The sequence below is a fragment of the Theropithecus gelada genome, chromosome 3 (assembly GCF_003255815.1).
Source record: "Theropithecus gelada isolate Dixy chromosome 3, Tgel_1.0, whole genome shotgun sequence".
Lineage (NCBI taxonomy): Eukaryota > Metazoa > Chordata > Mammalia > Primates > Cercopithecidae > Theropithecus > Theropithecus gelada.
Window position 1 is genome coordinate 107,451,039 of NC_037670.1, and position 72,089 is coordinate 107,523,127.

Consider the following 72,089-nt stretch of genomic DNA (forward strand, 5'->3'; position numbering starts at 1 on the left):
AGTTTAGAACAAATGAGTTTTGCTTTCTAAGAATGACACTCAGGAGAGAAACCAACAGCTAAGCAGGGTATCACTGAGAGCTAACAGTCTGCACATTTTGTTATCTCATGAAAAGCATAATTTACCAGTTGTGGCAATAATAACAATGATAACGATGTGAATTAATAAACTTGCTAGTGAAACCACCATTCAAATATACATTGGGTAATTTAATTAGCCTTGGCTGCACTTTCTCTGTCAGTCCCAAACTTACAGGGATTGAATTGTTAAGTACATTTTTCACTCTGTGATTCTGAGAAGTTTATTTTTACCTGGCAAATTATTTTAAATGTGAGACAAAGCAGGGCTACAGTGGTAAAATCACATAGGAAGCCCGCGTCTCTGCTCCCCAAGCCTGGGCCCTCGTTACCCGCACCCTGGTACACAAAAAGCTGGTGTGAATTTCAGATCCTGGGTCTGCTCTAAATCATGGGAACCAGAGAAATTAGAAGTGACACCGTTTACCCAGGGGCCTTTGCCACAGAATATTTTTTCTGGAACTTTTACATCAGTCTCGGAACTCACTGGCTTCATTAAGTCATGTGTCATTGTGTTAGGAAGGAAAGCAAGAACACATTATTAGCTAGGGATTTTTTTTCCCTTTCCCTCCACCATCCTCCTTTCTCATTTCACTTCATTGCATGTTTCCCTTCCCTCTCTTCCCCTTCCAGATAGGCATTATATATCTTTCATCTCAGGGCTCTTTATATACCAACCTGAGTTAACTTTCTTGGTGCACACTAAGAGGAAATAAATTTCTTTATGTTCACAGAGTTTTGGAAGAGAACTCTGTGGCGCTGGTTGAGGGATGGTTTATGGGTCATCATTTTACTTCCCTGTTGGTATATTCTTATCTTTCTTTTACCCACGTCTTCTTCCTTTCCTTTTAAAGCTTACATTTTTAGAGCAAGGGACAAATCATGAGCAATAACTTTTTTTTCTTAAGGAGGAGGAGGATGACTGTCATTGAAACTAATATGTCTACTCGATAACAAACTGTCCTAACCTCCCACAGAACACAAGCCCCAGGGGCTGGGAAGAACAAAGCCACCCTCTGAAAGGAGAAAGGAGAGGGGAGGGCTTGGGGGAGTCATGTGCAGCTTCTCATCACTGTGGCACCAGCCAGAGCCCACAAACCATTTTCTCATCCTCTGGCCCCAAGAGATCAAGGAAGGCACTGTTTGGAAAGTTGCCTCCGAGGAAGTCTTTTGTTTGTCCTGGTGGCTTTCCCTGCTTTTTCCTAGGATACTCAGCCTGGTCTGAGTCAAAGGAAACTTCCAGGACCCTTCTTTTTCTTTCTGGTTTAGTTTGGGTGGTGGTGGTCTTCATTGAGTACTTCCTGACTTGTTTCCATGCCTCCCCCTCCCCATGTAAATTGAGAATCTTTTACTGGTCACTGGGAATAAGAAGAGGCCCTTTTCTCTTTATATTGAGGATTCATTTCACCTCCAAGTCAAAAGCAACTTTGTCTATTGTTTGCAGAAACTTTGCATGCTCTATGGTTTTGAAAATTAAAATAATAACAATAAATGTTTTAGGCCTAAGGAGGTACCTGTGCCCAGAGAACTGTTTTATCACTGTCAAAAGTCATATCAATGTCTGAAAAATAAACTTCACCTAAATATATAATGGTGGGTGATATTATTTTCTGCATTGCTAGTCCAGAAATATTGTTTAAAAAACAATAAATGTTGACAGGGGTTGATTTGAGGTCATGGGAATAACTGCTAATGGGTAGGAGGTTTCTTTGGGGGTGACAAACAGATTTTAAAATAAATTGAGGTCACGGTTGTGCAACCCTGTGAATATACTAGAATACATCGAATTATGCACTTTACAGCAGTGGTCCCCAACGTTTTTGGCACCAGGGACCAGTTTTGTGGAAGACCATGTTTCCGTGGACTGGGGGATGGTTTCGGGATGAAACTGTTCCACCTTGGATCATCAGGTGTTAGTTAGATTCTCATAGGAGTGCACAACCTAGATCCCTTGCATGTGCAGTTCACAATAGGGTTGGTGCTCCTATGAGGAGCTAACGCCCCTCTGATCTGACAGGAGGTAGAGCTCAGGCAGTAATTCTGGCTTGCCTGCTGCTCACCTCCTGCTATACAGCCCAATTCCAGCCTGTGGCCCAGGGGTGGAGACCCCTGCTTTATAGGATCACTTGGAGACCTCTCTAATTTTACTGAGGTCCAAGCCCTACCAAAGATCAAATGAAAAAGAGGTGAGAAAAGGCCATCAATATATTCTAAATATCCTCCTTCTTAAAAATCTGAGTTGAACATTCAGATGGTTAAAAATCACAACAATGTAAAATAACTCACTTCCAGTCTTCTCTCCATCTGAGTTGTACCTGGCCTCCATTCTATACAGAAGTAACCACTTTTATTAGTTTTTGTGAATCTGCACGTGCACTCACAAATGCCTCAGGATCACCTAGAGGGTTTTTTAAAACACAGACAGCTGGGTCCCACCCACAGAGTTTCCGATTCTTTAGGTCTGCTGCAGGGCCCAGAGTTACATTTCTAACCAAAAAAAAAAAAAAAAGTAGTCAGGACTAGACAAGATCAATGAATCAATGATGAGAATAAGAAAAGGGAGGGATAATTGTTTATATAAGAGCCTGAGATTGGCAGGCAGAGAAGGTTTAAAGGAGCAGTGGGGATGAGGGTGGTTAAGGAAGATGTGTCTTCCTTAGACAAACTTGCAAAGGAAGGGCCGGCATCAAGACATTGAGAGACCTGAGGCTAGAGAAGAATCAGCCACCAGTAGTGCACTGTTCAATATGGCAGCCACTAGCGGCATGTGACTGTTGAGCAACTGAAATGTGGCTAATCTGATTGAGAACATATATTTTTAATTTAATTAAGTTTAATTAATTGAAATGGGTATGGGAAAACTGATATTTTATTCAGTTAATGAAAAATTTTAAGTATGCTTTGAACAACTTGGTATAAATCTGTGTTCTCAGCTGCAACTTTTATGATATTTAAATACAGATCAAATAATTCCCATGAAAATCTAGCATCTGAATTGAGATAGATGTTCTAGAAGCATAAAATATATTCAAGATGTTGAAAACCTAGCATGAAATAAGAATGTAAAACATCTCATCAATAATTTTTATGTTGACTACATAATGAAATAGTAATTTTTAATATAAGGGGTTAAATATATTAATTAAATAAAAGTAATGTTATTAATCATATAAAATAATTCCTGTTCATTTTTACTTTTTCAATGTACTTACTAGAAAATTTAAAATGACATGTGAAATAATTATATTTTTATTGGACAGCACTGATTTATACCTGTGGTGTGGAATAGAGTAGCCATTAGCTATATGTTGCTATTTAAATTTAAGTTACATAAAATAAAATAAAACATCCAGTACCTCAGTCTTACTAGCTACATTTTAAGTGTGCAATAGCTGTGCATGCCTACTGGCTACCATATTGGATAATGCAAATATAAAACACTGACATCATCACAGGAGTTCTATTGAGGAGTTTTGGTCTATATCTTTTCAATGAATTAAGAGAAGAGGTCCTGTCCTAAGGGTGATGTTGAGAATTTGGAGGAGAGAAATAAAGGTATGAAATGGTGGATGTAGAAATGCTTCAGGGCATCTACAAGAGATGAGTAGATGGATTGGAAGTGTAGCTATAAAGCCCTTGCAAAAGTGAGGCAGTTGGAGGTTGAGAGAGAGAGAGCATGGCAGCATGTCCAAAAAGTCTACATAAGAAGTGCCCTGCTTAATAGGCTAACCAGAAACTCCAGGTTAGGGAAGAAGAGGACAACAAACCCAAAAGGGGACGGAGGTGAAGCATACTGTGAAGGTCCAAGGAAAAAAATGAAGACCACAATGAAAACAACAAACAAAACTAAGTTTGTTAAATGTAAGTGAGAAATGAAAGAGGGGTGAGATGCATCATCTGATAAGAGAAATAATAGGAGAAATTGTTAAGTTTGTGTCATGGGGGGTGGAACCATTTCAAGGGATGATGGAGGCTAAGTTTTGACTACATCAGAGGGTAGCTGAGTTTGGAGTTGATAATGAAAGATCCAGTATATTCGAATGTCAACAACATGATAGTTACAGTTTTTGAGGATGATAGCTGGTAGAAAAGATAGGGAGAAGACTGGACAGGTGCTGAAGGTAGAAGAGTATCCAGGAGTTGGTGGGTGGCTGTGGTGAGGAAAGGGAAATGTTGAATAAGCTAATGGTCTGAACCCCAACAAAAGCTGTAAAGAGAGGAGAACGATGATCAGAGTGATGGGGGGAAGCAAGAAATACGCTGATTTATGACATTGCCCTGAACTTCCTTAGTAAAATGTAATCTTTCCCTATTTTGAACCCTGGGGCACTTGGCACTCCTCAGGTAAAACTTTTTATGCTTTGTACTGTGATTATTTATATAGTCATCTAAGCCCTGCCTCTTACTTCTCTTCCCTACCAATTTCCCTGATCCCCAGCCACTGCTTCCATCTGATACACCATATATACTCTGGTCAGACTGGAAGTCCTTTGAAAGTTGGAACAATGCTTTCCTCATTTATTCCAGTTTCTAGATCTCAATAAGTTTATGTCAAACTAAGTTTGACTGAGATTCTTGTAAGAAAAAATATATAGAGAGAGGCTGGTTCTATAAGTTTAGGTGAAAATTAGAAGAACATCTGTGGTGAAACATCACATAGCTCTGCCCGCTGTGTCTTCTTGTTCATCATTTCGTCAAAGATTTGAATGAAGACATCCTTAGGCAAATAGCACAAAACTGAGCCACAGTTCATCTTCGCAGAGTGTTAAGCAGAAGCAGCCTAGTGGCAGCATGCAGGATGGATGCATGATAAAATGGGACCCAAGAAGAATGGTATCAGCACCTCAGTATCATTTCAACAACATCTTTTTTTTTTCTGAGATGAAGTCTCGCTCTTGTTGCCCAGGCTGGAGTGCAATGGTGTGATCTCAGCTCACTGCAACCTCCGCCTCCCGGGTTCAAGCAATTCTCCCACCTCAGTTTCTGGAGTAGCTTGGATTACAAGCATGCACCACCATATCTGGCTATTTTTTTTTTTTTTTCTTTTTGTATTTTTAGTAGAGAAGGGGTTTCTCCATGTTGGTCAGACTGGTCTCGAACTCCCAACCTCAGGTGATCTGCCTGCCTTGGCCTCCCAAAGTGCTGGGATCACAGGCGTGAGCCACCGCGTCTGACCCCAACAACATCTTTGTTTTTGCACAAAGCACTGTGCTGAGCTCTGCATATGGACCTGGCTATGGCAATAGTCCCATGGTAGAATGCTAATCATGCAATGTAGAACTATGAAGGCAAAAATGCAAAGCAGTAAATCTCAATGACCTAGTCCTCAGAACAGTGCCTACTAGTTGACTTGGGCAATCATTGTTACAGCAAACTAAAAGTTTAGGACACAAGCAGCCAAATAGGAGAAGCTAACATTCATCTACATAAGGACAACAGCTTGAGCCCCGTGACTGATATTTTAATCCCTTAGCACCCAGAGGTCAGGGCTTTATATGCCAGAAATGGATCAGTTACCCAAATATAATGGTAACATAGAGCATGTGCCTGGAGCAACATGTCAGTCTGTGTCATCTTGGATGTCCCGGGGACTACAAGTAACGTTTGCCAGGATATCCAAAATACTAACATTGACTTCCTCCTGACTGCCCTTAATATCCTTTCAAGGGTAATTAACAATTTGGCAAAATTGATTTTGAAAAGAGGGGAAACAAAGACAATATTTTATTTACTTTTTTCTTCTCTTTCTCTAAGATCTGTTTCCCTCTGTACTCCTTACAGTTCAAGTTCATGCTGTAAATAATTGTGTCTCATTTTGTTCTTGAATTTGGGGTAACTCTATAGTGTAAGGGCCATCTGGACACATTTGTTGTGACTCTCCTATCTACATTTGTGTAACCTGGACCATCAACAGGAAAATGCAGCCTGAATTCTGCATAGAGAATGGCAAACCCCAGGCAGTGAAATGGAAAAACTTAGTCGGCCCAGGGAGGCCTCCATTTTGGGCTGCAAATTTGGATATTTGGAGCCAAATTCTCATTCCATGTGACTCCAGGGGAGCTTTGGTCAGCGTGTAATTCAGTGTGGGTTGGGCAAGGAAAAGACAGAAGAACATGAAACTGCCAAGTTTGAGGCCCCATTACGCAGTTGTGACCTGACCGAAAATACGGTGCCGAGTTGTGTGTGGGTAACTCAGCCATAAAAAAGGCAGCTGTGGTCTTATTAGTCGTGAACTTGAGATCATTTTAGTAAAAGATGAATTGCCCCTAAATGATTGATCTGGTATTTGGAGGAAATGCTGTTCTCTGTGCTTCTCTCAAATGGAGAAACTAACCAGACGCTTGTCCCACACCCAGAATGGGTATTTGTGGTGTGGCTTGTACCATGGCCTGCTGAGGAATGATGACCTTGGACTGACAGTTCCCCTTTAAGTAGCAAACTTGTGTTTTTCATCTTAACACGATATGCCAGAGGCACTGAATAATAACCTACATCCTTTCACACGCCACATGTCTGCTCCGGGTTTAAGCTGATAAAAGCTGGAGGGAGTGTGTTCTGAGTGGTCTGACTGAGGCTGGAAATGGGGATATTCAATAAGAGACGGCAAGCCCTCCTTTTTTGCCCTCAGGCCCCCTCGAAGAAAATCGTAGAAATGCTCTGTGAGCTTGGACTCAAAGTAGCTTAAAATTTCAAGCCAAGGGGAATGTCCCTCCCCTTTTTTGTGAGGTTTTGCAGTGAAATAACCTGTTTGCTTGAGAGATTAGATTTGTCAGCTCCGGCATTGCATGGGAAGGTCTGACCTTGAGAATTACGGGGCTCTCAGGACAATCAGCCATGGAGGAGAAAAGCAAGCCTGTGGCTGGGATCAGCCGGCCAAACTCTCATCTGATAAGAACCCAGAAGGAGAGAGCCTGGGCATCGCGGGGGCCAGCCTACTAGCCTCTGTCTTCTCCTGAGTCACAGAAAAATCAAAACCTGAGAGTAGATGCTGGAACATAGACACCACACCCTTTTATTTCTGTTCCAAAAGAAAAAGAGGTAGAAGATAGATTTTCTTCCTATGCTGCCTCTTAACCTATACCATGGTGCTAGATTTTCTTCTGAAACTTCTCCCTACCTGTTGGCCATTCCAGCCTTAGTGGAGGACCAAGGAGGAGGAGGAAGAGACTAGAGAGTAACCCACCAGGATTGAAGTTGCTTTGGTCTTGAAAATGCAGATTGTTTTCAGGTGTGAACTAAAAGAAGTCAAGTGTTATATCAGCTATTTGGTGAGAATAAAAACTTTGAGAATGTTTCCTGTTTGTATAGCATTTAATTACCTACCCAACAGTTTCTGCTGTTTGTCATTTGATTCTCACAAAAGTTCTACGAACTAGATCAAGCAGGTGTTATTCCCCAATTCTACAGTTGAAAAAACTGAGTCCCCAGCTGATTTTGTAGCCACAAATCACAGAAATATGTGGCAGAGCAAGCGTGGTCTAGGAATTTTGTCATTCTACACAGTTTCCTGCCAAAGTCTTATCTCATTGCAAAATAACACAGTATGCTGAGTGACCCTTGGCATACTCTGTCATTATGCCTTCATCTGTATGTATGTATGTATGATCCTAGTTCAGCTGTGGTCATCTGAACTGGGATGATTATAACATCTTTCTTGTGGCTGCCTCAAGCTTCCCCCCTTGCAATCCATCAAAATATTTTCCAGCAGGATCTGCTTGGTGGACCATTTTGGACTGAAGTGGGTTTCACTTTCCATGAGATAGGAGCCGAATTGCTAATGAAGAAGTCTATCAAGAGGCCCTTTCTTTCCCCCGTCTTCTTTCCTTACAAGTACATGACTGTTAGGTGGTCCTTCTCACTCTGTCACCAAATAAGCTTGCTCTTTCTGGTCTCTGCATGTGATCTAAAACTCTCGGAATAACACCCTTACCTGGGTGGATAAGTATGTACCTATACACACCTTTAGCTTTTTGGCTAGCACGGGAAGGCTTTGAGATCTTTTCGGAACACTGGTTTTTGTTTCTTTTCATTTTGTCTTAAACAGAAAACTTTCAAAATCTCAGCTACGTGGAGGGCCTTATCCTGATGGCTCCCTCTGCCTGGAGTGTTCTGTCTCCAGATACTAACATGGCTTGTTCCCTCACCTCCTTCGAGTCTTCACTCCAACTTCATTCCTCAGTGATCCCTCTTCCCCATCACCAACATATTTAAAAAATCTCAACCCATCCACTCCCACTTCACATCCCCAGTCCCACTTACCTTGATCTACCCTTTCTTATTCCATACTATGTATCCTCTCCTAAAATACTGTGTAATTTACTCATCTGGTCTGTCTGCTGTTTTATTGGTCTGACTCTTCTTTCTAGAATTAAGTCCTAAGAGTAGAAGAAATTGGGTTTTTATTGTTCACTGATGTATCCTAAATGCCTAAAGCAATGACTGGCAGATAGAAAGTGCTCAAAATAAAAAAAGTTTTGTTGAATCATTGAAATTTCTGTCCTCTGTAAATATTACCTCCCTTCTTCAGCCTTCAAGATTGTTCCCATTCCTCTCTGCCAATCACTAGTTTCTTCACACCCAATTACATGAGACCAATAATTATTTCCAGTGCATAAAAATCTAGGTGCCAATTTTCATATCTTGACAAAAATGTGAAATGCTTCACCCCCTCCATGCTTTGTGACCCTTCTCCCTGCTCTCTACTTTCTGTCACAATAATTGCCAGCACATGTGTGTTACATGGAATGTTGTATATAGGTCAGTAGATATCACTAGGTAAAAGTAAGAAAAAGAAAAGTTATTCAATGTTTGCAAGCATAAGGACAGAATCATTTGTGGTGGAGGTATTTGGATAATGGCAGCACATACTAGGCCATGCAGGCCATTGCATGTACAGTATTAGCTTGTAAACTTTCCCCTACCATATGAACCAGTTGTTAGGGGAATGATGGAGTGGGGGGATGATATAAAACATCATCTCATTTACTAAAGAACTGAATAATTCACAAAGAGATACATACCTGCCATGCTAATCAGAATAATGACACTGGTTCACTTAAGCATTGCCTTCTCGGTAAGGCAGTCTGCTTGGGAAACTAAATTATGAACTGAAGGGTTGCATGATGAATATAAATTCAGAGAAAAGGAAATTGGTAGTGACTAACTGGCAGCAGTGATATCCCAACTCCAGTAATTAGAGATATGGACAGTGGACCAAATGGTCACATCAGTGGTCATAATACCTTCAGCCTACACATGCCACAGACACAGTGGCAGAGGCTGTCAGCCTTAACTCTTGTTCTTGACTTAGTGATAACATTATACTTTTGTTATACTCATCAATCTCTCACTCATTCTTATTTTAACATGCACATGGACTTTACATATTAAAATTTCAGTTTATGAGTTTTCAGTTTATTATGTAGGCTGATTATATTTTATGTCTATTGCTTAGTGGTAATAATGGCAGACCCTTTCCACTCCAGCCCCCAATTTGAGTAAGAATAATATGGGGTGACTTTCCCCCAACACTGTATCTTCAATACATGCATCCAATGCCATTGCCAATGGCATTAGAGAATGGATTACTACTATGATCTATATAGATTAGGTAAACCGTGATTTGCCTCAACCACAGAATTCACCATTCTGGCACTAGCCTATACTGCATGTTCTCTAATTTCTAATGCCATCCTATATAATAATTGTCCTTGTATCATCTGGCCTAATGCCTTCTGTCTCTTAAGTACAGTAAAAATTCTTACATGTTTTAAAATGAATGCAAGTATGCCTCTGCATCTACATATATACCTGTGCATAACCTAAGTGAGACATGAAAGGGAAGCATCACAAATGAAAAGACTAGCAGATTTGACTACTGTCAAATATACTAGAGCCAGAAAAACAGTAGTCTTATTATCTTAACATAATAAACATTAACTAAACATATAACGTATTGGAAGAATGTATTTGCCACATATTTAACAGACCAAACTTAACACATATGGGAGGAAATATTCACCATGACTACTTGTTACTATCCCAAGCATACAAATGTTTATGTTAATTTAAAAAAAGACAGCTATCAGGGAACAGCAAAGTATGTAAATAGGCAATTCTCAAAACAAGAATTTCAAATGTCCAGAACTATGAAAAGTTTCCCCATCTCACTAGTGATTATAGACATATGTGCTAAAATTTTTAACACATATCTAACCTGAAAGATAAATAATTTCATTACTTTTAAGAGTTCAACTATACATATGTTGAAAAGAATGTAGAGAAAGGGACAATCTCAAACTCCATGTCTAGAGTATAATGGCAACATTTTTTAAAGTTTTCTTTTAGAGCAGTTTTACCTTTGCATCAAAATTGAGAGGAAGGTACAGATATTTGTCATTTACCCTCTGTCCTCCAACAGGCATAGCATCTCCTTTTATCAATATCCTCCCATCAGAGTGGTACATTTGTTACAATTGATGAACCTACCCTGACACTTTATCACTCAAAGTCCATAGTTTACATTAAGGTTCACTCTGGGTGAACATTCTATGCTTTTGGACAAATGTATTATGATATGTATCCACCATTACAGCATCATGGAAGAGTATTTTCGCTGCCCTAAAAGTTCTTCTTGCTCCACCTGTTTATCTCTTCCTCTCAGAGCCCCTACAAACCACTGATCTTTTTATTGTCTCCATGGTTTTACCTTTTCAAGAATGTCATATATAGTTGGAGTTATACAATATGTAGGCTTTTCAGATTGGCTTCTTTCACTGGAAATATGCATTTATGTTTCTTCCACATCTTTTCATGGCTGGATATCTCATTTCTTTTTAGTACTGAATAATATTCCATTGTCTTTACATAACACAGTTTACTTATTCATTCACTTACTGAAGGACATCTTGGTTCCTTCTGCATTTTGGCAATTATGAATAAAGCTGCTATAAACATGTATGTACATGTTCTTGCATAGATATAAGTTTTCGACTCCTTTAGATAAATACCAGAGTGTGATTACTGGATCCTATGGTAAGAGTATGTTTAGTTTTGTAAGAAAACATTAAACTGTCTTCCAAAGTGGCTGTATCATTTTATAATTCCATCATCAATGAATGAGAGTTCCTGATTCTCCACACTCTCACCAGCATCTGCTGTTGTCAGTGCTCTGGATTTTAGTCATTCTAATAGGTGTGTAGTAGTGTCCTACTGTTGTTTTAATTTACACTTCCCTGGTAATATATGAGGAGGAGGATCTGTTCATATGCTTATCTGCTATCTGAATATCCTCTTTACTGAGGTGTCTGTTTAGGTCTCTGGCCTATTTTTTAAAATTAGGTTGTTTTCCTACTAATGGGTTTAAGAATTATTTGTCTATTTTCGATAACACTCTTTTATCAGACATATCTCTTGAAAACATATTTTCTCGTGGCCTGTGGCTTGTCTTTTCATCTGTGAGACTGTCTTGCAGAGAAGAAATTTTTAGTTTGGATGAAGTTCAACTTATCAATTATTTCTTTGTTGGATCATGTTTTTGGTGTCATATCTCTAAAATCATTGGTTATCTAGATTTTTTTCCTATGGTACCTTCTAGGAGTTTTATACTTTTGCACTTTACATTTAGGTCTATAAATCCATTTTGAGGAATTTTTGTGACGTATATAAGGTCTTTAGTTTCTTTTTTTGTTTGTTTTTAAAAAAAGATTTTTGTATTATTATACTTTAAGTTCTAGGGTACATGTGCACAACGTGCAGGTTTGTTACATAGGTATACATGTGCCATGCTGGTTTGCTGCACCCATCAACTTGTCATTTACATTAGGTATTTCTCCTAATGCTATCCCTCCCCCAGTCCCTGACCCCCCAACAGGCCCCAGTGTGTGATGTTCCCCTCCCTGTGTCCCTATGTTCTCATTGTTCAGCTCCCACTTATGAGTGAGAACGTGCGGTGTTTGGTTTTCTGTCCTTGTGATAGCTTGCTGAGAATGATGGTTTCCAGCTGCATCCATGTCCCTGTAAAGGACAGGAACTCATTCTTTATGGCTGCATGGTATTCCATGGTGTATATGTGCCACATTTGCTTAATCCAGTCTATCATTGATGGACATTTGGGTTGGTTCCGAGTCTTTGCTATTGTGAATAGTGCCACAATAAACATAGGTGTGCATGTGCCTTTATAGTAGCATGATTTATAATCCTTTGGATATATACCCAGTAATGGGATTGCTGGGTCAAATGGTATTTCTAGTTCTAGATCCTTGAGGAATCGCCACACTGTCTTCCACAATGGTTGAACTAATTTACACTCCCACCAACCATGTAAAAGTGTTCCTATTTCTCCACATCCCCTCCAGCATCTGTTGTTTCCTGACTTTTTAATGATTGTCATTCTAATTGGCATGAGATGGTGTCTCATTGTGGTTTTGATTTGCATTTCTCTGATGACCAGTGATGATGACCATTTTTTCATATGTCTATTGGCTGCATAAATGTCTTCTTTTGAGAAGTGTCTGTTCATATCCTTTGCCCATGTGGATATCCTTTATGCATATGGATATCCAGTTGTTCTGGCACCATTTGTTGAAAGACTGTATTTTCTCCATTGTATTGACATTACTCCTTTGCCAAATATCAGTTGATTATATTTATGTGGGGCTCTTTCTGGGCTCTCTGTTCTGTTCCATTGATCTCTTCATACTCTTTCACCAATACCATAGTGTCTTGATTACTTCAGCTTGATAATATGTCTTGAGGTTGGTAATATTTGCTCTCCTTCAATAAAGTGTTGTGTATCCTGGGTCTTTTTGCGTTTCCATATAAATTTTACAGTTTGTCAACATCCACAAAATAACTTGCTGTGATTTTGATTGAGATTATATTGAAGGTATAGATCAGGTGAGAAAAACTGATATCTTGACAATAATTGAGTTTTCCTACCTATGAACATAGTATATCTCTTCATTTATTTAGACAATCTTTTTTATTTCCTTCATCAGAGTTTTGCAGTTTTTCTCATATAAATCTTGTATATATTTTGTTAGATTTATACCTAAGTGCTCCATTTTTGGAGGTGCTAACATAAATGGTATCATGTTTCTAATTTCAAATTTTACTTGTTCATTGCTGGTATATAGGAAAGTGACTGACTTTTGTATATTAACCTCACATCCTACAACTTTGCTATAATCACTTATTATGGAGTTTTTTTGGTCTTTACTTAGGATTTTCTACAGAGACAATCATGTCATCTGTGAATAAAGACAGTTTTATTTCTTCTTTCCCATCTGTATATCTTTTATTTCCTTTTCTTGTCTTGTTGCATAATCTAGAACTTCAAGTATGATGTTGAAAAGGTAGTTGCAACTGGGTGTGGTAGCATGTGCCTGTAGTCATAGCTACTCGGGAGCCTAAGATGGGAGGATGGCTTAACCCAGGAGTTCAAGGTTATCCTGGGCAACATAGCAAGACTCTATTTCTTGCAACAAATAAATAAATAAATAGGTAATTGCTACATTTTAAAGAACAATTTGACAATTTTTTTCAAGATGTTAAGCACAAGTACATTTGACTTAGTAATTCCACTTCTATAATCTATCTTAGAGCAACACTCTCAGAAGAGCGTAAGGAAATTTGAATAAATATGTTTGTGACAACATTGCTTGTAATAGTAATTTTTCTTTCCCCAAATATATATCATGAATCATCTGATAAATCTATAAAATAAAATCTATGTAGCCATTTTAATGAAAGAATAGATCCGTATGAACTGATATGGGAGTATGTCCACAATATATTTATTAAATGAAAAAAAGCAAGCTTCAGAGTGGTATCCATTGTAACAATATTACTATAGTACTGTTGCCTAGTAATATCTATGGTGTAATCACATTTTTATAACAAAAATGTTTTTTGAGACAGAGTCTTGCTCTGCTGCCCAGGCTGGAGTTCAGTGGCATGATCTCCACACACTGCAATCTCTATCTCCTGGGTTCAAGTGATTCTCCTGCCTCAGCCTCCCGAGTAAGTGGGATTACAGGTGCACACCATCATGCCCAGCTAATTCTTGTATTTTTGGTGGAGAGGGCGTTTTGCCATGTTGACCAGGCTAGTCTGGAACTCCTGACCTCAAGTGATCTGCTCACCTCAGCCTTCCAAAATGCTGGGATTACAGGTGTGAGCCACCGCACCCAGCCTACATTCTTTATATACATACTAATAGATAAAACACCTGGAAAGAAACATATCAACCCCCTAATGCTATCAGATAAGGACAAAATTTCCCCCTTTATTTCTGTACTTTATACTTCTCTAGTATTGGATTTTTAAATAACAATCATATATTTTTTGTATGAGTTTCCTGGGGCTGCTATAAGAAAGTACCACAAACTGGGTGGCTTAAGCAACAGAAATTTATTGCCTCACATTTTCGAAGGCTAGAAATCTGAAATCAGGGTGTTGTCAGGGTTGGTTCCTTCTTGGGGCTATAAGAGACACTCCATTCCATGCCTCTCTCTTAGCTGCAAGCAGCCATAGGAATCATTTGCTTGTACATGGTGTTCTCCTGGTATCTTCCCATCCTCTTCCCTTGTGTATCTGTCTCTGTATCCAAACTTCCCATTTCTATAAGGACACAGTTATACTGGACTGGCACCCATCATAATAACCTCATCTTAACTCGATCATCTGCAAAGATCCTATTTCCAAGTATGATCGAACTCACGGGTTCTGGGAATGAGGACTTCAGTATATGGGAGGGACAGTGTGTAATTCAATCCATGGTGTTAATTACGTAAAGAAAGCAATTAAGAAAACGTGGTTTATGCTCTTCACTTCCACATCAACTTCTTTGCCTCCCTTCTGTGTTTCTTTGTAAATATCAAAATGTGAGCAGCCTTTCTGACTCTTTCTCCTGAACTTTCTCCTACCCAGTGACCCCTCCCATCAGGTATAACAGACTTTTTATGCTTTTACACTAGTGACACTGGATCACAAACCCATGAGTGTACAAGACACATGGATTTTTTATCAATAATAGTGGGAGTTCAGAGTCTCTGCTTCACTCCTAAGGATAGCAGGTCAAGAAATAATACATGCATTATAGCTCCTGTGAGAGCTTTACTCAAGCCTGTTTCCTTTTTCTCACTAATCCTTCATAATGCCCTAGTTTCATAATGTGATTTAGTGAATTAAACTTGGACAGCCAGAGATTATATAATTAATTACATTTGGCTTCAATTATATTGACTAATTGATCCAAGCCTGTTCACAGGCTACCTGCAACCAGAGGTGGAACAGGCAGGTGGTGAGGGCTCATTAGCTTAGTAGCTCGTGTGGGCTTGCTAATCTAATTTTAAAAATTGTTATAAATCTCAGATGGATTATACCATAAGTCAGAAGAATCTTACTTCTTCCAAGCACCCCACATTATATATGTTTCTCTTCATCAAGAGGCCTTTGCCATCTCACCTAGACTGCAGCCCCCAATGTCAGGCTCTCCCTACTCTATCAAAACCCAATTCATTTCCCTGATATGGGCCTTAAATAATGGTGATCCTGGGCTAGGAGAGGGGACAGGAAGCAGTTGTGGGTACAGCAGAAATGGTTATGTGCCCCAGGAGCACAGTCTCCAAAAGCTGTGTCTTTTGATGAAATGGTTGTGAAAACTTAAGACTTTAAAGTCTGGCTAACCAAAATGCCCTCCCATGGAACAGCAGCAGCAGCACCTCAAAGCTTTTCAGAAATGTAGAATCTAAGGCCCCACCCCAGACTACTGTGTCAGAATCTCAAATTTAGCAGGAATGTCAGGTGATTTGTATGCATTTTAAAATGTTGAGAAACCCTGCTTTAAAGGAAGTTTTGTGAAAGCAATGGTCAGTAGGTTCCACATGTGATGTTCACATCAGTGGACAGACTGAGCGATCCAGTGAGAAGGCAATAAAAAAGAATACTATTTATTAAAAAAAGTTATGTCCATTTTATGTACTTGCTCTCCATGCTACCATCAATTTTAACCCCATTTTTAGGTGCTCTTTGATGTAAGAACCTGGGTATCCTTTGGTTGTAATTACTCCCCTTTTCACAAATACTGTGTATTTCCCCCAAAATCTTCAATATGACATTCTATATTATATTCCAACCTAAATTTCTAGCCATATTTCCTCTTCCAATTTGTGCTATATACATCAGTCCAATAGGTGTGTTTGCTAATCCTTGGACAAACACCATGCATTCTTCCTTATTGGACATGCTAGCATAGACTTCTCACATTCTCTCCTCATTCAGTGTCCATCTCTATGAAGACTTTTCATAATTCTTCAATCAAAAAGAATCTCTCTCTTGGCATCTTTATAAGATTGTATGCCTCTCTTAAACTGATTATATTGTTTTTATGGCAGTCATTTTCTCTCCACTCGATTGGACTAGCACAGTGCCTAAATACTGAGCAGGTGATTCATAACAATTGGATAACTGACGGAAAGAATGAATGAATCTGTGGTCAGGACATCACCACATTATTCCTTGAGGACTGGTTAAGTTCTAAAAACTGTGATTCTATTTGTTTGCTAATTCCTGAGGTGGTAGTATTCATATCTTCTCAAATAACACTCTCAGGCAGTGATTAGACTCTACCAAGGACATTTGCTTGAATCAAAACCACAAGATAATGTCAGCCTTCCTCAGCCTATATCAAACCCAGTCTGATGGTGGTTCCAGCGACTGCAGGGGCAGCCAGGCCCACCAGGAGAGGCAATCTCTTCATGACAGCCCTTCTAGCTTATGCAGTTACTGAGGGTCAATCAGCTTTTAGGACATAATTTCATCCAAATAATATTTTAAATCCAAAAAGATCCCAAAGGAGGATTGATGAGAAGAGACGCATATAGCTGCAGCCAGAGGATTAAACTATTTGCAATGACCACCTGCAGAGCTTCTCCTTTGAACTTCAGAAATAGCGCTTTCAGGCATTAACTTCAAAAGCAGACTTTATTTTATAACATTATATCGTGTTAATTTTACCTTTCCGGATATTGGCATGCTATGTGGTAATCCAGATTACACCAGATTGTACCAACTTTGATCCAACATACAGCTTCTCTTTTGAGATAGATTAGGTTTGGTTTCCTTTGCTTAAGCAAGTACAGTCATTTGTTACATAATCATGTTTTGGTCAGTGATGAACCACATATATGATGGTGGTCCCATAAGATTATGATACTGTCTTTTGACTGTATCTTTTCTATATTTAGATATGTTTAGATACACAAATATATAATCATTGTGTTACAATTGCCTGTAGTGTTCAGTATAGTAACATGCCGTACAGGTTTGTAGCCTAAGAGCAATAAGCTAAATCATATAGCCTAGATGTGTAGTAGGTTATCCCATCTAGGCTTGTGTAAGTACACTATGATATTTGCACAATGACAAAATCACACACATTACATTTCTCAGAACATATCCCTGTTGTTAAGTGATACATGACTGTACTTCAGAGGTAATGCACCTATCAAGAAACTATTGTAATGTGAATATCAATATCAGAAATAACTAAGTCAAATTTCCTGTGGAAACCCAAGGGTGTATACAATATATTTAAATTAAAAGTGATTGATAAAATCTAGTTTAGTGGTTTTTATTTTGGTAATTTATATATAACAAAAAATTTATCATTTTAACTATTTTTAAAATATATAGTTCAGCACTATTAAGTATATCACATTTTTGTGAAACCATCAACACTATCCATCTCCAGAACATTTACATCTATTCCAGCTGAAACTCTGTACTTATTAAACATGAATTTCTTGTTCCTCCCCTCCCTCAATCCCTGGCTACCACTATCCTACTTTCTGTCTCTATGAATTTGCCTTAGATTCTAGATACCTCATTTAAATGGAATCATACAATATTTTTCCTTTTGCGTATGACTTGTTTCACCTAGCATAATATTGTCAAGGTCCATCCATATTGTAGCATGCCCCCAAATTTTCTTCCGTTTTAAGGCTGAATAATATTCCATTGTATGTATATGTCACATTTTGTTTATCCACTTATCCATTCTTGGATTCTTGGGTTCCCTCTACCTTTTGGCTATTGTGAATAATGCTGCTATGAACATGGATGTCCAAATTGTAGTTTAGGTTGTTGAGAAAATCCAGCGTTTTGAACATGAGGTCAATGCATTTGGAGAAGCACAAGCTATAGAGTTTATTCTTCCATTGATTCAATGTCCAAATCCACATTGACACTGATAACTCATCATACATCAAACAACTAATTCTGATAATCAATCCTCCAGTCTTTGTAACAACTAGTGCTTATTAATGTGAAAAGGAAATCTAATCAATGTAAATGGGGATTTTGGCAATTTTACCTGAGCACAGATAATAGAAAAGATGGTGTCTCTTGACTGGGAGTGGTGGCTCACTCCTGTAATCCCAGCACTTTGAGAGGCCAAGGCAGTTGGATCACTTGAGGCCAGGAGTTTAAGATCAGCCTGGCCAACCTGGAGAAACCCTGTCTCTATTAAAAAATACAAAAAAAAAAAAAAAATTTAGCTGGACATGGTGGCGCTCGCCTGTAATCCCAGCTACTTAGGAGGCTGAGGCACAAGAGTCACTTGAACCTGGGAGATGGAAGTTGCAGTGATCCAAGATTGTGCCACTGCACTCCAGCCTGGGTGAACAGAACAAGACTGTCTCAAAAAATAAAATAAAATAGAATAAAATAAAATAATAAAAAAAGATTGTGTCTCTTATAGTAATTGTCATTTAATTTAAAAATAGATTCATAATCAAATCATTACACTTTTTCAAATCCCACCTATTTAGAGTTATCAAATAAAGATGTATTACCGAATACGTCTTTATTTAAAATAAATTTTCCCAGCTTTTCCATGTGGCTTCCTGAAGATTCTGCACAGTAGCACTACCTGGGAGCTTCCTCTTATATCTTGTGGTATTTGGAATGAGGGTGATTTTCTTTGACCACATTCTATACTTATTTATCCACCTTATGCCACTAGCTCTGTAGCCAAAAAGTGAACATGGTATTAATGGGATGCAGTCCTATTGACAGTAATAACAGTGTGGATTGCTAACCACATGATAAGATCAAGATGCATATTTGAATTGGCTGTATTTATGTTCCAGATGCAAGATGATTATCTGACAGCAGAGGCAACATGATTTAATACATAAGGCCCAGGGCCAGGAATCGGGAAATCTGGGTTTTATTCTTGGCTTCATCACTTAGGCCATGTATACATGAGTGGAGTATTTTGTAATTGCACTGTTCTTGTTGACCCCAAACTGCTTCCTGCCCTGTCCTGCCACCAGAAGTGTTTTACTACATTGTTATGATATCATTGTCTCTCTTCTTTCCATCTATTTCTCTTATCTTTCCCCATCTTCCCTATTTCTTAATAAATTGTACTAAATTTGTATCATATGAGCAATACATAAATACATTTTATTATTTTTCAAAAACTTACAGAGAATATTGATTCCCCCTGAATCTTCACTCTTCTATTTCTAAGCACCTCTCATTCTCTTGTTCCTAATCTTGTTCTTTTTCTTATCTGCTTTTATTTCATTCATTTCCTGATTGTAGAGACTCACTTCATTTCTATACGACCCTCTTTTTCATACCTACACCAGCTTGAGTTTCATATAAAATATTTCTAACATAAAATATTCCTCTAAAATACACTAAGACAAGGGGAGAAATATGTGAAGCGTTATAGAGAACACAAAAAGCAAACTAGAAAACAGAATGGAAAACTGGAAGAGTCCCAGGGATCTGTGGCATTGGATTCTGGGTGAACTGAAAACTGCTCTCAATGCATCCCATCCTATCAAGTAGGTAGGTAGCAGAATTTTCTCTTGAGAATTCTGAGAGGCCCTCTCAAGGAAACTTGCGATTTCCTTGAGAATTAGAGAACTTTGCATTTCTGGGTTGCTGTCATCCCCACTTTCAGCAAAGAGATGTCCAGGCTGATTTCACATCCATGGGGACACTCTTCTGCCTCATCTAACCTCACGAGGAGGAAGAGGATGGTAGGGAATGAAGAAGGTAAATCCACAATTAAAAGTGCCAGAAGACTAAGGATATCTAGCCATCATCCACAGCATTCTTCCCCCTTAGAAAGAGCATCACTGAAGAGGTCCAGCATTGGGCTGAAAGGGACTAAGAATGGTCATCTTGCCTGGGTAAATCTTAATTTTTTCCTAGGTCATGTTGGCAAAGAGGCTGAAAGGAGAAGGTTGGAGACTGGTTATGTTGGCCAGAATGTGCTGTTTGGGGTTGTGTTTTTTGTTCCTTCTGTGTTCCAGCAGTTATATGCTGAGTGATTCAAGATAGAGTTAGCACTTAGTAATTTTTATAGCAATAAAATATTATTGGCAAAAATAAAGACCCATGGTTCCTTGACCTGAATACTGCCACAAAACTCAGGCAGTTTAGTAGTTCTCAACTATATGGATATATACATACATACACATTTGAAAACATTATATATATTCTTTATCTTAAAAAATGGAGCAGGCAAGCGGCTGAAAGCTTAAAATTACTGCTTTGCCATATACCACATAATTTAATAAGTCACACTGCTTACTATATTTCATATATTCAGAGACTTTCATACCTTTTCTGTTGTCTTTTCTTATCTTTTCCTCTAATCTTTTTTTTTTTTTTTAAATAAAGAGGTAAAGTATCACAGGTGTAATTAAGTCCTTTTGGCACCCTTCCCTGATCTCATTTCTTTCTCTTCCTGTCTCTCTCTTAAGAGGTAACCAGTAGTCCAAAGTGGTGAATCTTTCCTGTTCATTTTCTAAGTTTTAATTGCATCTGTGTGCATCCTGAACTAATATACAATACTGTTCAGTATTTTAAAATTTATAAGCATTGATTTATTCCATATATATCTTTTGTACTCAACATTGTTCTTGAATTTTTATCAGATATTTGTACCACTTCTCAATGCTTACCATTACATGTGCAAGTTCCTAATTCCCTTGTCATCCCTTCTATCTAATTGCAAATCTCCAAATGGGTAGGCTCTGTTTGACCTTGTAGAATTGTTGAAGATGCAGTTCTCAACAGCATCACTAGATGTTGTAAGTATATTACATACATTTAATAAGTGGGATCCATTACCTGATAATAGCATTTGTAGTAACATAGGACTGGACCATCCTCTGACATTTAAATTTTGGAGTTTCCTTAGGTGACATTTTGAAGTTTTCTAACAGTGTGTCTAGAATATAACGATCATATAAAATTTAGCATATGTAATGACCAAGAAAAGGCCATAATATTTCAATTACATCACAGAAAACATAGGTGTGTCTTATCATTTAATCAGTACTCCAAACATATTCTTACCAATTAATTTATTAGAATGTTAAAAGCCCATATCCAGACTTGCCTTAATCAATGAACACATCCAGAAGTAAGATTAATGTGTCCAAATAAAAGTTCCCTCTGAAAAGAACCAGAGGTCTTTGGAGAAGTGGCTGATTCTGTGAAAAGAAATATACAAGATGACCTAGGAACATCTTGTCCTACAGATATCAAGTAAACTATCAAAAGACTTCTATGGTCATTTCAAAAGGACTCAGGAACCAAAATAAAGAGGCTTCAAATGACCAGAAATAGGATAAGTAGTGCATCAATTCAGATAAAAACTGCAATGGATTAAAACTGATCAAATATGTTTAAATCCATGGTCACCTTTGGAGAATGCAAGCCAACTCATAATTTTGAAAATAGGTAAACAAAGGGAAAGAATCAAGTATTTATCCCACCTTCCCTATATATTATATGCCAATGGGTAACTGCTATGGTCTGAATGTTTGTGTACCCCTAGAATTCGCAGGTTGAAATCCTAATTCCCAAGGTAATGGTATTAAGAGGCAAGGGTTTTGCGAGGTGGTTAGGTAAAGAAGCCTCCACCCTCAAGAGTTTGGATTAGTTCCCTTATAAGAGACCACAGAAAGACTCCTCTCCTTTTCTACCATGTGGACCCTCGCCAAACACGGAATTTTCTGACACTCTCATCTTGGACTTCCCAGCCACCAGAAATGTGAGAAATCAATTTCTGTTGTTTATAATCCACCCAGTATATGGTATTTTGTTATAGCAGCCAAAACAGACTAAAACAGTAACAAAATAGGAAATGCAAGAAAATAGCTCTTTGAATAAGTGTTATAGCTAATAAATAAAGAAGAGATGATAGAATTATATTATTACTATTTTACAACCTTCCATGAACTAATGGATTAACAATAGCTGCTAACAAATATCTCACAAATAGAGATAACTCTTCATAAGGCCAGGTGCAGTGGCTCACCCCTGTAGTCCCAACACTCTGGGAGGCTGAGGTGCGTGGATCACCTGAGGTCAGGAGTTCGAAATTAGCCTGGCCAACATGGTGAAACCCTGTCTCTACTGAAAATACAAAAAAATTAGCCGGGCGTGTTGGTGTGCACCTGTGATCCCATCTACTTGGGAGGCTGAGGCAGAAGAATCTCTTCAACCTGGAGGCAGAGGTTGCAGTGAGCTGAGATGGTACCACTGCACTCCAGCCTGGGGGACAGAGTGAGACTCTGTCTCAAAAAAAATAAATAAATAAAAGAGAGAGAACTCCTGATAGAAATACAAACCACCACTACTTTGACGAAATAGCCTCAACAAACAAATCAAACTTAAATCCAAGAAATCTCTAGGTCCAGCTAATAATTTATGTGAAATACAGTCAGAAGAAAAACATATGCAAGAAATATATTAAGCTACACCATGGGGATGCAACCAGCAAAACCCCAACTCAAGGAAATTCTATAGGAAAACCAACCTGTGTCTTCAACAAGTAAATTAGAAGCAGAAAGAAAGGGAGAGAGAATTCATAGATTAAAAGTGACTTCAGAAACATACCAAGAAATCATAACATGGAAAATTTACTTGAATTCTGATATAATCAAATGCACCATTAAAACACTTTTATGACATTTATGAGATCATTGGAAATATGAACATTGTATGATAATATGAGGAATTGCTTGATTTTTTTTTAGGTTTGAAAATGGTACTGTAGCTGTTCTTATAATTTGCATGATTTCTTATGTAAATAAGGTATTTAGAAAAGGATTAGTATATAGGCTTTGATTCAAGATAATAAGGAAAGAACGTATGGTATACTTCAGTAACTAATTGATGAAGTAATATGAGGAGAGGTAGAGACATAAATGAAATCAAATTGGCCATAAGCTGGTAATTGTTGAATCAGTTCATGAGCACATGGGGATTTGTTATACTATTTTATATGTTTGAAATTTTCTGTAATAAAAAGTTTTTGAAAAAATCTAACTGGGGAAAAATAAAGTGAGGAAGAGGAATTTAGACATCAAGCTTTGCTTAGGAGTCGCTGCTTGTAGTTTTTCTAAGACAAGAGTTGCAGATTCTATAAGAAAAGGGGTCACTTTAGGAAAGGATATGATGTGAAAACCATAAAAATAAATTCCAGGAACTGTACTTGTTCAAACAGCATAACTGTGATGTTTGGACCCCAGGGGGTGCTGACATGGACTTCAGAAAGTTTTCAAATTCCCTGAAGTTGTAATCAAGATATTCTCCATATGTGCATATGTATAAGAAGAAAGTGCAAGCTTCGTCAGACCCTTAAAGGCAATCCTTTCCTCCTGAACTTTTAAGAACTACTACCTGCAGCAGGGAAATGAAAACAGAAAGGACATATACCCATGGGTTCCATGGCCAACCCAATAGGAAGTGAGCAGCTGTGAGCACTGCAGGATCTCTGTGAACTGGATACTTGGGCAGTACCACAGTATCTGGGTTGTATCTGTGGTCAGTCATCCCATACTCTTCTAGCTGAAGAAAAGGTCATGGTGAACCATGACCCCACGCACTTTACCAACAACTATTGTCAGTGCTCACGCAGCTGTAATGGCAGCAATCCTCAGTTTAGGGAATTTTCAAGTCAGCACTTTCTGTTCAGAATATCTATTGGCCCTGGAATTTTCTAATGCTTCATAAAGGCCCTGTCAATAAGGGTCTTTCTGATGCTAAAAATAAAAAATGAGGCTAAGGTTTAGGAAACCCTGTGTTACTTCAGCACAACAGACATCTAAGAAAAGATGAAATAGAAACTTCCAGGGACATTGACTAGCTTCTCTCAATGATTTATTCATTTCAGTGACTTATGCAATTCATGATATGCAGTCTCCGAGATGAAAACAAAAGTGGTGAGTTTTCCTAGACTAATCCTTTTTCTCCTACAAAAGGTAATCATGGCTTTTTGCCTGCTGGGAAAAAAAGTTGCAGTGGTGACTTGGGCCACCAGCAAGAAGAGGCTTTCAGAATAGCAAGCAGGTTTTTACTTTCAAGTCTGTGCTATTATATTCAAACAGACACAGAGTTCCAGAGCTCTCAGGCGCCAAACTCTCATTGTTCAAAATAATAATAACTATAAAACAGAATAGCATATAGATTGATAGGTCCTTGGAGGTTATAATGGGGATCAAAGAGTTTAACAACTCACTAAATAGGCATGTTTTTAACAACTGAGCTGATCATAGCCTTTTTGGAGACCCTGCATGTCTAAAGATAAGCTTATGCTTCTAGTAGAGAAATAATGACCAGTGTATTCTGTTGCTGACCATCCAGGTTATTTTATGCAGCACTTGATCAATGCTTGGGTGTTAGAAGACCAATCATTATTTAAGGGAATCAGCACTGCTGGGTCTTAGATTGGCCTGATAAAGGGAGGGGCCCGTAGAGAAACTGAGAGATGCAAGCCATTTCTCAGACTGAAACAGAATCAATCACCTATTATAGAATGCAGCTTATGGTGAAGTTATATAACTCATCCACATTCATTTGGCCCCTACCTCAGAACAAGATGGCCAGTGCCAAGCACAATGCCTTACATGTAGAAGGAACTCAGACATGTGTTGAATCAATTACTGCAGCATATTAGTGAATTTGAGCATGAAATTGTTGGCTAGAGAAGTTTTTCTATTCTAGAATTTACTCTTTCATCAGAAAATAAAGGAATGGAGAATGTATTAGGCTATTTTGACATAACCCAAATAATAGTAGCTTGTGTTTTTGAACATTTAGTGTACATTGGGGAATATTATAAACATTTTACATGTGTTAATTCTCACAAGCTTGTGAGACAGGTATCATGATCCGTTTTTACAAATAGAAAACTGAGGCACAGATAATTAAATGTATATGCTATAAGTCTTATAGTTGGTTAGTGGTACAGCCTGGAATCAAACCTAGTCTGACTCACTCCAGGATCTGCAGTCTTTACCAGTGTTCCAGACTGCCACTACCTATCCACAGCAAGTGAACGAAGGACTTATTTAAAGATCTGCATTTACTTTGAGAGGATATTTCAAGGAAAATTTTCTGTATAATAAAGATGGCATATACTACAGTGGTATAGAGCCTAGGCCCCAGAATCAGGATTTGATTTATGGCTCTACTGAAGATCCTAAGCAGGTTAACCTCTCTAAGCTTACTTTAAAGGGGTGATAATAGTGCTTGCCTCAGAGAGCATTTCTGAAAATTAAATAAAATAGTCCACATAGGATTGGATAAAGAAAATATGGCACATGTACATCATGGAATACTATGCAGCCATTAAAAAGAATGAAATTTTGTCCTTTGCAGCAACATGAATGCAGTTGGAGGCCATTATCCTAAGTAAATTGACAGAAGAACAGAAATCCAAATTCCACATGTTCTCACTTGTAAGTGGGACCTAAACACGGGGTACTCATGGATATAAACATGGGTTATAACAATAGACACTTTGGACTACTAGAAGTGGGAGGGAGGGAGACAGTCAGGGTTGAAAAACTAACTATTGGGTACTATATTCAGTATCTGGGTGATGGGATTAATTGTACCCCAAACATCGGCATTATGCAAACCTGCACACATACCACCTCAATCTAAAGTAAAAGTTGAATGTATTAAAAAATAATAATTCACATGAAGCCCTTAGTATATTTGGCACACCTAATAATGATAATAATAACATGTTTACTGAGCTATTATGTACTAAACATCCAACACATTTTAGTTAAAATAGTTCAGTGTGCTCAATGGCAGCTTGATATCCACCACATTAGGATGGTTTTTAGTCTTTCTTAACATTAAGTGATGTACTTATCATCATTGAATTCAATAACGTTGTGAAACAATCTTCATTAGCCTCAAGTTAATGATTAATCAAAATAAGATTGGGGTTTTCTTTGGTGAAAGGTTTATATACTACTAAGATGCCCTAAATCAGAGAGTTAAAGAAGGCTAGCCAATTATATGTTGCTCAGATCCACTCCTTGCTAAGTAGGAGTTAATATTACTAACGGTCAGTGAGAAAACATTTTAAAACCTGCCTTGACTATTTATTTCCATATAGAGAAGTGGACTTAACATCAACTCTGGATGTCGTCGTAACTTTCAGACCTACTGAGACTTCTCTGGCAAGGGAGGATGGAGAAAAGAGTAAATCAGGACTAGAGGGGACAGACTAGCTCTACCCAATAACTGAGAATCTTGGCCATTACTTAGACCGTGCACAGGGGTAATAGTGACCTTAGGTCTGATTCCAACTTGTAATGATATTCAATAAGTCTGATCTCATGGCAGGAGCACCACAATAGTCTTTAGGCTACAGTAATATGTGAAGGTTAACTGATGGTAACATCTTGGTTCTTTGGGATTTCATGATAAGAGGGAGATTTTTTTCACAAAGTCCAGTTGTAGCTAGATATAAACCTGTGGCAAAAGGAGTAAGAACAAGATCCGGATTTTGAAGGAAAGATGGTAAGAGCTAGAAAGGTTTTCAGGACCATGGCCAAATGTAGTCCAGGCCTGACAGGGAGCTGGAAGGAGTGAAATCCAGGAGCCAAGAAGAAAATCTAACCTCCTCTCTAGGAGCATGTGCTAGAGGATATGAGAAGAATCTGTAGCAAAGATAATCATGAAGGGCTTTTTGAGAATTAAGTAGAAACTGAAGCAGTATAAGGAAGCACAGATAAGTTGGAATAGCAGTGGTAAAGACCTCAAATCCCTTCATGCACTGAAGCTGAGATCTCTAAACTGGAATCCATTTATGGAATTCAGAGGTCCCCCTGGAATATGCACCAAATATTCTTAGGTGGACACATACGTGCAGTTTTCTGGGAGGAAAGTTCATAGCTTTCATCTGATTCTCAAAGCAGTCTGTGATCCAAAAAAGATGTATGATGACTGGCCTGAGTGAAGTTCATATAGACTTGATTATTTGGTAGGTACATTCATGAGACATATTTCCTTAATGTTTGAACTCCTGAAAAACACAAGTAGTAAATAGTGAAATCACAGCATTTTCACATGCTGCTGTTCTTCATATCCAAAGAGGACCCACTTGGCCCTGAGAGCCACCTGCCTTCGATGCGGCTACCAAAGAGACTAAGGCCTAATCAGAAGGCCAGTGTCCCCTTTGCTGACACTGCATTCTCAAGATTTCCCTGGGTGTGTGGCTGCACCTCTCTTTTTCTAGTCCAGTGTTGTTTATATCATGGATACTAAAATTGATCTGTGGAAAGGGTTCTTAAACTCCTATTTGTAAAGGGGTGCCAGACTGACAAGGTTTTTCATGGTTCATGAAAAAATGAGAAAAACAGGGAAAATTAAATGAATTATATTTCATGAAACTAAATCTATTAAATTTAAGTAACTATCCTTTATTCTGATAAGGACAAAAGATTATACCCTTACTAATTATTTGATGTTAAACAAAATATGTGTTGATAGTGATACTTGATGGTGGTTTGTTCTTTGGTTTTTATTCTACTTGATCTATGTTGGTCTCTAATTTAAAACAAAACAAAAACAAAACAAAAGAATCCAACTTACAAGGGATGTAAAGGACTTCTTCAAGGAGAACTACAAACCACTGATCAGTGAAATAAAAGAGGACACAAACAAATGGAAGAACATACCATGCTCATGGATAGGAAGAATCAATATCGTGAAAATGGCCATACTGCCCAAGGTAATTTATAGATTCAATGCCATCCCCATCAAGCTACCAATGACCTTCTTCACAGAATTGGAAAAAACTGCTTTAAACTTCATATGGAACCAAAAAAGAGCCCACATTGCCAAGACAATCCTAAGTCAAAAGAACAAAGCTGGAGGCATCACGCTACCTGACTTCAAACTATACTACAAGGCTACAGTCACCAAAACAGCATGGTACTTGTACCAAAACAGAGATATAGACCAATGGAACAGAACAGAGCCCTCAGAAATAATACCACACACCTACAGCCATCTGATCTTTGACAAACCTGAGAAAAACAAGAAATGGGGAAAGGATTCCCTATTTAATAAATGGTGCTGGGAAAATTGGCTAGCCATAAGTAGAAAGCTGAAACTGGATCCTTTCCTTACTCCTTATATGAAAATTAATTCCAGATGGATTAGAGACTTAAATGTTAGACCTAATACCATAAAAACCCTAGAAGAAAACCTAGGTAATACCATTCAGGACATAGGCATGGGCAAGGACTTCATGTCTAAAACACCAAAAGCAATGGCAACAAAAGCCAAAATTGACAAATGGGATCTAATTAAACTGAAGAACTTCTGCACAGCAAAAGAAACTACCATCAGAGTGAACAGGCAACCTATAGAATGGGAGACAATTTTTGCAATCTACTCATCTGACAAAGGGCTAATATCCAGAACCTATAAAGCACTCAAACAAATTTACAAGAAAAAAACGAACAACCCCATCAAAAAGTGGGCAAAGGATATGAACAGACATTTCTCAAAAGAAGACATGCATACAGCCAACAGACACATGAAAAAATGCTCATCATCACTGGCTATCAGAGAAATGCAAATCAAAACCACAATGAGATACCATCTCATACCAGTTAGAATGGCAATCATTAAAAAGTCAGGAAACAACAGGTGCTGGAGAGGATGTGGAGAAACAGGTGCTAGAGAGGATGTGGAGAAACAGGAACACTTTTACACTGTTGGTAGGATTGTAAAAACTAGTTCAACCGTTGTGGAAAACAGTATGGCAATTCCTCAAGGATCTAGAAGTAGAAATACCATATGACCCAGCCATCCCATTACTGGGTATATACCCAAAGGATTATAAAATCATGCTGCTATAAAGACACATGCACACGTATGTTTATTGCGGCACTATTCACAATAGCAAAGACTTGGAATCAACCCAAATGTCCATCAGTGACAGACTGGATTAAGAAAATGTGGCACATATGCACCATGGAATACTATGCAGCCATAAAAAAGGATGAGTTTGTGTCCTTTGTAGGGACATGGATGCAGCTGGAAACCATCATTCTCAGCAACCTATCACAAGAACAGAAAACCAAACACCGCATGTTCTCACTCATAGGTGGGAACTGAACAATGAGATCACTTGGACTCGAGAAGGGGAATATCACACACCAGGGCCTGTTATTGGGGTGGGGGGTGGCATTGGGAGTTATACATGATGTAAACGACGAGTTGATGGGTGCTGACGAGTTGATGGGTGCAGCACACCAACATGGCACAAGTATACATATGTAACAAATCTGCACGTTGTGCACATGTACCCTAGAACTTAAAGTATAATAATAACAAAAAAAATTAAAAAAAAAAAACAAAACCTTTTTCTAGCCCATGAAATCAAAATTGTAGGAACTGGTTCCTGATCTACTCAACAGCAATGCATCTAGCCTACAAGTGACTGCCACAATCAGATCAAATGTTTGTTTTTCCACTCTATGCCTAGTGACTACTAGGAAAAAAGTCCTGATTTTATGTGATAGAGTTGGAACTTAAACAGGCACAACTGACTTGTTTGTTTATTTGTTAAGTAGACACCTGGCTTAGACAATTAGGATAGCATCAGGACTTAGTAGTAGGATAGCATCAGGACTTAGAATGTACACAGCATCACATTTAGTAAATGCTTGTTGAAATAAAATTGATTCGCTTTGTTCAAGACACATAAGGAACCCTCACACAGTTCCCTCCTGCCCGCTGTGAGTCACATTCAGCCAACTGCCACCCAGCACAGGGCTACTCACTTTCTGTGAGTGAAAAGTAGCTCTTATAAAGGGTTGGAGTATTAGAGCAATAACCTACTTATGAGCGTCTCAGTCTCAATTTTATTAATGACTTATTCTGTGACCTGAAATGGTCACTCAAGTGGACTTTCTATCCTACTTGCAGGTAATGAAAAGGTGGCAGATAACTGTTGTTGCCTAATAGTCTTAGTATGAGGACACTAGGCTGAATGAGGTATGTAGGCATTATTCAGGAACACAAATTTCTTGACATAACTGTGGACTTCAAAAATTGTGAAGCTGAAACATTTTAATCTCAGGATAAACCCATTATTTAAGCTAAGGTACTTTTGAGAACAAATATGATTACTTCATTGAGGTATTCACACCAGAGTATTAAGACATTTTGGTTTTTGAAAAATCCATGTGCTTTCATTCTTTATCAGTTGGATAGTGTCTATTATAGTTAAGACTAGTCTATTAAATAATCTTTATATAAAATGATTTTATAGAAAAACTATTAAAATAAATGTCTTGCACAGAAAAGTTATAATGGGACAGAAACTATTATTAAACTCATTTTCAAGAATGATTCTCTATAAGAAATACTTTGTATGACCTTTGTTTGTGTAACCTTGTCAAGGTTACAGGGTTACCTGGACAATTCAGGTAACATCTCACTGCTCCTCTACGCTATAAATAAGAATAGAAGCTATTTCAAAGAATTAAATGTGGTAACACATGTATGTTAGCAGAGCAGGACACTCAACAATCATCTGATAAACTTTAGCTAGTATTATATTCTTCTTATTATTATTGGCACACTTGAAGTATCAGTTGCAGAATACGTTAACAGCAAGAAAAAAGCTCTGAACAATCTCATATTGTTTTGTTCTACCATTAAGTTGCAAGTTTCCCTCAATTCATCTCTATCGTATCTTCCTGAGAAAACAGCAGAATATAAATAAGTTCAATCATTCTCCATCTCAAACCTTATAAGTCTCTCAGAAAAACCTATCTGATCTCTAGCAAATCTATACCAACATCATGCACACAAGCGTGTGTGTGCACACTTGCACACAGACGTGTGCACGTGCACACCCACACAAAGCAACGTGTCATTTTTAGTGAGGTTCTCTATGAATTTCAATAACCATCTATAGATAAGGTTCATTCTTTAAATTATATTTTATGGCAAGCATTGCTATAAACAATAGGAATGTTGCTTAAAAGCATGAGCCTAGCAGGCGGGCCGTGTGGTTTCAAGTTTCAGCTCTACAATGTACAATTATTTATCTTTTCTAATCCTTGGCACCCTCATCTGTAAGACCTGCTTTATAGGGGAAAGACTGTAGTTAAATGAGGTGCTGCATGTAAAACACTCAGTGCAGGGTCTGTCACCTTGTCAATATTCATTAAATTTTAGCTATTATTACTCTTCATTACAGATGTTGTATTTTTCATCTCCAAAAGTTCTATTTGCATCCTTTTTATATTTTCCATTTCTCTCTTCTTAAGGCTTGTGTTTTCTCTAAAATTTTGAGCACATAGAGAATATAAGTGTTTGAAATCCTCATCTGTTAGTTCCGTCATCTGTTAGTTCCGTCATCTGTTAGTTCCCTCATCTTTGTCATTTCCCAGTCTGGAAATACTTTGGTCATTAAACTGGTGCAATCATAGGACTCACCTTGTTTGCTTCTCTTCTCTCAGGGATGAGAGTCCTGTGCTCCCTACTGTTCAATATCTAAAAATTGCTATTTCACATTTTTTGTCCGGTTTTCTAATTGCTCAGGGTGGGAGGATAAATCCAGTCCACGTTACTCCATCTTAGCCAGAAGTTGAAGTCTTTGGCTATTATTATGTCTGAAAGTCAGTCTTACTTATAAAGCGGTCCTCAACTGTAAGTCAGATTAAAAGGAGTAACAAATGTGAGACATTACAGACGGTACAGGTTTGTGTATGTGGTTATAGGATGTTATTAAATACATGTATCAATTTAAGCATGTACCATTTTCTTTTTCTTTTTGTTTTTCACTCCTGAAAACATTTGATCTTTGAATTATTGACACTGGGCCAATCTTTATGAAAAGCCACAAGTTAGGAAGCTTTCTATAATTTAAAATCCTGCTTAAGGTGTGATTAAGGCTTTTGTGAATGACTTGGTAAATTAAAAGTTTCCTAAAAGAAAAAAATTTGATTTTCTTTTGTTTTTTCTGAGCCATGCCATCCTCTGAATATTGAAAATTAGATTACTCTTACATAAATACATTGCAACTGTAATTGAACAACCTATGAAGCTGAAGTATTAAGATCCTCCCAGTGCAAGGTTTAATTTTTATTACACAGAATCATACTAATATTAAGCATTATTACATTGTTTAACCTTAGATGAATTCGTAGAAAGTGTGTGTATGACAGAGTGTGTGTGTATAGGAGACCCAGGAAGAATATGCACACATGACAGGGAGAATTAAGCTCAATTTCTTGCTTAAATAAAGATTTTATACTTGTTAATATGTTATTTAATCTTCAGGCTGAGAATTATAAATCCATGAGGGGAAATTGAGGAATTCAGACTTTAAAAAATGCCCTTGAAATGAAATTTAATCACTGCATTTTGAGACACATAAAATATACTACAAAGTGTGAGATATCTCTACAAAATTTTTATTACATAGAAATCATTCAAATGAGAAACACCTCCTAGATTCGCAAACTGTAGTATATATGTCTAATAAAAATTACTCTTAAAACTTACGTTTCCCCTTTGAAACATTTATTGTTCCTGGAGAAAGCAATATTTTTTTCTTATTCCTAAATCTGTCTTCTATTAAACTAGGGAGTTCTATAAATCGGTAATAACCTTTTAGATATCAACCTCTTCATAATTATGTCCTCCAAATCCAGGTAATTATTTACATATTTTATACAGAAATAAATAGGAGAAAACATATGTTCCATTTGATTGGGGGGAGGTATAAAAATGTAGATTGTTTTTTCAGCATTTGTGAAGTTTGGCTTTACACTCTTTTATATTACATTTGAATAATTAATTTATTTCACACAGAGAAACAAATACATCAGATGATGCTATGCAGTTCTGAAGGAAGAACATGTATTGCCAGGTAGGAACTGACATGGATTGTTTCAATATATGGCTTTCATTAAATATAATCCTCTACATGAGTTAGTATACCTTGAGTGTACTATGACTATGATTTTAACTATCTAACGAGTCAAAATGAATGTTTGGTTTTAGTCAAATCGAGCTCTGGGTATTCTGATGCTTTTGCTGTATTTCTCAACAGGAAGTGGGTAAACTTCCAAACAAGAATGATCTCAGATTAAGAAACAACACCAGCATCTCGAAGGCTGTCTGTTTGTACAATGAAATGACAGCAAACAGAGAGGCCTGCAGCTGTTTTCCTAGATGCCTACTCTGGGTGCCAGCCATCTGTGTTCATTTAGATGGTGTATGTGTGTGTAGGTAGGTGAAGGGAGGGGGAGAGACAGATCTCAGGTTGCAGGTCTGAGTGTGGTCTCTGATACAGAATGAAACCTCTGCCTGGTGCCTCTCAAACAAGACCCTCATCTGCTGGTCTCTCCAGAGAAGTAATTTCACCAATACCAGCTGCAAGGGGTATGTTTTGTGTTTTCTTTATTCAAAGTGAAAGATGTTAAACAGAAATTTTCAGAAGCACTTTTGTTTGGAAGAGGGGAAAGGAAGATCACGGGAACTGGAAAACATCCATGAAATTAGCCCTAAATCATGGCCAATACTGATCATTTCCTGACAAGCTGTCTATCAACCAAGCCACAACAATAGTTTATTCAAGGTCCTCTGGTGCTGACAGTGATAGAGTATTGTTAATTAAATGTTGGTATAATGGTGGATATTTTTAAATTTTAACTTTCAGAACTGCAGTAGTGGCTAGAACAGCACTCTACTATCAGGAGTCCTCAAAATACATTGTTAATGTCTGCCTTACAGATTGCATTAACAGGAATTAGAAAAATATCAGTTTGAAGTAAAGTCCCTGAGAGCTTATTTGACTCACCTAAGAGCAGTGAAAGAGAACAGAAAGTAGAGATGCTTTCAGTCATGTTAGCTCCACATTTGGTATTTATTTGTGAAAAAGTCTATCTAAAGACAATGTCTATAAATAGGAGATGGAAATGAGCTAATTTGGCTGCGTGATTTTATTTATTCATTATTCATAACCAAAAAATTCTGGTTGCCTTTAATTAATGTTATATTTCACAACATTTCTATGGCCTGAAATATCATTAGAATATTCTTCCAATGCTATTCTCCCGCCCTCTCTCTTTCCCTCTTACTCTCTCTCCATCCCCTTCTCTCTCATTATCTCTCTGAGTTTTTGTAGCTCTCATTTATCTGACCTTCTGTGACATATTCATAAAATTTCACAATATTTCTATGGCTTGAAATATCATTAGAATATTCTTCCAGTGCTATTCTCCCACCCTCTCTCTTTTCCTTTTGCTCTCTCTCCACCCCCTTCTCTCTCATTATCTCTCTGAGTTTTTGTAGCTCTCACTTATCTGACCTTCTGTGACATATTCTGGTCTTAAACTTGAATTGGTCAATGTTGTGATTTTAACACCCATGTGCTAATGTAAGAGGAGGGCATGCCAGATTCTGGGGTTAACTTTCTGGATGTCATGTCTGCTTACAGAAAAATGATTTGTATTCCCAACTTAGTGTCAAATTATCCATTTATGAAATTATTATAAGGTGTAAAACTGTTCCTCCTAAGCCCTTCTCAAGGAAAAAAATCTTTTTATTAACTGGACGAAAAAGCTACTTGAGAAAAGCTCCCAAAATTTATAGTAGTAAGAACATTTCAAATTTCTTAGAATGCTGTGTTTCTAGGGTTTGCATGTAATCAAAATGCTTAGGAGAAGAGCAGGAACACTTATTAAGTATTTCACATATTTTGAGAATTATTTAAAATGAGAAACAGACTCACCTGGGTAGCATTTTGCCTTGAAAATTCACTGGCCCGAGTTTGTACGCCACAATGCAAAAGATGCATAAGGAACTATTTAAGCTGAACTCTTTCTATTCTGGTATTTGACAACCACTACAAGAGATTTCTTCCTGGGTATAAAGCAGTTTCTTCCTAAGGGCTCTGATAAACTCTGTCTCTACCTTTTGCAATTTGTGTCTTCCTGTTACTCTGTCTTATTTCATGAGCCAGCAAGCACATATCTGTCCAGACTCTTAGGATTCTCACAAAAAGAACAGGACAAAGATCCAATACTCAAGAAGCTTAGCATGTGGTGAGGGGGAAGCAAAACTAATACATGTAGGAAATAAATGGAGAACCTATATGTTTTGAAGAGCAATAGGAAATGGTTTTGAGAGATTAGGTGAGTAGAAAGCAATGGCATAGATTAGGGAAATAGCTTGGCTTATGAGACTAACACTGAAGAGAGCCCTTCCAGTAGAGAAGAAGGCAAGGAAGACATGTAAAATAATGTTGCACAGATGAGAGGGAATCAATTCATTTACTACCTTGAACTTAATGTCACTGTAGATTCTTGAGTGGGGAGTGACATGATGAAGCAGGTGTTTAGGAAAATCACTCTGACAATGATATTGGAGGTTTGGTAGGAAACGGTCTGGAAGCATGGAGCTGTATCAAGCAGCCTTTGGAGTGATCCACAGTGATCAGACTTGGGCTGAGGTTATGGCAGAGTTAATGAAAATAGCCCAATCTTGAGGATACTTTAAAGAAATAAACAATAGTATATGACAGACTATAGGAGAAGGGCACTGGTAAATCATCCAAGGTGACATGATCTCAAGCTTGGAAAGCTGGAAGAACGCTGGTATCACCCAGAGAAATGAAAAAGTTGGTAACTTGGATAGGAAATGCATTTTCAAAAAATTGTAAAATGTATTTGAGAGTATGGTAGCTTCAATTAACATTCATATATATATGTGTGTGTGTGTGTGTGTATATATATGTGTGTGTGTGTGTGTGTGTGTGTGTGTGTGTGTGTGTGTGTGTATAACATTCTAGGCCAGGCATGGTGGCTCATGCCTGTAATCCCAGGCCAAGGTGGGCAGATCACTTGAAGTCAGGAGTTTGAGACCAGCAGGGCCGGGTCAACATGGAGAAACTCTGTCTCTACTAAAAATACAAAAATTAGCTGGGTATGTGGCTCCAATCCCAGTTACTCGGGAGGCTAAGGCACGACAGCCACCTGAACCCAGGATACAGAGGTTAGAGTGAGCCGAGATTGCGTTACTACACTCCACACTCCAGCCTGGGAGGCAGAGTGAGACTCCATCTCAAAACAAACAAAACGTTCTAATGCTCTAGCATTCTTACTTTTGAATATACAGCACAAATAATTGAAAGTAGGGATTTGAACAGATATTTGTACATCCATGTTCACAGAGCAGCATGATTCACAATAGCCAAAAGATGAAAACAACCAAAATTTCCATTAAAGGATGAAGGAATAAACAAAATGGGGTGCACATACACACACACCCACACACACACACCCCCACACACACGAATATTATTCACCCTTAAAATGGAATGGACGAGGCATAGTAGTTCACACCTGTAATCCTAGTACTTTGGGAGGCCAAGGCTGGTGGATCGCTTGAGCCCAGGAGTTCGAGACCAGCCTGGCTAACATGGTGAAACCTTGTCTCTACAAAAAAAAAAAAAAAAAAATTAGTCGGGCATGGTGGCACACACCTGTAGTCCCAGTCACTCAGAAGACTGAGACAGGATGATCACCTGGACCTGGGAGGCCAAGGCTCCAGTGAGCTGTGAACACACTACTGCACTCCAGCCTGGGCAACAGAGTGAGACTCTGTCTCAAAGTGAAAGAAAGGAATGAAGCCCTGATACATGCTAAAACATGGATGAAGCTTGAGGGCATTATACTAAGTAAAATAAGCCAGATACAAAAGGACAAATATTGCATGATTCCACTTACATGTGGTACCTGTAGTAGTCAAATGCCTAGAGACAGGAAGTAGATAGAGTTTATCAGGGGTTGCAGGGAGAGAGGAATGGAGAGTTACGGTTTAATGGGTACAGAGTTCAGTTTGGACAGATGAAAACATTCTGGAGACAATGGTGGTGACTGTTGCAGAACAATGTGAAAGTACTTAATGCCACTGAAATCTATACTCAACAACAGCTAAAATGGTTAAGTTTATGTTATGTATATTTCCAAATAGAAAAATGAGTGTCATAAAAAAAAAAGGCCATGTAAACACTGAGGGCAACCCAAATAAGGGCTTCCAAGAAACAAGTGGAATCTGTACACCTGAATTCAAACTTAGGAACTGCCACTTACTAGCTGTGTGCCTCTTTTTCTTGTCTATAAAAGGGTACGATGATGAGAACTAAAAGAAATAACATGTAGCACTCCTTTTGTACTTGGTAGGTGCTCCATAAATATCCATTTTCTTTACAGTTAAAAAAATTATTCTTCAGTTTGAACTTTTTCCCTGGACAGAATTAGACTTCAGATATATTACTGTGGATCTTTCATGCCAGAGAATAACTTCAAAGAAGAGGTGCAGCCGCTGTCAGAGAGCAAAGACGTGCCTGGCTCATGCAGGAAGGGCACCTCTTTCCTTACGCAAAGACTGAAAAACAGGAAAACGTAGCAGTAAATATGGGACTGCCTTTGTCTGGCAGCTTCCCTTCCTGCCTGTGCCTCTAGCCCAAATCCCAGAAACATCTGTCACATACACTTGACTGTGTTTGGTTTTTATCTTAAAGAATCTTTATGACTAAATAAACTAATAAGACGTGAGAAAACTTTCAAGTTCTCAGAAAGTTGACAGTTTGCTCAGAAATGCCCTGATGATTTCAGTCCTCTCAGTTCCTTGGTAGAGAAGGAGGTTCAAGGTAGAAGTAAGACAATGTCACGTTAAAAAGCTACCACTGCCTCTGGTTAAGAAAGAAAACTGGAAATTATCATAACTATTAGCATGTGGTTAGAAAGAATGTTTAAAATATCATAAATGTTACAAAAACACTTAGATATTTTCATGACTTGTAAAACATTGTCATGTTCCTGATTAATATAAGAAGAAATTTTTTTAATCAAAAAGGATGTCAAAGCCAGAATCCACTGATGAGAAAATACTTCCAAAAATCTAAATAAGTAACCAAACCTCTCTGCTTTAAAAGAAAAAAAGAGATACCTCTGTAAAGCAGATGCAGCAACACAAAGCGAGATACATGAATTTAGACATTCATTACATTTGTATACCCCACATCAGTATACTTAAAAACTGCAAGTAATCTCAGAGATCCTGTGTGCTAGAGCTGAGACCAGAATCCAGGGCTCCTAATCCTGAGTTCAGTTTTATGTTCCACTGTATCCACTGCCACTGCAGGGGGTCACAGAGTGATCTTCAAAGAACCCCCCAAAACCTCCCCCATATCCAATATTGGCATAATGGATCCAAAATAAAGCCATCTGGACAATTTTGGTTGTGATCCTGAGATGCCACCTCATCCAAAATAAACCTCACTCGCTCTGATTTCCAACTGACTGACAATCCACACCACACCTTCCAATGTGACCACATGTGGCTTGGGCTTGTGGTTTGCATGTGAGTCCACCCCCACGCCGACCCCATGAATAATCATCTCTCCAACTGAAGTTCAGACGACAGGCATCCTGCCTCCTGCTTTACATCGCAGGCATTTTAAACAGACGCCCCTGTGGTCTTAATTCCTGGAAAACAATCATTTACACTGTACAAAACTTAAAACTCTAGGGAGGCGGTTAAGTAATTTAGCATTTTTGTTTCATGTGAAAATATTATTTCCAGTTCATAATGGTAAGTTCAAAAACATTGTTTCTTATCATTAAAAGCTCTCAGAAGTGTGTAATCTGGGCTATTTATAGGTATGTTCCCTATAAAATGCCCTGAGGAACAGAATACAGGTCTTTCTACAAAGAAGTACCTTCAATATCTTTTGTTGTTTGAGGAAAAGGTCTTTAATTTAGAGTTGAATAGTCATAGAGATAAACACTTTAAAGTCCTTGGAATCTGCAGTTAGTTTAACAAGCTTTTAAGACAAATGAGGAGTGTTTTTCGTCTGTAATGTTGTGATGACTGTGAATTGGAAGTAGAGAGTATATGGCTCATCCATTCAAGAAATTTCTTTTCATCCCATTCTGTTCCAGACTCTTCAAGGCAGTTGGACACACATGGATCTGGCCCTCAGGGATCTTACAGTCAAGTCAGGGTTCTGTACAGGATTGAACAGTGTCTCCTCACAATACCCCTGCACAATTCATGTCCACCAAGAACCTCAGAATGTGACTTTACTCAGAATTAGGGTCTTTGCAGATACAATTAAGGCGTAAGTTAAGAAAAGGTCATACTGGATTAGAGTAAGACTTCAATCCAGTCATTGTCATCCATATGAAAAGAGGAGAGGGCGCACAGACATAGATACACATGGGCCATGTGCATGTGAAGGTGGAGGCAGAGACTGGAGTGATACAATTACAAACCAAGGAAGGCCAAGCATTGCTGGCCACCGCTGGAGCTACAAGCAGCCCCCTCCCAGGAGCCTTTGAGGGATGGTGGCCTGCCAACACTTTGAATTGGTTCTTCCAGCCTCGACAACTGTGAGAGAACAGATTGCTGTTGTTTTAAGTCACTCAGTTTGAGGTAATTTGTTACAGCAGCCCTAGCAAACTAATACAGGCTCCATCTTCAAACAGTCTGATTTAATTGGCCTGGGGTAAACTTAGGCATCAGTATTTTCATGAAAGCTCCCTAGGTGATTCTAATGTTTTAGAACCATCATTCTAGATTGGTAGCTTTCAAAGTCTTCATTAGCATCAGCATCAACTGGGAACTTATTACAAATGAAAATTCTCTGGCCCCACACAGGCTTCCCAAATTAAAAATTCTAGGGGTAGGGCCCAGCAATCTGTAGCTTAACAAGCACTCCAAGTCATTCTGATGCCACTAATGTTTGAGAACCATTGTTCTGGTTGATAGGGGATCCAGGGAGCAATGGAAAATAATCAGTGAACAAGAATGGAGCAAAACCAATAGGCAGGCATATTTTAGAAAGTAAGGGAGGAGTGTTCATGTGTTCTCCTGGCGGCATAGTGACAGTACACCTGAAAACCTCAACATCATGCTTGGTGTTGCTTAGAGGTATGTGTACAGTCAATCATTTTCCAAGTGCGATTTTTGAAGACATACTATTTTTAAATGTGAGGGTGGCCCTGACAATTTTCTTGCTATTCAGGTCTATAGCCACCCAGACTCTACATTAAGATTGTATCTGTACGCACATCCCAGGAGGCAGAGAAGGAGGGCAATCTGAACACCTCAGATGAAAAACTTCATTGAGGCCAACTTCTTTTCATTCAATTATTAGAAAACTGGCTCCCTTTGCCACTTTTACCCACAGCCCAAAGAACAAAACAGGCCAATACATTTCATTTTGGCATGGAATTATGCTCTTTGCCAGAATCAAGCTATGTGAGGCTACAGTAACCACTAAGGATGGGGTAACTGGAAATTGTCCCCCTTGATGAAAAGCCTTGGTAAAATCCACATGGCTGGCAGTTGATACAAAAGAAAATATTAGATGTTATTTTTTCAGAGATGAATGGTTTAAGAATCCAATTTAAATATTTTTATTTGTTTGCTTGATTTTCATGCTCCTGACCTCAAGCAGAAAGGCTTCCCTGGCAGCATTGACAAGATTCTTTCTCAAGTTGCTTGCATTGTAGTCACATATTCAGCTCAGCTTTCTCTTATGCCTTTATGGCCATAGTATTGCATTGTCAACTTAAGGTACCATTTCCACAAGCATCTAGGTAAAAAGTACTAATTTTTCTTATAACTCTTTCTCTTACTCGATCTAGATTTAGAAACTACTCTGACAGAAAGAATTAACTTCTCATTTCTAACCAGTACAAGAGAAATTATTAAGTAGACCAAGTTTGTCTTTGAAGTCCCTTTCCGTTTCTTTTTGGGGTGCTCATCCCATGCACCCAGTGCCCACAAGCAGACGATTGCTCAGGACTCCCATCTAATTGGAGTGGTCCCTCATTTTTCAGATTTTTCTTCTTCTCTCATGTCTCATAGTACATTGGTCTTGTGGATTAAGAAGACCATGCTCTCCCTTGGTTAACAATAGGGATAATGGGTTGATGATTGCTATTTGTTAATTAGCTGAGGTTACCCTTACTAGATAAAGTAATATTTTAACCCACATGAAGTACAGATATCTTCTTACAAGAGGAAATGTGAATGATAAGAACAGCAAGCTCTTGCAGACATAGCTTGGGGACATCTGCCTGGAGTCCTTACAGAGTTGCCCCAACTGGCTGGTAGCTCATTGATGTCAAAATCAGCTAGTATGTTTGTTAAATGAAATGCAGACTATTGCATTCCACCCTAGACCTTCTGAATCAGAGTCTCAGTGCTTGGCACTCAGGACTCTGAATGTTAACAACTCTCCTGATTATTTTTTGGTACACTGGAGATTGAGACTCTCTGGTGTCATGGAAAGATCCCCACATTCAGAGTTGGCAGGCCTGATTTTTAATCTCATCTTCACCATGTGCCATGTAGTCCTGGGCAAGTCGTGCCTCTGGTTTTGGGATTTAGTTCCTTTACTGTCACATGCAGGTAAAAATACTTGCCATGTCCACCTTAGAGAATAGTTTTAAGGCTCTAATGAGTTAAAGCCTCCAAACTGCCCTTTATATTACAGGGCTGGCACTAGAGTGAGGCGAGTTGGACACTCACCTTGGGGCACAAAATTAAAGGGGGTCCCAAGAAAACCCATAATCAAGATAAATGATATTTTAATGCAATATTTTAAAATAAAAATTAGTGCATAAAAGTCCATAATGATCAAAACATCAACACTTGTGATGTTTTGGGTTAGTGTTACTAATTTTTTTCCTTTGACCTCAAATTCATAGTATAGCATGGCATTGTTACTAATATTTATTTTAAAATTGGATGTTGTGTTTACTGTAGATATTTTGCACTAGTTTTGATTTTTAAAAAGTGCTTTCATCGAAATATTATTTTCTTGATTAATTGATTACTGTGTGGTACTCCCTTAAAATCTGCACCTTGGGTTAGTAACTCACTGGTCTCTCTCTAGTCCCAGCCCTATAATCTAGAATAGGTTGTGCAGATGCATGTTGTTTTTACCAGGCTTGGACTCTCTCAGCTCCAGCGTTTCCTCAAATAGTTGCATGCTCACGTCAAAAAGCCCTGCTGGCATCCTAGCTAAATTCTGCCTGTTGAATGGTGGGAATGTGGTCCTAAGAACATGAGGCAGGCATAGGCACGCGCACCATGCTTTTCAGGGGCCTCCCTTTCCCAGGGGCACAGAAGAAGAACTCTTCATTGGGATATTTGGTGTGAGAACCAGTTTAACTGGTGTAACTGGAAAATTTGCCTTTGTTTAAGGAAGAACTCCTCCTGCAACTACACACCCATCCCAGAAAAGTTTGGATTTGCAAGTTGCCTCATGTGTAGCTTTTTCTTTCAAAGGCTACTATTATGTACCAAGGTTACCAAGTCCTCTTGTGCTGGAGGCAAGAATAAGTGACACCCAGATTGGGTAGCTGGTAACCAGGGGGTGGAATGATTAAAAAGAGGCCTGAGGGTCGGGGAGAGGGGTGATCTACTGAGCAGAAAGAAGCCCCTGCTCTTACGCTGCTTTTGGTTTCCCCACCTCACTCAAGGAGGCTGCTTAAAATCCAGTAATGAGAAGACACAGGGCCAGGTGGAACAGGTGCCCACCTCCTCACCTCCTGCCAACCTGAAAGGTCTAGGATAATACCTTCAACTTCTTTTATAGGACCCCAACGTTTGTGCAGTGTTTGCTGTACAAGGAGGAAAAGTGGGAAGAAAGCATGGCATAAAAAGGGGGAGGAGACCCAGCATGAGAAACCCAGCTCAGCAGGCCAGAGGACCCTGGATCCATGAGAGTAAGCATCCGGCCTTCGCAAAGCAACAGATAAACTTGGAGATGCCCAGCTCTGGAGTGACAACAGAGCGAGCCTGGGTGTGCAGGTAAGCAGATGACAGCCACAGCAGGAAAAAAAAAAAAAAAAAAAAGGTAGAAAAAAAATTAACTCTGTAAGTCTTTGACACCAGATACTAAAACTAAAGATCAACCACATTGTGACATTCTCAACCATGATCTTTACACAGGATATTTTCCTTTCTTCCAATTCTTCCCTGGTCCATACATAATTATTTTTAGAATAAAGTGTTATACAGCTTATCACATATCAGAAAAACCTTGGTGGCTGTGGTAAGTTAAACAATGTCCCCCTCACCCCCCACAGAAAGTCCACATTATAATCCCTGTATACTGTGAACATGTTAGCTTACAGAGTAAAAGAGATTTTGCAGATGTGATTAAGAATGTAGAGATGGGAGGCCAGGCTTGGTGGCTCATGCCTGTAATCCCAGCACTTTGGGAGGCCGAGGCGGATGGATTACAAGTTCAGGAGTTCAAGACCAACTTGGCCAACATAGTGAAACCCCATCTCTACTAAGAATACAAAAAATACAGGGCATGGTGGCATGCGCCTGTAGTCCCAGCTACTCAGGAGACTGAGGTAGGATAATCACTTGAACCCAGGAGGCAAAGGTTGCTGTGAGCCAAGATCACACCACCGCACTCCAGCCTAGGCGACAGAGTGAGACTCCACCTCAAGAAAAAAAAAAAAAAAAGAAGGTAGAGATGGGAAGATTAGCTTGATTTATGTAGGTGGGCCCAGAGCAATCACCAGGGCCTTTATAAATGGAGGCAGGAGGCTCAGAGTGAGTAGAAGGAGTTGAGAAGATCAAAGAAGAGGCTGGAGGGATTGAGGGAGGGGATTCTAGAAGTCGAAAAAGTCAAGGAACCCCCTGAAGCCTTGAGAAGGGATGCAGTCCTGCTAACACCCATGTTTTAGGCTTCTGACCTCCAGAACTGTAAAAGAATCAATTTGCCTTGTTTTAAGCCACTAAGTTTATGAAGATTTGTTACAGTGGCAATAGGAAACCAATACAGTTGGTAATGGGTTAACACTGGTCATTCTGACTTTAAAAAAATTTTGCCTAGACTTAATAAGCAATGACCTTGTCTTGCAAGTAATTTGGTGGCAAATGTTCAAAGCTGGCAAAACATTTACTTAGCTGTGTATTTGGAGGACCTCAAAGTTTGTTTGAGCTGAACATGGCATAGTGCACAGGCCTGACACTTTGGCAGCACCCAGGTCAGTGCTATATACTATGAGGCACTTAACAAATGCTTTTTGTCAGTCTCAACAGGAATAACAGCTGACTGTGGGTTATGGTGTTCCCATTTCCACCAGGGTAAGACAATTTAGAAAGTTGGATTCCAGAGACTTGAATCATGAAATCTAATATTTACAGCTCCACCTCAAGAAAAAAGAATTGGGCAAGGTAATGGAACAAAGATATAAATGGATATAAATGAGTAACTTTTCTATATGGTGAGAGGATTTTTAAGGATACCAATGAAATGGAGTGATTTGGAAGAGTTAGGATTTGGGAGGCACTTTTTGGTAAGTGAGTGGAATAACTCCTTGTCAATTCTATGCTGGCTTCTGCATCTACTTGTGGCTGTGCCTTTTCTGTTCATAATGGTTATGGCACTGATGTGTTTATACTTTCCAGTGGAGTCGGAATCAACAAGGTTTATACACACACAGATCATTCAAATCCATAAAGCCATGCCTGTGATTCTCTTCAGGTATTTACTGACTTAGAGTGAGGCACATGTAGCCACACTTAGCATTTTACCTTATGGTTTCTGGCTGTCTTCTCTGGTACACATGAAGAGCCGCTCATTCATCTTCACAGTTAGAGAGATGCCACAGTTTGATGTGTCTCTGAAAAAGAACTTCACTCTATAGAGAGTTAAAGTCATTGTGGTAGATGAAGTTGAAAACAGGCATATGATTTTCAGATTCCTTTCTGAGCAGCGACCACAGGCAGGAAGGAGAATGTACTCAGTGGCTACATGAGTACACTCTGTAGGGCATAACCTCTGGACCTATTGTGCCAGCGATTGCATCCCACATTGCCACTTACTAGCTATCTTTTCTTGGGGAACTTACTTAACATTTGTACCTCAGTTTTCTCATCTCTAAAATGGGGATGATTGGATCTACCCCACAGGGTTGTTGTGAAGATTGCGTAAGTTAATATGCATGAAGTGTAATCAAATGATTCCTGGCCCACAGCGTTTATCATTCTTCTTCATGGGTCCCTGACTCTTCCCACTGCTCCACTGAGCCCCGCACCATCCTTGGTGCCAGCACTGTGAAGATTGTTCTTGCCTGCCTGGCTGCCATTTGGGTGATCTCTATAATCTGGCCCCAGCAGAAAGAACTTGCTGGCAGCATATCAATAGCAGAGATGGAAGTCTGGTCATATGGTGTCCACATCTATTGAAGTAATCATGCTGATACCAGTTATCCCTGGCTCTCTGTCTTCAAGGCACATGGTAGAACTATACTTCCTAGCTTTCTGTGTGGCTGGGTGGGTCACATGACAAGTGCAGACAGATGAGTTATGATTAGAAGCATTTAATTGTTAATACATATTCTAGTGGTCTTTCCTTCCACCATCACAACTGACGATGTTTCAGACAGTGACTTCTCCATTATGCTGGTTCCAGAGTGAAAATAGAGCCCAGCAGAGTCCGTAGCTGATACAATATGGACATGTAGGGTGAATGAGAAAAAGCTTTTGTTGGGTTTAGCATCTGAGTTTTGATGGTTTGTTACTACTGCAGCACATCCTTACCTATGCTAACTAATATGATTATCATTGACTAACCTGACAACAGAAGAATCTTTCCACTTCTACTGTGATGAGGAACAGAGTTTTACCTGTTATATCTTAATATTAGATAGCAGCAGCCTCTGGAAATAATTCTATCTCTACCACTTCTTACCCATGTGGCATAAAGCCGGCTACTAAACCTCTCCATATTTCAGTTTTCCCTTTTAAAAGTGGGAATAAATAAGACCTTTCTCGTGGAGTTATTGATCAAATGAAATAATTAAATAACGAGTATTTAAATTTTAAATTTAAATGAAAATTCAAATGAAATAATGCCTATGGAGTATTTATTCAGTCCATAATATCCTCAGTAAACAGTAGTTGGTCTTACTAACACAAAGGAAATTGACAAAGCCATGCCATTTTTCCAAAGCAGTTTCTAGGACCATATGATCTCAAAAAATCCCAGCTTTCCACTGTAAATTTGAGCTGTAAACAGGTTAATCCATTGCAATGGCCTGTTCATCCTTCTTGTTAGAGTTTAGCTATCAGTCATCTTGTTGCTGAGAACAAAGCCAGCCCAGTTGTTCGTAAGCAAGCCTCTACAGAGACAGAAACTGTCTTGTATTTATTTGAATATCCTCTACTGCATCTAACACTGTGCCTCAGCTATATTTCTGGATCTTTATTTGTTTTGAATGCTTCTTATGTTTAATTTCTGCCATCTCCATTAGGAAAACAATGTAATCCTTCCTCCAACGCTCATGGTGTAAGCCTCCATGACCGGGCAACATTTGCCCCCATGTTTAAAGAATGTAGTTCTGTAAGGTTGGTTGATCATCTGACAGGAATTCCTGCACCAAATGGTCAGTCAGTGAAGATCTCTTTCCATCAGTAACTTTATCAAGAAAGTAAGATACAAGGCTGTATGTAAGTTATATTCTCCTATGTGAAATCAAGGGACAAAAAATAACTGGAAGGAAATATTCCAAAATGTTAGCAGTAGTTTCTCTCAGAGTGTGATGTATACATTTGGATGGGTGATATATAAAGTACTTTTCATACACCTGGGCAAGAGATGTTTTAGAGGGCTCCACATACCACAATCACCCACAAATAAATGTATTAAAGAACACACAGATGCCTTTATCACTCAGGATGTGGCACTCAGAGCTGGTCCAGCATAGTCTATAACACTTAACATCACTCTCATGACCACACTGTTCAGGTCCTAGGGAAATGTACCTCTGTATTTCTTCCCTGTATCCTTAAAAGAAAAGCTGACCTAATTTGAAAGTTGATAAAAATCAGGGATTATGACGATGTTGCTTCAGAATTCTTGGAGGATGTAAGAGAAAAATAGTACTGAGTTATGAGAAGAACAAAACTTACCAAATTCCTCCCTGAAGATAACATAAATGCAATAGATTCTTTTACAACAAAGTGTCATTTCTCAATAATGCCAAGAATCCTTTTTCATGCTTCTCTTCTTGTTCACATTCCTGGTTCCCATGCTACTCAATTAGCATAATATTCAGAAAAGTTGCAGATGGTGATTTAGGAACACTTTGTAATATTAACATTTCGTATTACCCTTAAATTTGCATGCATGCATCATATGTGTATAATGGTACCAATTCTTTATATTGGTAACTAGGTGGACATAGAGTGTTTACAATGTGAATAGTGTAAAATTAAAATGTTAATATATGAAATGAAATTTTGGCATATATTAATTATAACTTGAATTTTACCTTTTAAAGTTAATAGATCATTTTGAATATTTTAAAAGACTTTTGTAAACATGTAAAAAAAACTTTTAGATTTTATTTTTCTATTGAATTTATATATTCTCATTAAAATATGTTTAAGTATACTTTGAATATAATTGCAATTTTTAAAGCCTTCAGAGAATTACAATGAGTTGAAAACAAATTATGTAAACATATTGATTATAACAATGAAGTAGTTTTTCTGAAATAATGGCAAGAAAACTTAATTGGTGGAACAAATACAAATTTATAAGTTATGTATGCATTTTATTACTCATTCAACCATCACAACCCATAGATAGAAAAGCCAGATGTGTGCAATAATAACTTTAGCAGACATTTTGCCAGCCCTCAGATATATAAAAACTGTAGTTTTACATATATCCTTTACTTTTTGTCACTATAAGGTATATTTGTCAAGGTAGGAGGATAAAATATATTTTTTATAATAGTTTATAATAAAGAACTAAAATCCCCTCCAAGTGTCAGCTTCAACAATCCCTTTGGGTCTATTTGTTCAGACTGGAGTGTCCATCCAGTCTCCCATTCCAGACGAAATAGAGATTAAAGCCCAGATCATCCCCAAATGGCAGCGTCCCGGACCTTGTGGCAGGACAGAAAGAAAGCAACCTGCAGGAAGTGACTGATTCACCATGAAACAGTGGTTTCACCAAAAGAGAGACCTCCCAGCAGCTCCAGGCCAGAATTATAAAGTACTTTAAGAGCCAGTTCCACAGGAAGAGGGCCAATGATGTCCCCAGACTGACATGGTACAAAAGAATAGCAGAAAGATACAATCATGGGGAAAATTGAGCCCCACAAATAATGTCTCTTGTGGTGAGTTTCCTTTAGTTTCCCCAGCCCCAGCACTCAGATATGCTTAAGACACAAAGTCCTTGAACTTGACAGACAGCTGAGAGCATCGATTGTCTCAAGAGCAGAGATTCTTTGGAAATGATACGGTGCAAACACTTTCAAATGGCTCCCTTTGCATTGGACTGCAATCTCCAGCTATAAAGGCTACCAGGACCAGCAGGGGCAAAGCTCTGAGCCATCCCTCAAAACACCAGGCTTCTGCTGTCTGAGGGCTCCTGGACTTCCTAATGACAGAGGCCTAGGAAGCCCAGGTTTGGGATACGTTTTTTCGGAGGAATCCCCAGGCACAATACTCAGAGAAACAAGCAGCCAGTGAAGAAGGTTGTGCGGCCCCTGTTGGGAAGGTTACTAAGCAGGGGGACCTTAAGGTGATCTCTGCTTTTTTTTTCAACCGTCTCTCTCAAAGCTTAGCTGGACAAAGCCCTGCTGAAGCCAGAGGTGGGCCCATGGATGTGTATCTTCTTCTGGGACTGCGCTGCTGGGAAGCATCTCACTTGAGAGAAATTATAAATGTTCTAGGCTCCTCAGAATTCCAGATTGTTTCTAAAGGCGGCAGTGCAACCTAGATGGATTCTCACGTAAAGCGCCCAGTCAGAAATCAATCTGGGAAGCTGGTGTTAATTCACAAAGACACAATTACTGGATACTGAAGAACTGAATGCTGCTCAGACCTCACCGAAGGTTCACACATTTGAGAAAACCTGGCATACTGTACCCTGACTTGCCATATGCACATATTCCCAAAATGTCCAAGATCTGGTACTATCAATGTTCAGGTTATTCATTGCTGCCCTCATTTATCAAACACTTATTTAGTGCCTGAGGGTTAAAACACAGGAATGTGAAGAATCACAATATTCTTGAGCCCTTAGGTTTTTTTAGGTGTTTGAATAAGGCCAGGTTCTTCTATAGGTGGAATAAAGTAAAATTCAGTTTGACGGGGGACGGAGGGTATAAACAACTTCTCTATGCCCTAGACCATTGAAAACACCAAAATTTGTATTCCAAATTTTAATATGGAAATGTGGTCTGGCCTGAGTTTCTTCCTTGTGTTACTGCTTTAATCTAATCCTTCTGTAGCAGCAGTCCCCAGTGCAGAGGCTTGTACTAGTGAATGTGTTTGGGGAGTACATAGAGGGAGAAATGTGGGTGTTCTCTGTGTGTGTTCAAAGCTTTTGATGTTAAAAAACACACTCTCTACCCTGTGGCTTTTCCACTTACGAGACTTGCTCAGGCCTTCTGTGTCCCTTTCCAGGCGTCTGCTCACATTTGTCCCCCATGAAATGTCCTCCGGTCTCTGTCCAGCTGTTTCTTGCACTTGGTGCCCTATTTATACATCAAAAAACCAGTAAAGCTGCCCAGGAATACTGATCTCTAATGCCAAGAATAAAAAATCACAATAAAATGTATAGCTAATTTTTCCTGTTTTTAATGTGCCAAGTGCTTTACTTTCTGTTTCATTTTATATTCACAATCTTTGCCATTGTTCTAATGAGGCACTGAGGTCACGAGACTGGCCCAAGATCACATTGCTGGAACACAGCACATCTAGGATTCAAAACCAAATCTCTGTGACCCCCAAACCTATGCTCTGAGTTAAAATGCTGTTTAGTCTCCTCTAAGCCCCTTTAACACTCGCTGTCTCCAGTTATGTCCTCTTTTCCATTCCTAATATGATCTGTCTTCTGTTCTTAATACACGCAGCCAGAATTTTGTTCCTTTTCAAAGTTTCTTAAGAGAACCAATCTTAATTGTTGATCGATGTTTTCTATTTCATTAATTTTCAACCTGATCTTTTATTTCCTTTGACTTAGGTTCTTAAGACTTATTCTGCTCTTCCTGTTTTTAATTTCTCAAGTTTGATTAGTTCGTTAATCTCTACCTTTCATCAATATGAGCACTCAGGTAATACATTTTCCTCTAAGTACAGCTTTTCTTCAAGTTTTGATATTTAGTCTTGTTTATCATTAGGTTCTAAGTATCTTCCATTATATTAATTCTATGATGCAGAAATTATTTGAGGAGTTTTTAAACTTACAAGTATGCATTTCTCTAACTTAATTGTAAGAGTATAGAATGTATGATACCAGACTATTGTGTCCTAGCACATGGTCACTTTTCATAAATTTTCTGTGTGCTTGGAAAAAATACATATTTGCCAGTTGTTGAGCAATGTTCTTATATAGATTCATCTTATCAAATGTGTTGGTGGTATTGTTTGGTTCTATATACTTGGCAATTTTTGTCTTTTGATCTTTTAATTATTATAATAGAAATATGTATTAAATTTCTCACAATGGTGGTGAATTTAGCAACTTCTTGTAGTGTAATCAGAATTTCCTTTTGATGGAATAAATCTCTGTTTCTAAGTTGATATACACCTAGAATGGTTAAAGCTTCCAGTGAATTACATCATTCATCATTATGTAGAGGCTACCTCCACTAATATTTTTTGCCTTATAGTTTATTGTGCCTGATATTAATTACTTTCTCTTCACCAGCTTTCTCTTAAGCAGTATTTTCCTAGTATTTTTGTTGTTGTTGTTAATCTTTTAATTTTAAACACTTCTGGTGGAATGTCTCCATATTTTAGGTGTCCCTTTAGGGAAAACATAACCGAACTGGATTTTATTTTTTAATTTGGCATGATAGTCATTATCTTTTAACTAGAAGGTCTAACCTATTTACTCTTATTGTGAGTTGTGATATATTTAGTCCATGTTATCGTTTCTTCAATCTTCTCATTTTGGTTTATTTGTTTTTTTTTGATCGTGTTCTTTCCTGCCTCAATTTAAAAATGTGGTCCATTTTATTCTTTCTATTAGTATAAAAATTATAAATTTGATTCCCATTCTTTAATGATTTTCTATAAATATTAACATTAATATTTAAGTTAAGTCCATGTCTTTGCATTCTCTTGGAATACTAAGACTTTATAATGCTTTCATTATAATGATAACACCACTCTATAGACAAATAATATGCTATTTCTGCTTATTTTTTTTAGTTTGACGTGTTAAGCATTTATTATTATTTTATACAGTTCCTATTTATTTCGATATACTGATATTTTTAACATTTATTCTTACATATTGGGGCTTTCCTGTGGGATCATATTCTTTCTTTCTAATGCACTTTTTCTAGATGTTTCTTTAGTAAGATGTTGACAGTATATGGACACAAAGAAAAGAACAACAGACACTAGGGCCTCTACCAGGTGGAGGACAGGAGGAGGGTAAGGATCAAAAAACTAACTATCGGGTACTATGCTTATTACCTGGGTAAGAAAAGAATCTGTACACAAACCCCCTATGACATATAATTTACTATTATAACAAACGTGCACCTGTACCCCTCAACTTAAAATAAATGTTTAAATAAACAAATAAATACAAAGATGTTGGTGGTAAGCTCTCTTTTTTGTTTTTAATCTCAAAATGACTTTAATTCAACCTTGTTCAAAAGAGGTAATTTTACTGGGTATACAATTCTTTTCCTTTCTTTATTCTTTTTTTGTAGAGATGGGGTCTTGCTGTGTTGCCTAGCCTTACCTTGAACTCCTGGCCTCAATTGATCCTTCCCACTTGGCCTTCCAAGTGCTGGGATTACAGATGTGAGCCACTGTGCCCAACCTATAGTTATTTTCTTTTAGAAACATGTAGAAACATTCCACTCTCCTCTGGCCTCATTGTACTCTAGAGAAGTCCCTCTATAAGTAAAATAATAAGCAATTAAAGCTGTTTTTATAGTGTTACAATGTGCCAGGGACTATTTTTGGCTGTATTTATACACACTGTCATTTAATTTTCATGTCCATACAATGGAGTAGGTACTATTGTAGGTCGAGTATCCCTTATCCAAAATGCTTGGGACCTGAAGTGTTTTTGATTTAAGATATTTTTGGATTTGGGAATATTTGCACTTACATAATGATATGTTATTTCATTTATGTTCATTTAAGTTCATTTATGTTTCATATATACCTTATACAAATAGCCTGAAGGTAATTTTATACAATATTCTAAACAATTCTGTGCATGAAATACATGAAACAAAGTTTTGACTGCATTTTGACTACAACCCATCACATGAGGTCAGGTGTGAAGTATTTCAAACTTTTGGATTAGGGACACTCTACTTGTATTGTTATTTCCATTTTATAGATGAGGAAACTTGGGCAATTAGTTTGTTAGTGATAGAGCCTAGATTTGAATTGAAGCAGTCTGGCTTCAGAGTCTGTACCCTTAACCATTACACTGGCAGCATTTCTGACTTATTTCAAGTAGAACTTTTAATTTTTACTTCTTGGAATTTGTGTAACTTCCCACATTTTATGTGACCTGTTATTCTATAGTTCGGGAAGTTTCTCAGACATTATCACTTCAGATATTGGCTTTTCTCTATCCTTTGAAATATCCAGTAGACATATGTGAAAGCTTATTAATCCCTCATATTTTTCACATTTCTAATATTTGTCTAAAAAGCATAATAGTCTCTTCAGTTGGAGTTTCTCTTGCATCATTTTTTCTTTTTTTGTTTTGTTTTGTTTTTTGTCCTGATCGGCTTAACCCATTGCTTATCTAATTTAATTACTATATTTTTAGTTTCAGAAATTGTATTTGGTTGGTTTTAAAATCAGCTTGGTACTTTTTATAGTCTCTTCTTGTTTTCTTGGTTATATTTTTAATGGTCTCTTTAATTTATTTAAGTGTATCTCATACAGTTATTTTATACATTTATCCAATAATTTTAATAGCTTTGGTCTGTATTGTTTCTGCTTTCTAATGGTGACTTCTTTCCTCCTGTATGTTTTAATCTTGCATGTGTTTCCTGGAATAGTAATTCTTTTAGACCTAAGTTTGGGTGGGTTTCTTCAAATAGAGTTTTCACATTGACCTCCACTGGGCCCCTGGAGGTACTTCCACATGTAGATCATTTTATAGTAAATTATCAGCTTCAATGGTATAAATAATGTTCCCAATGCACATGAAGGCAGCCTTCTGCTTGTGAAATTGTATCTATTATTTCCTCAACACAGGCCAGAGAGAAAGATAAACAAGTTTACTCACTTCCTTTCTCTAGGAGGTGCCCCCACCATTCACTCAATTTCAGGGGGTCCAGGCTTTCTAAAATTGATGTTGGATCATACTTCCCACCTTAGGCATGCACTTGACTTAGTCACTCATCCCTCACTGGAGCTCTTGAAAACCTAAGCTCTGGCTTCCAGGGTAACTACCTACTCTACTGCTCCTTCCCTTTGCTGGATTTCTGCTTTCCTCCAAGGTTTTCTTTACAGTCTTGCCAGCTCAGCTATGCCTTTAACATTGCTTTTAAAAAAATATTGTATCCACTATATCTGATCATACCTTTTTAAGCTACCTACAAATACCATTATATCAGCAGCAGGAACCAAGAATTATAGTTTTTACTGTTCCTCGGCTACCTGTTTGCTATCCTATATTTTCTTTTTGTCTTATGTCTCCACATCTTTTGAATAAGTGCTTCATGAGGAGCATGCAAATAAAAATTTTACTTCTGCTCATACAGACATTTTTCATTGATCTGTTTTTCCTCTTCCTTTTGATTGCTCAAAGATTCATGGACTTTTAAAATTCTAACCCAAAATCTGGAACATGAATGGTAATCTTATCTTCATAGACTCTCTACTTTAAACAACATTACACAAAATGTTGAATCTAGTTTCTACCTTCTTAAACTCCATTCTCCTCCAAGATATTTCTACTTTTAAATCTTCCACATTTTCCTAAAGCAATATCCCATAAAAATCAGTAAGTTCTTGCAACAATTAAAGAAAAAAAATCTGACCAGAATTCCTAGTAAGACTTGGCAGAAATGATCTTCCCCTTCAATTCATGTGTCCCCAAATTAAAAATCTTCCAGAAATATTTTCAGTGACCACTTGGACATCTTTCTAGGAAGTTTTCAGAGGCTGTTATCCATAGAAGGGAAACAAGCAGATTACATATGGAGAAATTGCAAAGAGTTCAATTTGATTTAAGATCATAAAACAGGCCAGTGTCATGGATTCCCATAGAGACTGGGACATTCCCTACAGTCTACCCACATTGTAATACTTCTGAAGTATTTCAGAATCATCTGAATAGTACCTGTCAAATGTGAGACCACCTGGCACTGGTCACGTACTTTTTCTGTAGAAGCTGTATCACGTATTACAAATTAATACATTAAGGCCCCGAAACAGAGCACCAGAAAAGCCAATTGTACTTTGGGAAGATCATGGTGTACAGGAGGCAGGACTAGAATGCAGTTCCCACTTGGACAGACAGAGCAGCATGTGGAGGCTCGCCTCATGAACTTTTGTTCCAGAATAACTGCAGGAATAAATCAGGGAAGCTGAGAGAACCCACAGACCCTCTGAAGGAAACAGATTGCTCCTGGAGGACCCAGAAGACCCTCCAAATACTAACAGGTGCTGGTGTCCACGGCTGAGAGACCCACAGAGAGTTCACATCACAGGACTCTGTGCAGACAACCCCCAGAACCAACTCAGAGCCTGGTAGACTTGCTGGGTGGCTAGATCCAGAAGAGAGATAAAACTACAGCTTGGCTCTCCGGAGAACACATCCCTAGGACAAGAGAGGGGAGTACTACATCAAGGAAACACCCCGTGGGACAACAGAATCTGAACAACAGCCTTCAGCCTTAGACCTTCCCACTGACAGAGCCTACACAAATGAGAAGGAACCAGAAAACCAACTCTTGGTAATATGACAAAACAAGGTTCTTTAACACCTCTCAAAAGTCACACTAGCTCACCAACAATGGATCCAAACCAAGAAGAAATCCCTGATTTACCTGAAAAAGAATTCAAAGGGTTAGTTATTAAGCTAATCAAGGAGGTACCAGAGAAAGCGAAGCCCAATTTAAGGAAGTCAAACAAAGATACAAGAAATAAGGGGAGAAATTTTCAGGAAAATAGATGGCATAAATGAAAAACAATCAAAACTTCAGGAAACAATAGAAACACTTATAGAAATGTAAAATGCTCTGGAAATTCTCACAATAGAACAGAACAAGCAAAAGAAAGAACTTCAGAGCTCAAAGACAAGGTTTTTGCATTAACCCAATCCAACAAAGACAAACTAAAAAGAATAAGAAAACATTAACAAAGCCTTCAAGAAGTCTGGGATTATGTCAAATGACCAAACCTAAGAATAATTGGCGTTCTTGAGGAAGAAGAGAAATCTGAAAGTTTAGAAAACATATTTGGGAGAATAATTGAGGAAAACTTCCCCAGCCTTGCTAGAGACCTAGACATCCAAACAAAAGAAGCTCAGAGAATACCTGGGAAATTCATCGCAAAAAGATCATCCACCTAGGCACATTGTCATTAGGTTGTCTAAAGTCAAGACAAGGGAAAGAATCTTAAGAGCTGTGATGCAAAAACACCAGGTAACCTAAGAAGGAAAACCTATCAGATTAACAGCAGATTTCTCAGCAGAAACCCTACAAGCTAGAAGGGAACAAAGCCCTATCTTCAGCCTTTTTAAACAAAACAATCATCAGCCAAGAATTTTGTATCCAGTGAAACTAAGCTTCACAAATGAAGGAAAGATACAGTCTTTTTCAGACAAACAAATGCTGAGAGAATTTGCCACTACCAACCAAGCACTACAAGATCTGCCAAAAGGAGCTCTAAATCTGGAAACAAATACTGCAAACACATCAGAACAGAACCTCTTTACAGCATAAATCTCACAGGACCTATAAAACAAAAATATGAAAACAAACAAACAAATAATAACAACAACAAAACAAGGTATACAGGCAACAAATAGCACAATGAATGGAATGGTACTTCATATGTCAATACTAATATTGAATGTAAACAGCCTGAATGCTCCACTTAAAAGATGCAGAATTGCAGAATGGATAAGAATTCACCAACCAACTATCTGCTGCCTTCAAAAGACTCACTTAACACAAAAGAACTCACATAAACTTAAGGTAAAGGGGTGGAATAAGACATTCCATGCAAATGGACACCAAAAGCAGTAGGGGTAGCAATTCTTTTATTAGACAAAACAAACATTAAAGCAACAGCAGTTTAAAAAGACAGAGCAAGATTATATACTGATAAAAAGCCTTGTCCAACAGGAAAACATCACAATCCTAAATATATATGCACCTAACACTGGAGTTCCCAAATTTATAAAACAATTACTAATAGACCTAAGAAATGAGATAGACAGCAACACAGTAATAGTGGGGCACTTCAATACTCCACTGACAACACTAGATAGGTCATCAAGACAGAAAGTCAAAAAAGAAACAATAGATTTAAACTATACCCTGGAACAAATGGACTTAACAGATATTTACAGAACATTCTATCCAACAACCACAGAATATACATTCTATTCATCAGTGCATAGGACTTTCTCCAAGACAGAACATATGATAGGCCACAAAACGAGCCTCAGTAAATTTAAGGAACTTGAAATTATGTCAAGCACTTTCTCAGACCACAGTGGAATACAACTGGAAATTGACCCCAAAAGGAACCCTCAAAACCATGCAAATACACGGAAATTAAATAACTTGCTCCTGAATGATCGTTGGGTCAAAAATGGAAATTAAAAAATTCTTTGAACTGAACAACAATAGTGACAAAACATATCAAGACTTCTGGGATACCACAAAGGCAGTGCTAAAAGGAAAGTTTATAGCCCTAAACGCCTACATCAAAAAGTCTGAAAGAGCACAAACTGACAATCTAAGGTCATACCTTAAGGAACTAGAGAAACAAAAACAAACCAAACCAAAACCCAGCAGAAGAAAGGAAATAACCAAGATCGGAGCTGAACTAAATGAAATTTAAACAAACAAACAAAAAAATACAAAAGATAAATAAAACAAAAAGCTGTTTCCTTAAAAATATAAAATTGATAGACATTAGCAATATTAACCAAGAAAAGAAAGGAGAAAACCCAAATAAGCTCAATTAGATGTGAAATGGGATATATTACAACTGACATCACAAAAATACAAAAGATCATTCAAGGTTACTGTGACCACCTTTATGCACATAAACTAGAAAACCTAGAGGAGATGCATAAATTCCTAGGAAGATACAATCCTCCTAACTTAAATCAGGAAGAATTAGATACCCTGAACAAACCAATAACAAGCAGCAAGATTGAAATGGTAACATAAAAGCTACAAAGAAAAAAAAAGTCCAAGACCAGAAGGATTCACAGCAGAATTCTACCAGACATTCAAAGAAGAATTGGTACCAATCCTATTGACACTATTCCACAAGATAGAGAAAGAGGGAATCCTCCCAAAATCGTTCTGTGAAGCCAGTATCACCCTAATACCAAAACCAGGAAAGCACATAACCAAAAAGGAAAACTACAGACCAATATCCCTGATGAACATAGATGGAAAAATCCTCAACAAAATACTAGCTAACTGAATCCAACAATATATCAAAAAGATAATCCACCATGATCAAGTGGGTTTCATACCAATGATGCAGGGATGGTTCAACCTATGCAAGTCAATACATGCAATATACCACATAAACAGAATTAAAAACAAAAATCACATGATCATCTCAATAGATGCAGAAAAAGCATTGGATAAAATCCAGCATCACTTTATGACTAAAACTCTCAGCAAAATTGGCATACAAGGGACATACCTCAATGTAATAAAAGCGCCATCTATGACAAACCCACAGGCAGCATAATACTGAATGGGGAAAAGTTGAAAGCGTTCCCTCTGAGAAGTGGAACAAGACAAGGCTACCCACTGTCACCACTCCTCTTCAGCATACTGTTGGACGTCCTAGCCAGAGCAATCAGACAAGAGAAAGAAATAAAGGACAAGTCAAACTGTCACTGCAAGAGAAAGTCAAACTGTCTCTGTTTGCTAATGATATGATTGTTTAACTAGAAAATCCTAAAGACCCCTCCAGAAAGCTCTTAGAACTGACAAACGAATTCAGCAAAGTTTCCAGGTACAAAATTAATGTACACAAATCAGTAACTCTTCTATATGACAACAGTGACCAATCTGAGAATCAAATAAAAAACTCAACTACTTTTACAATAGCTGCAAAAAATAGTAATAATAATAATAAAATACTTAGGAATATACTAAACCAAGGAGGTGAAAGACAAGGAAAACCACAGATCACTGCTGAAGGAAATCATAGATGACACAAACAAATGAAAACACATCCCATGCCCACGGATGGGTAGAATCAATGCTGTGAAAATGACCATACTGCCAAAAGCAATCTACAAATTCAACTCAATTCCTATCAAAATACCACCATCATTTTTCACAGAACTAGAAAAAACAATCCTAAAATTCTTATGGAAGCAAAATGTGCCCACATAGCCACAGCAAGACTAAGCAAAAAGAACAGATCTGGAGGCATCACATTACTTGATTTCAAACTACTATAAGGCCATAGTCACCAAAACAGCATGGTACTGGTATAAAAATAGGTACATAGACCTATGGAACACAATAACAGAACCCAGAAATAAACCCAAATACTAACAGCTAACTGATCTTCAAAAAAGCAAACAAAACATAAAGTGGGGAAAGGACACCCTATTCAACAAATGGTGCTGGGATAATTGGCTAGCCACATGTAGAAGAATGAAACTGGATCCTCATCTCTCACCTCATACAAAAATCAACTCAAGGTGGATCAAGGATTTAAATCTAAGACCTGAAACTATAAAAATTCTAGACAATAACATTGGAAAAACCCTTCTAGACATTGACTTAGGCAAGGATTTCATGACAAAAAACGCAAAAGCAAATGCAATAAAAACAAAGATAAATAGCTGGGACTTAATTAAACTAAAGAACTTTTGCATGGCAAAAGGAATAGTCAGCAAATTTAACAGACTACCCACAGAGTGGGAGAAAATCTTCACAATCTATACATCTGAAAAAGGACTAATATCCAGAATCTACAACGAACTCAAACAAATTAGCAAGAAGAAAACAATGCCATCAAAAATTGGGCTAAAGTGATGAATAGACAATTCTCAAAGGAAGATATACAAATGGCCAGCAAACGTACGAAAAAATGCTCAACATCACTAATGATCAGGGAAATGCAAATCAAAACCACAATGCGATACCACCACCTTACTCCTGTAAGAATGGCCATAATTTTTAACAAATCAAAAAAATAATAGATGTCGGTATGGATGAAGTGAACAGGGAACACTTCTACACTGCTGGTGGGAATGTAAACTAGTACAACCACTGTGGAAAACAGTGTGGAGATTCCTTAAAGAACTAAAAGTAGAAATACCGTTTGATCCAGTAATCCCACTACTGGGTATCTACCCAGAGGAAAAGAAGTCATTATATGAAAAAGACACTTGCACAAACGTGTTTATAACAGCATAATTCACAATTGCAAAAACACGGAACCAACCCAAATGCCCAATGAGTGGATAAAGAAACTGTGGTGTGTATATATATATATATATATATATATATATATATATATATATATATGGCAAAACGGGAGAGGACGCTTCACTGAGTCCCAAAGGTCAAATGGGTCCAAATGGGGATATGGAGGGTAACGTGGGTGGTAGCCATGAAAGAACACAGGATATTCAGAAAATGCAAATTGTTCCACATGGCTTAGGCTGAAAAAACAATGGAAAGCAATCAAGTCAAGAGCAGCTCTTGCTGGGCCTGGTGGCATGCACTTGTAATCCCAGCTACAGAGGAGGCTGAGGCAGGAGAATCGCTTGAGGCCAGGAGGTTGAGGCCAACCATGGCAACATAGCAACACCCCATCTCTAAAATAATATTTAAAAATTAGCTGGGCAGGGTGGCATACCTGTAGTTCTAACTACTTGGGAGACTGAAGCTGAAGAATTGGTTGAGGTCAGGAGTTCAAGGTTACAGTGAGCTATGATTGCACGACTGCACAACAGCATAGGTAACAGAGTAAGACTCTGTCGATAAAAACAAATTTTTAAAAAAGAGAAGCTCTTGTAGGAAGCAGTAGAGACAGAAAAGCTTCTGGGGAGAACTGTTTGCAGAGTGAAGTAGAAAGAGAAGATCTTAGAAAGGTAGATGAATACCTCAGCAAATGACTGTTGCAAAAAGAGCAAAATGCAAAATATCTTGTGCCAAAGGTTTATTATTTAGACCAATACTTCCAAATATTACTGTGCATGCAATTTCACCTGGGGTCTTGTTGAAATTAAAATTCTGATTCAGTGGGCATGGGATGGGCTTGAGATTCTGCATTTCTAACAAGCTCTCAAGTGATGCTAATGCTGCTGATCCATAGGCCACACTCTGAGTAGCAAGGGTTTAGAATATATCATGGTTTCTCCTAAGTCATTTATGTGATTGTAACGGTAGGCTCTAGTCCCATCTTTCAAAATCCACCCCATGTTACTAATATTTTCAAATAACCTACTTTTAAAGCTTCATATAGGATGTTCCTTAACCTTTCATTGCATTTAAACCCTAGAATTAGATGAAAAGAAAAACAAATTTCATTCTTTCCTCTTCTTTCAGGATGAATATGCTTCTGGGATCTCATTTTCTCTTTTACCAAATACAGTATCTCGTCCAAAAGAATATTTTACAGTTTGGTTCTCTCATTTCATGAACATTTTATGGATACACAATACAGTTCCTCTAATAAAGAAGTCCTATAATTCAGCAGATTATAAATTTCTTGGAATCTGTAACTAGATTTTGGAGAATTTTGTACCTCCCGTAGTACCAAATATAGAGCTTTGTAACAGTGAATGCTCGTATCTGTCTATTGAATAATACATATGTGCTCTGTTGTTTCAAAAGAATTTCATGACTACATAGAAACTGTACACATAATGTTTTTTCCTCATGTGCATGTAAATTTTGCATTTCAAATGCAAAAAATGGGCTTCTTTCACTTCCAATGGGAGTTTTGCACACAGTCTATAAATCTTGCTGTTAAGACATTTTCCTTCATTATCCTAAATTTATCTTAATTTCAATCCAATTAAAAACTGTTTACTAGAGTTTTCCCCTCATATAATTGAGCACAGTATAGTTGATTTTTTAACTGTAAACATACATCTGTGAATAATTCCTAAATGCCACAGTATATAGGAGATTCTGCAGCATAATGGAAGTAATTTATTTCCAAATTGCTCCCATTTCTCTTATGACTTGCTTGCAAAGCTTTATTAAAATCAAGTCCAGCAGGTATGACAAGAGGCTGACCTCGTTTCCTAAGCATTATGTCTGCTGCCTGTGCAAAAGACTCCTAAGGCTTTTGCATAGCTCATAAATGCATGTCTATCTCTGAAGCTATATCTCTAGTTAGTGATCACAGTGAAGAATACCAGCAATGCAGGGAAATGTTTAAAAGCATGGAATCTAGAGTCAGACTGCAGAAGTTCAGATTGTCTCTTTACCATTCATCTGTAAAGTAGAATAGTAACAGGAGATACTTCACAGGATCATTGTGAGGATCAAATGAGTTGATGCACATTAAGAACATGATCAGTTGTTATTAATATAATCAGTATTAGGGTCATTTTTAATTCTTACCCACTTCTATAGCAGCCAATTTCCAGGCAATAGATAGAATTGCCACAGACAGACAGTAATAACTAAACACCATCTGCACAAAGAGTATAGCAACTATAACATGGTCTGTCTGGTCATCTTCGTTGTCCAATGTGATTGGTCAGCCAATCAAATTCATCTTTCAGAAAATAATCTTTTAATATTTCCTAAACCAGCTTATTGTTTTACTCTGTGTCTCAGTAGACCTGGGTTTTCCATCAGACAATTTGAACAATGTGTCAATTGGATCTGATTCATCAAATTGGTGTTGAACATCCACGGTGTGCAAGGTACTCAGCAATACCAACTTGATACCAAGAAGTGTGGAAGATACAACAATGAATAATTATTCAATAGCAATTAAATGCCTTTCTATAGGCCAGGCACTGAGCTAGGTGATGATGATAGAGAGAAGGTACATACAGTTTCTGTCCTTGGGGACCTTCAAGTCTAGAGGGAAAAAATAAACCACAATTATAATGAAGTCTCAGTGCTGTGCCAGGGAAGGACAAGATGCTATGGAAAAAAAGAGCAAGATAAGCTGGAGGTCTAGGAAGGTGACCAGGTGGAAGCGACTCTAAGTTGAGAACAAAGCATGAGTAGGAATTACCCAGGTAAAGAGCTAGGAAGAGCACTAGGGAACAGAACAGGGAAAGGTCCAGGCAACCGCAGGCCCCCACAGGCTTCCCTGAGAAAGCAGTAGGAGTTAAGTATGACTATAGTGTAAGGTGTAGTGCAAGAGGGGAAATGAGGGAGAGATGCTGATAGCACCTGGTAAGCCATGGTAAGGAGTTGAGAATTTATTTCAAGGGCAGTGGAAATATACTAAAGGTTTTGGTGGGGGAATGAGATGATCAGACACACAGGTATTGTAGAAAAATCACTCTGCAGAGTAAGGAATGAATAGGTAAAGGGAGGACTGGGAGCAAGACTTGAGTGAGGAAAGCCAAATCAATTGCTGTGAGGGCAAAAGCAAGAGCCAGAGATGGCCTGTACTCAGAGAGGGTCATGGAAATATAAAGAAGTGAAGGGGCTGGGCACAGTGGTTCACGCTTGTAATCCCAGCACTTTGGGAGGCCAAGGTGGGCAGATCACCTGAAATCAGGAGTTCGAGACCAGTCTGGCTAACATGGTGAAACCCCTTCTCTACTAAAAATACAAAAATTAGCCAGGCATGGTGGTGGATGTCTGTAATCCCAGCTACTCAGGAGGCTGAGGCAGGAGAATTGTTTGAACACAGGAGGTGGAGGTTGCAGTGAGCCAAGATCTCACCATTCCACTCCAGCCTGGGCAACAAGAGCGAGACTCTGTCTAAAAAAAAAAAAAGAAGAAGGGTTTCAAGAGATATTGAGAAGAGATAATCAAGAACGGTCCGTAACTAACAAGATGTAGTGGATGTGGAAAAAGAAAGAATCAAAGATAACTTTGAGATGAGAAAGAGGACAGGAAGTACAGAACAAAAGCCTCCTGGTCTCTGTTGTATGGAACAGGAGTTAGGACAGAATATGATCACTGACATAATAGAAATTCAAAAACACAGGAGTGGCATGAGCAAATAAATCTTTAGGGATGAGGGGTTCAGAAACTTCTTGGGAGGCATTGGAGTTGGTTAAGATTTGTGGGGACTGGTAGCTTAGAGATGCTGAAAGGATATTTCCACTCTCCAGTGATGTCAGTCCTATAGCTTGTATCCTTTTCAGTGGCCAGCATCCTGGCCACTGAAAGATACTTCCATCTGTTCATCAGGACCTGGAATTCCTGCCTGAAAACGTCTGCGGCACCAAGTAACATTTCTCAAGCTGTAGATTTTGAGGTCATGTCCAGGTCTTTGATGGTTTGGGAATTACTGCTTTGAAAGAGTATTTAGTGAAGGCCTTGCCAAAGGTATCAGTACAAATCACTTTCCCTACCCCCCTAAAGTTTATTTCTTTTTAAAGAAGACAAAAGCCAAATTTTGATATAATTTTTTAAGATTTTCCATACCAGATTTTGAAGTGGATTTTGATGTAGTATCAGACCTCAAAGAAACAGATACTGCTCTCAGTCTGGATTCTGAACACTGACCCTTTCTCCTCCAGCCCTACTAACCTTAGCCCCACAATCAGAGCTTTCAGCAGTGCTCTGAAGGCCCAGAGAGGAGTTATCCTGACTTAAATTGCCAACCCAGCACATGTGGGATATGTCTTTAACCACAAAATATGTTTTCTTTAAGGCCTTTCCTCAATTGTGAAAACTTAAATTTAATAAGGATTGAAAAAGCCTATAAATCAAACACAATAAAATATTAAATTATGCACCTTACTCTAAGTGGGGTACATATATTTTATCATCGAAAGTGTGGGTCTGGACATTCTGGAAATTCTGGTTGCTCAGGCAGACTGGGAGTTGGAGAACAAAGCTGCATTAGTTTTCAATTTACAGAACATGATGTTAGTGATTACATTAACTTAATCTAATATTATTTCCCATATTTAAAGACAGAATGAGAACCTTGTGTTTAGATTGTTGTTGGCTTTTAAAAATATAAATGTGAATGTATGTGTGTGAGTGTGTGTGTCTGTGTGTGCATACATAAAGAAATAAGGACCCGGCTGGCTTTCCATATAATAGGCCATGTTATTAGTACAGCTGCACATTCTGTGTCTCAGGGGATTAGAAGCTCAGCCTAAAATCTCATTTAATTACAGAGCATTGACTACCATGGACCTCTTGCATCTGGACCCAGGAATAATAGAGAACATTTTCTCTGAATGGTTTGTAGTGTTCAGGATAGAAACACATGTAGTTCAATTTCTAACATTTGGTTAAAACACAAAAAGCAAAAGTTCACAGATGGTTAGCTCAGCCTATTAAATAATTTTACTGAAGTTCCTTGACACTCTTTTTCTTTGGAGGCTTAAAAAGTGCAATTTCTTTCCCTTTCGGATGCAGAGGTGAAAGGGCACAAAATGACTTAGTTCATCTGTAAATGACCGTAACAATAGTCCCTACCTCAGAAGTGATCATGGAGAGGAAGCCAGATAACATGAATGAAAGGACACCCCAAAATATCAAATGCTATTCAATGTTAGTTAAATAGTATTATTATCATTACTCATTTACTCCTTTATTTTTAAAAATAACCTTTTGAGCACCTACTAAATACAAAGCACGGTTCTACATGAAGAAAAAGTAGTGGTGAATATGACAGACACAACTTCTGCTCTTATGCAATTTCCATTCTAGTAAGGCAGAGAGATGAACAAATTAGGTATTCCATAGAGATAAGTACTGTGAAAAATATGAAACAAGACATATTTTTCTTAGTAGACAGTGGCTGTGGCATTTCTTTGGAACAATCCCCCTGAAAAAGTAACAATAGTTGTTACAAATAGTTGTAACAATACTATTTGTAACAATAGTTGTTATAAATAGTTGTAACAAAAGTTGTAATAGAGATGTGAATTAAGAGGCTATTACAATAACTGAGGGGAGAGGAATGATGGCGGCAGTAGGGTGGTTGCAGGAAGACAGAAAAACAGGCAATCAAAGTAGAGGGGTCAAGCTGGAAGCTTCATCGATGACCTAGAGTTCAGGCAGAAGTTCAGGGTAGACTTGTAAAAGTCATCAGCAAAGTATCGTAGGGACTGAATTGTCCAACCCATGGCCCACAGGTGGCATGCAGCCCAGGATGGCTTTGAATGCGGCCTAACACAAATTCATAGACTTTCTTAAAACATTATGAGATTTTTTTTTTTTTTTTGAGATGGAGACTCACTCTGTCACCTAGGCTGGAGTGCGGTGGCGCAATTTCAGCTCACTGCAACCTTTGCCTCCCAGGTTCAAGCAATTCTCCTGCCTCAGCCTCCCAAGTAGCTGGGATTACAAGCATCCATCACCATGCCTGGCTAATTTTTGTATTTTTAGTAAATACAGGGTTTCACCATGTTGACCAGGCTGGTCTTGAACTCCTGACCTCAGGTGATCCACTCGCCTTGGCCTCCGAAACTGCTGGGATTATAGGTGTGAGTCACTGCACCTGGTCCAAACATTATGAGATCTTTTTGCAATTTTCTTTTAGTTCATCAGCTATGGTTAGTGTTAGTATATGTTACTTGTGACTGAAGACAATTCTTCTTCTTCTTCCAATGTGGCCCAGAGAAGCCAAAAGATTGGACACCCCTGATGTAGAGAAAAACAGAGGAGGAAAGTAACAGCAAAGGAGCAATCAACAAGAGGCAGGGAGAAATCTAGGAAAGTATGGTCTAAGAGCCAGGAGAAGAAAGTGCTAAGGAGGGGCAGTTAAGAAGGAAGGAAGTGGTCAATGAGTCAAGTGTAGTTGGAATGAAGAGGAAGATGAGTACCCAGAAGAGGTCGCTGGATTTGGCAAAGTGGAAATCATAGATGATCTTTAAAAGGAAACTAAACTCCAATTAAGGTGGGCTGGAAAAACACCTGAGGAATGTAGAAAACAATTTTAGACAACTCTTCTGCAAAGTTTTACTATGAAGGATCAAAGAAATGAGACATGGGTCAAAAATATTCTTCTAATAGGCATATGAAAAAATGCTCAACATCACTAATCATCTAAGAAATGCAAATAAAACTACAATGAGCTATCATCTCATCCCATTCAAAGTGGTTTTTATCCAAAAGACAGGCAATAATAAATTCTGGCAAGGATGTGGAGAAAAGAAAACCCCTGTGCACTATTGGTGGGACTATAAACGAGTACATCAACTTTGAAGAAAAGTATGAAGGTCCCTCAAAAAACTAAACAGAGAACTACCGTATATCCAGAAATCCCACTGCAGGGTATATACCCAAAAGAAAGAAAATCAGTATATCGAAGAGATATCTGCACCCTCATGTTTATTGCAGCACTATTCACAATAGCCAAGATATGGAATCAACTCATGCTATCAACAAACAAGCAGATAAAGAAAATGTGGTACAAACATATGCACAATGAAATATTATTTAGCCATTAAAGGAATAAAATCTTGTCATCCGCAACAACGTGGATGGAACTGGAGGTCATTACGTTAAGTGACTAAGACACAGAAAGATAAATATCACATGTTCTCACTAATAGGTGGGAGCTAAAAAAAATGAACTCATGGAGATAGACAGAGTAGAATGATGATTAGCAGAGGCTAGAAAGGGGAGAGAGGAAGGACGGAATAAAGATGAGGTGGGTAATGGTACAGAAATACATTTAGAGGAATAAGATCTAGTGTTCAGCAGCACAACAGAATGACTATAGTTAATAATAATTAATTATGTATTTCAAAATAACTAAAAGAGTGGAATTAGAATGTTCCTAACACAAAGAAATGATAAACGCTTACAGTGATAGATATCCCAGTTACTCTAGTTTGGGGCTCAAGGAGTTTAAGGCTGCTGTGAACTTTTATTGTACCGCTGCACTCCAGCAAGGGTGACAGAGCAGAAAACCCTGTCACAAACAACAACAACAAAACTAGTCAATAACTTTGTTTTTTCTTGCTTTGGTGTTTTCTACCTATACTATGCACAAAATAAAAATGGTTGGCTGACTTTCCCTTGCGAAACATTTCAACTGGAAGCATTAGGTAAAGTCACTAAACACTGGGTCATCCTGAAACTTCTACATATCACTAAAACAATACAGTGTGGAGATAGACAAATCAACAGTTTAAATGAAAAGTAGAAACAACCCCCATGGCAATCCTAAACAGAGATTTTTTTAAGCATTCAATTTTATAAAAGAAAAACAGAGTAGCAGGTTTTCTTAGTTGCCAAGTCAGTTTCATCAGATACTCCTTCACCATACATTTAATTTCATCTAAAAAATTTTGTCACCTAAGTGAGTAAGATAATTTTCTTAATCCAAATGTAATAATGCCAAAGAAGTAGCTTGAATAATGATAGAATACAGTCCTTCATTTATAGTTTTAGTCACATTTTATTTTATAAAGTGCCTATAGGAAGTACTGTAGGGAAAGGAAACTAACCTTTTGCTTACTTACCATGTGCTAACCACTATACTTGATGCTATATTTACATTAACTTGCTTCGTACTCACTACTACCCTACAAGATATAACCTGTCTACGATTTAGAAATGAAAAGACTGGTTCAAAGTTTAACAAAACCAATTCAGGTTTACATAGTGATATTGGTGGAGTAGCAGATTTGACCTCAGGTCAGTCTGTCTAAAGATGCTTCTCACTTCTTTATACTACCTATTTTACATACACAAGAGCAAGATAAGCAGACCATTTCCACCCCACACAAGGCTGAATATCATAAGATACACTCCTGTACATGTTGAATCCTTTTGTAGAATTTTACACGTTTGTTTAGTGATAAATTCCTCCATAGAATCTACAGTCTGTAGGCTCCATGAGGTCAGATCTTCTCACTTACTACTTTATAAAACCTCTGTACTTTGCACATAGTACTTGCTCAAATATCTGTTAACTGATACCCTTTAAGGAGATTCATAATTTAAAGAAAATACCAGACAAATATACAGTGATTAAAGATCCACAAAGCAAGCTACTCTCTGTCAGAAGACTCATGTTTTGAAAGGTAGCCTGCGTCTGATACAACTCTAAGGCAGTTTTTGCCAGGTACGTGAAGGTCAGCAAATTCTGTGCCTTTCATTCTTGCCATTCTTGGCCACCACCTCAAAATGTAAGCCACTCCTGACAGCTGTCCTCTTCAGTCAGTTTAGCTCCTTTGTGCTTCCTCTCTTCTGACCCAGCCCCAATTCCTCCTCTCCCTTGAAAGCATCACATCACATAACCCTTTGAAACTTATTTCAGAGTAAATAGACTTCACTCTACTCTTAGCTGCTACACAGAATACATCCTACGCTTTCCACCTTACTGAAATTTGATGCATCTCCCAAGGCCACTGCTGTGGTGGCCCTCTCAAGGGCCATATTCCCATGTTCCATATTTCATAGTTCTAAGAGGTGGCTCCTGTGTTCTTTTCACTCCTCAATGCAGCTTTCAAACCAATATTTCCAAGTCCTAGAGTCTAAAAAACAAAGTTTGTTCTTTGAGAATAATGGCGTTTACCATATCATCTCCTCTCCTTCAACTGTCAACCACCAACCACATAGACATGGTTTTAGTCAAAAATTTTGGCCCCTGAATCATAATACTTCTGTCTACCTAAAGTCCTGTCCAGGTAACTATCCTAATCAATATCCATATGTGACATTTGCTTATCTTATAAACTCCACTCCACTTCCTCACCTACTCTCGTCATACCTCAGACATTGCCATCATTCTCTAAAGTAATGAATTTCAGTGTTCCACTGTCTAATAACAGGCTCTTTCCAGCTTTACCTCCCTCATTCCCACTATGCCTATCCTGGAACTTCAATTCTCTCCTTTCTGTCCATCCTTTTGTGTTCAGCCTAGACCTTATGCTCCATCGTGTCATCCCTCTTTAACACTCTTCCCCACAACCTTGTCCCACATCCTTCTGTCACACTATCCTAGTAAAATCCTGTCTTTAACTTCCATGATCTACCGACTGATAATGGAGCACACACGTTCACAATGCACTTGGTGTCCCTTCACATTCTAGATCTTTAATTTTTGCTTGGTTTTCAGCATAGCCTATAAATCCTTTATATATTCCTAGGAAGCGTTCTCTCCTTAAATAATAATATCAAAACCTCATCAATCTTCTCAGGCAGCATGTTCAAAACCTATCTCTCTGACAAGGCATGACTTCACTTCCTACTTCAGAAACAGTGAGGACATAAGCCTATGAGACTTCCTTCAGTCCCCCACTCTCAGATCTATAACATTAGCTAAATCCACCCTTGTCCTTTTCACTGTTTTCTGTCTCAGTGGAAGACTTCATCCTCCTGAAGCTAATCCTTAGACTTATGCTGTGGTGTCCATTTCCCAGATCTGCAGAGCTACAACTCCATCAATTATTCCTTTTTATCTTACCTCTTTAATCTCTCCCTCTCTGCTGTTTTGTTCCAATTAGCATATACACACGCTTAAGTCTCTCCGTTGACCTACATCCCTCTCTCTAGCCATGTGCCCCCCTCTGCTTCACAGTCAGCTCTTAGAAAAAAATGCTTATAGCCATTCTGTCAATTTTACTTCCAACTAAGTTTTCTATTAATAACAAATCACTGCAACTACTCTTGCCAGTAACCGGTGATCTCCTTGCTGCCATTCGGTGGGTGGGATTCTGTACTTAGATTACTCAATTTCTTACAGATGTCTTTCTTCTTGAGATACTCTCTTCCGCTGATTTTCTATAACATTACACTCTCCTGGTTTTCTTACTATATCCCTGGTCATTTCTATCTTCCTCTAACTACCCTGTAGGTGTTGTTCTACTATAAGAACCCATTGTTGACTATCTTCTCAATCTACATATTCTTGCTGAGTAATTTACCAATTCCTAGAATATCTACCATCATCTATATCTGTTGTCCTTAAACTTTTCTGGGTCATGAATCCCTCTGAGAATCTGATGAAAATTCTGGACCTTGTCCCAGAAACAGAAAAGAAATACACAACCATAATTTTTTCCAGATCATTTTAGAATGTTCTTGGACACTCTGAAGCTTATTAATGAAGCTTTCAGTAAGTATTCCTGATCCGCTGTGCCAACAACTCCCAAAATTTATCTGCATTCATCTCTCTTGGGCAAGCCCTGAAAATTAGGTTGCCTACTTGATATCTTTAATTGGAAATCTGTATTAATCAGGGTTCTCTAGAGGAACAGAACTAGTAGGAGATATATATATATAAAAAATACACATTTACATATGTATTTGTGTGTGTGTGTGTGTGTGTGTGTATATATTTTTTTTGGGGGGGGGAGTTTATTAAGTATTAACTTACATGACCACAAGGTCTCACAATAGGCTGTCTGCAAGCTTAGAAGTAAGGAGAGCCAGTCCAAGTCCCAAAAATGAAGAACTTGAAGTCCGATGTTTGAGGACATGAAGCATTCAGCATGGAAGAAAGATGTTGGCTGAGAGGCTAGGCCAGTCTCACCTTTTCACATTTTTCTACCTGCCTTATATTTGCTGGCAGCTGATTAGATTGTGCCCACCAGACACCAGATTAAGGGTGGATCTGCCTTCCCCAGCCCACTGACTGGAATGTTAATCTCCTTTGGCAACACCCTTACAGACACACGAAGGATGAATACTGTGCATCCTTCAATCCAATCAAGTTGACACTCAGTATTAACCATCACAAGTCTACCCCTTGTCAACTTGAACGCACACACATCTGCTGAGATCATACATAATCTTCAAATAAAGACAATAATAAGGTCATAATTACACCTAACATAATACAACTATCCTTCGTACAACTGGAAATGAACCAATCCCCAACCCAAATACTGTTATATAAAGTTAACATTTAAATGCTGATATGAAGTTAATAAATCTTATGTCACATGATAAAGGAAAAGGAAATAAAATGAAGATTTTTTTTTTTTTTTTTTTTTTTTTTTTGAGACGGAGTCTCGCTCTGTCGCCCAGGCTGGAGTGCAGTGGCCCGATCTCGGCTCACTGCAAGCTCCGCCTCCTGGGTTCACGCCATTCTCCTGCCTCAGCCTCCGGAGTAGCTGGGACTACAGGCGCCCGCCACCGCGCCCGGCTAGTTTTTTGTATCTTTTTAGTAGAGACGGGGTTTCACCGTGTTAGCCAGGATGGTCTCGATCGCCTGACCTCGTGATCCGCCCGTCTCGGCCTCCCAAAGTGCTGGGATTACAGGCTTGAGCCACTGCGCCCGGCCAAAATGAAGATATTTTCTTAGCACAAGTGTATAAACACACAAACATGTTTT

At 38.2% G+C, this 72,089-nt stretch overlaps 1 protein-coding gene across 1 annotated transcript; it reads left to right on the plus strand.

Moving 5' to 3' along the window:
• Window positions 1–33,309: 33,309 nt before the first annotated feature.
• On the plus strand, window positions 33,310–46,920 carry LOC112621651 (putative protein SEM1). Its single transcript, XM_025381073.1, is given in 6 exon segments — window positions 33,310–33,321; window positions 43,075–43,289; window positions 44,646–44,672; window positions 45,498–45,549; window positions 45,551–45,659; window positions 46,757–46,920. Coding segments are annotated over 6 exon segments (579 nt in total).
• The last annotated feature ends 25,169 nt before the right edge of the window (window positions 46,921–72,089 follow it).